The 72,089-nt window shown below is 41.3% G+C and overlaps 2 protein-coding genes across 2 annotated transcripts; both read left to right on the top strand.

Annotated features, from left to right (window-relative positions):
• Positions 1-4,953: 4,953 nt before the first annotated feature.
• LOC130034193 (transcription elongation factor A protein-like 3) lies at positions 4,954-6,451 on the top strand. The gene is made up of 3 exons (XM_056125754.1): positions 4,954-5,051; positions 5,157-5,222; positions 5,581-6,451. The coding sequence occupies exon 3, from the start codon at positions 5,608-5,610 to the stop codon at positions 6,202-6,204; it is 597 nt and encodes a 198-aa protein (XP_055981729.1). The 5' UTR covers positions 4,954-5,051; positions 5,157-5,222; positions 5,581-5,607; the 3' UTR covers positions 6,205-6,451.
• Positions 6,452-48,482: 42,031 nt separating this feature from the next.
• On the top strand, positions 48,483-49,694 carry TCEAL1 (transcription elongation factor A like 1). The gene has a single exon (XM_056125772.1). It carries the CDS (start codon positions 48,498-48,500, stop codon positions 49,194-49,196), a length of 699 nt encoding a protein of 232 aa, XP_055981747.1. The 5' UTR covers positions 48,483-48,497; the 3' UTR covers positions 49,197-49,694.
• The last annotated feature ends 22,395 nt before the right edge of the window (positions 49,695-72,089 follow it).

The following is a 72,089-nucleotide window of genomic DNA, read 5'->3' as shown; positions in this document are numbered from 1 at the left end:
TCCATGACTTTTCTATTTGCAAATAATAAAACAGGAGAGAGAAATCAAAATAACAATCCCATTCACATTTGTACCTCAGATAATCAAGTAGCTAGGAATCAACTTAACAAAAGAGGTGAAGGACCTTGCAAAGGAAACTAGAAACTAGAAACACTATAAAAGAAATAAAAGAGGATGCGAGGAAATGAAAACATATCCCCTGCTCATGGATTGGGAGGATTAATATTATCAAAATGGCAATATTTTCCAAAGTATTGTATAGCGTCAATTCAGTCCCTATTAAAGTGCCCATGATATTTTTCAAAGAAATGGGTTAAATGACCTAACATTCATCAGGGAAAACACACACACACACACACACACACACACACACACACACACCAAATCAATCCTAGGTAAAAAGAAGATGGGAGGTGTCACTTTTCCCAACTTCAAACTGTATTACAAAGTGGTAGTAATTAAAACAATGTGGCTCTGGATTGATGAAATAGAATTGAAAACCTACAGACAGATCCTCAATTATACAGTCAGTTAATCGTCAAAAAAAGTGAAATAGTGCAAGGAAAGCCTCTGCAACAAGTGGTGCTGGGAAAGCTGGTGGGTCACATGCAATTAAAAATAAGGAACTTAGGTCCCTGTTTAATGCCATGCACTAAAGTCAAATCAAAATGGATTGGATATTAAATATAAAACCTCAATATCATACTTGAATCCGTCAGTTACATAGAGGAAAACACAACATTGAAGTTTGAGGAATTTTTAAGGATGCAATGCCACTGGCCAGGCAAGTGGGAACAAAGTAAAACAGATGAGGCTGCATTAAATTAAGAAGTTTCTGCTCCTCAAATGGGTTGGAGCCATAGCACAGCGGTAGGGCGCAGCCAGCCAGGCCGAGCCGGATTCGATTCCTCCGCCCCTCTAGGAGAGCCCAACAAGCTACCGAGAGTATCTCGCCCACAGGGCAAAGCCTGGCAAGCTACCCGTGACCTGGCAAGCTACCCGTGACGTATTCAATATGCCAAACACAGTAACAACAACTCTAACGATGGAGACGTTACTGGGCCTGCTCGAGCAAATCAAATCGATGAACAACGGGAGAACAGTGCTACAGTGCAGTGCTTCTCAAATGAAACAAATACAAAGAATACAAAGACAGACCACAGTCTGGGAGAAATTATTTGTCCATTACTATGTAATAAAGGGTTAGTATCCAAAATTATATAAAGCACTGATAGAACTTTATAAGAAAACACATCTAAACTCATCAAATAATGGGGAGAAGAGATTAACAGAAACTTTTTCAAGAAGAAATACAAATGGCCAAAAGACATATGGGAAAATGTTCTGCATCAGTAACCATGAGGAAAATTAAAATAAAAACAGCAATAAGACATCACCTCACATTACAAATATTGGCACACATCAAAAAGACCAGTATGTGTGGGGAAGTTGCTGTTGGTAGGATTGTCAACTGCTCTAGACTTTTTGAAAAACAATATGGAAATTCCACAAAATACTATGTATGAAATTGGGCTTTCATACAACCCTGCAATTCCACTCCTTGGAATACACCCCAAGAGCCCAAAAATTCAATGCAGAAAAGACAACTGCACACCTATGTTCATTGCAGCGCTATTCACAATAGCCAACATCTGGAAACAACCTTAGTGTCCAAGAACAGATTACTGGATAAAGAAAATGTAGTAAATAAATATCAGTGGAATACTGCTAAGCTGTAAGAAAAGATGAAGTCATGTAAGTTGCTGCTATGTAGATGGATTTAGAGAGTATCATCCTGAGTGAAATTAAAGGAAGAAGTACAGAGATGGAATGATATTTCTCATAAGCAGAACATAAATAAAAATAGCTGGGGAATAACAAATGCCCAAAGTCAATTTAAGAAAAAGAGCATGAGAACTGATCTCCAGTAGGAAGCTTACTACTGGAGTGTGCGGGTGGGGGTGGGGCAGAGATAGGTAGAAGAAGGGAACACTTAGACAATGGTGGAGGGAAGTGGTTGATGTGAAGGAGGATGGAGTGCTAAAAAAGGAGAAAAGTCCTGAAGACCAGGAGGGAAACTGGGGACATTGGTGGAGGAAAGTGGGCAATGGTGAAGGAAATCCTGTTGGAACATGGTCCACCCAAAACTCAACATGGATAACTTCATAACTTTGTAATTCATGGTGATTCAATTATTTATAAAACTTTAAAATCTAGATCCAGGGCTGGAGAGATAGTATAGGGGCTAAGCAACTTGATTTCTATGATGCTAACCCACATTTGATACCTGGCACTATATAACGTTCCCAAGCCCCACCAGGAGCAATAACTCTGCGTAGAGCCAAGAGTAAGCCCTGTATATAGTTGGGATTACAAACCAAAATAGACAAACAAAAAACTGTACACACAAACCTAGATTCAATGAAGAAAAACTTGAACTGAAAAGCCAGGGATATGGTTCAGTGTCAGCACATATAGTGAGGCTCTGGGTTCAATTCTTAGTACTGAAAAAAAGAGAAAAGAAAAATATTAAAAATTGATAAATTTGCTACCTTTTACAATGTATGGAAGATTTTTCATAAACAAAGTAATACTTTATACTTTATTGCTTGGATGTACAAAAACAAACTCAAAAATATATATAACATTTATAACAAATAAATGTCTAATACAGAAATGTATATTTGCATTTGGAGGTTGTGAGGGAATCTAACATGAGGTCTCATATATTTGAGGCACGCAGTCTACCACTGAGCTATATCCCAGTCCCTATAGATAGTGTATAAAGAAAACTTGGGGGCCACATAGATAACACAAATACCCGGGTTCATGATTGATATACATGTAGGATGCCCAGATTTGATCCATGGCATTGCATGGTAGCCCCTAAGTCCACTGAGTATAGCCCAATATTTTTAAATTATGGGGTTTTTTGAGGGTGCATTGGGTCACATACATTGGTGCTCAAGGTTTACTCCTGGCCCCGTGCTCAGGGATAGCTCTTGGTAATGCTCAGGGAACCATGTGCAGTGCTGATGATTCACACCAGTGTTCGCTGCATGTAAGGCAAGTGCCTTACCTCCTGTACAATCCCTCTGACCCTCTCCCCACTGGAAGGGTCCAGTGATGTAACTCTGTAATAAAGTGCATCTCTTGCATATTCATAATGTGCTATATTCAGTCCTGGCATCACAAAACCTGCAACAGTGAAAGAAAACAACTTGGAAAATGAGGAGAGAAAATCTAAAAGCCCCAAAGAAAATATGGAAAAGAACAGTTCAAAAAGATATTAAAATTGTTCACTAAACACAAATGCAAAATAAAATGTCAATTGAGATATCTTCTTTCTTATCCATAACATTAGTAAAAACTGCATAACTGAAACCCAAGCACAAAAATTTGTAAGTCTATAACTGTACCTCATGGTGTTTCACTAATAAAATTTTTTTTAAAAGTCAGGGAAGTGCATGTGCTGCCTGAGCACATGTGTTGCTACGGAGTGCGTGGGATGCCTGAGCACATGTGTGGTTGGCATCCCCCTTCCTGAGATGTGTACTTTCATTCCTTCATACTTTACTGCTTGGATGTTTAGTAGGGCTCTCTCCATCTTTGTGCCATTTTTTTCTTGACCGCTTTACTCTCTTTCTTTCCCTCCCTCCCCTTCCTCAAAACTTCCAAATAAAACCTTTTTTTTACTTCAAAGAAATTTCAGAGTGTGTCACAAGTTATGGTGGAAAGAGTATGGAGAAACAACCACTCTCCTATATTGTTGGTGGCATAGAAAAAAAAAGGAGAGAAAAAAAAAAAAGAGGTCTGAGGCTCAGAGGAGAGGACAAACTAGAGCTGTGGATTTGGGAATCATCTGTAGGTGGAGGAAAATGAACAGAGTACATCCAGGGAGAGAGGCCATGTGTACCGAGAGGATAAAAAGGTGAGGAGCATCGCTGGAAGGAAGCAGCCAGTTTCCCAAGGGCTCTGGAATCAGCCAGAGCGCGAGGACCATTGGGGCTCAGTGCTGGGCTCTCTAGGCCAAGTCGGGTACCTCCCGGTGATCACCACCACACCTAGAGATTATGGGCATCTCAAAAAGGGTGCAGTACCCGGTGCTGGGATGCACCAGGTGAAGCACCTGCGGTCAGCGGGCTGCCCACCTCCTCCCTAGATAAATCCCCCCTCACCCCGTGCCACCACCGGCTGCCCCCAGTCTGGAGCTGCCCAGTCCCTCGGGGAGGGGGGCGGGGGGCGGAACTGGGGGCCGAGCTCTGGTGACGCCACGGTCACATGACCGGCCGGGCGCCGACGTGGGCAGCAGCCCCGAGCCCGCCCTGCGGTCCGGTCCCCGGCGTAGTCCGCGTGGAACGGGCTCCGGGAGCAGCCCGGGCGGCGGGCGAGGGGCGAGCGGGCTTCGGCGAGCCCGAAGAGGCGCAGGCCTGCCCCGGTCCCCCGCAGGTCAGTGTGAAGGGGGCGCTGACGGCGGCCCCCTGCAGGGCTGGAGGAGGATGCAGCAGGACCCCGGCCGCGGCACGGACGGTGGAGGGCGGGAGACCCGGGGGTTGGTGAGGGGGTCCGGGACCCGGTGTGCGCAGGGAGGGAGGGAGGCCGCTGCCACTGCCCTGCCGCGTCTTCGACCCTCCTGTTTCTGAGCCCCCCCTCCATTTTTCAGCCTGAAGTGATGGGAGAAAGGCGCCCCCGCAGTGGCGGTGCGACAGTGAAACGTAGAGATTCTGGAAAAAGCCCCCTCTCACGCGCTGTGCCTAGGAGGAAATTTAACCTCCGCAGAAGGGGTGGGGGTGGGGTGCCTGCAAGGGAGGAGGACGCGGAGGCTGAACAGTTTGGAAAGCATCCTGATCTGGAGCCAGAGGCCTGAGGAGTAATGGCGGCTGGGATTCGGGGGTGGGGGGTAATGTGGGGGGGAGGAGGGCCTAGCTTCTAGAAAGGTATCTCAGACCACAGTGTGCACAGTCCCTGTCCCTGCCTCCTGTAGGTCTGTGTAGTCAGTTTCCAGCGCTCTGCAAGGCTAGGAAAGGAGGAACTGCCCTGAATCCCTGCAGGTCAGTGAAAGGGGATGGGTGGGAGGGAAAGCAGGAGGTGGCGTCTGCAAAGGTATCTCACGCCACAGTGTGCACTGTCCCTGTCCCTGTCTCTGTCTCTTGTAGGTCTGTGCATCAGTTCCCAGCACTCTGCAAGGCTAGAAAAGGAGGAACTGTCCTGAGTTCCCGCAGGTCAGTGAAAAGGGATGGGTGGGAGGGAAAGCAGGAGGATGGGGGCATGTCTTGGGCAGAATTTGGGGGCCCTTCTGCTCATCCTCCAGCCACAGAATCACACACACAGGGCCACACTGAAGGGAGGCACAGAAGGTGGCAGGATATTCCAGGGAAATGATAGACTCACATCTGAGGGAAGAACACAGTGAGGTTAGTGGTGGGCAAAAGGCACACTCAGCGCCTGGGCCTGGTCAGGGGAACCCTGACAAGAGGAAACAGAGGAGCCGTGGGAACTTGTGTTCCACCCCACCCCCACTCCCGCTTTTCGTCTCCCTTGTCTCATCTTATTCCCTACTTTTCCCATCACATTCCCCAGGACAAGAAAACAAGGAGAAATCTCAACATGGAAAACCTCTACAAAGAAAACGAAGGAAAGCTGGAAAGTGAGACAAAGCCAGAAGTTGAAGTAGAGCCGGAAGATGAGGAAGAGTCAGATGATGATGAAATGCCCCACATCAAGAGGAATCCAGTGCATCGAAAGCGCAAGGTTGTGGAGCTGGCAGATGAAGAGGGGCAGTCTGAAGAAGAGGGCAAGCAGGGAATGCAGGGCAAGTCCAAGGATGAGGGAAACCCACTCAGTGAGGATGAGCCAGACTTCCAGGGAAAGCCAGGGAGCGAGCCACGGGCTGCTGAGAAGCGCCCTGCTGAAGATCATGTGCCCCGCAAAGCGAAACGAAAATCGGACAGGGGGGTGGAGGATTCATCCAGAGACTGTCAGGAGAATTTACAGGAGAGGCACTTGGGCAGTGAGGAGATGAGAGAATGTGGAGATTTGTCAAGGGCTCAGGAAGACCTAAGGAAAAAGCAGAAAGTGGGTGGCTTTCATTGGACACAGAGAGATGTGCAGGACCAGCTCGCGCCAAGGGGCCAAAGAGGTGTCAGGGGAGCGAGGGGTGGAGGTAGGGGCCAAAGGGGATTACATGATATTCCTTATCACTAATGCCTTTGGCCTGGAATTCTGATTTCTCAGAGGAGAATATTGCAGACCCTGCTTTTCCTGGCAGTCATTTGCCAGGCCTTGTGCTTTAACCTTATGCCAATACTTTGCTTTAGGTGTCACTCTTGTTACCAGCAGCCTTTTGACCCAGCTAGAGTGCTCCATCAGTAGGGTATATTCACCCAGATGCATGAAATAGATGTTATTGTACATTGTTAACAATAAAGAAAAATCTGTTTTGAGAACTGCATTATGGCATCAGCCTATTTTTTGTAAAAATATTTTGCATCATGCATAGGTGCACAGAGAAAATTCTGGAAGTAAGTCCAAATCACCTGATGACTAGAAACCTTCATTTCATTCTTCTGCAGGTGTGCCCATGTCCTTGTCTTCGTCTAAGGTCCTCTAGCCAGAGGTCTGGCTCCTCTCGGGTGATTTTGTCTTGCTTTGCTCTTCTTTTTACTAAAGGATATGGATTATTTTATCATAATAAAAATAAATACAGTAATCAGTACATGATAAACAATTTAAACATCCAGTGTCACTGTTCAAAGTCACTGTTAAGAGACAGGGCTTTGGGACCAGAGAGATAGTACGGGGGGCAAGTCACTTGCCTTACATGTGACTCCCCAGCATATGGTCCCTTAAGCCTGCCAGGAGGGAACCCTGGGCACAGAGCCAGGAGTAATCCCTTAGTACAGTGTTGCCCAAAAGCAGACTATGAATAGGAGACTAGATTTTACTAGGAAGAAGGTATTTGATAAGGTGTCTCCAGAATATGTAAATAATATTCATAATGCATATAATATATAATATATAATATAATATAATATATAATATAATATAATGCATAATGCATATAACAAGATAATTAAGACAGTTTTGAAAGTAGGGAAAGATTAAATAGACACCTCACCAGTGAGATGAAGATGGCATATAGTTAACATGAAAGGATGTTAATCATCAGGGAAATGAAAATCAATATGATGAGATACCACATATTAGAGTGGCTAAAGTGGAAAAAAAACATTAAAAAGGTCTTGGAGGGTCAGGGAGCTAGCTCAGTGGGCTGAGCACATGCTTTGTACACAGAAGCCTTAGGTTCAATTCTCAGCACTGGATGGTTCCCTGAGCACTGTCAAAAGTGATCCCACAAGGACTGGGCAGGGAATAGCCTCAAGTATGTCCAGATGTGGTCATCCTAAATAAAGTTCTTGCAAAGATGGAATGTTTGTTGTTGATGGGAATAAAAACCGAAATGGCCACTTCGAGACAGTTTATCGGCATACACTTATAAAAGGTCCCAGGAATTCTACTCCTAGGTATTTTAACAGTAATTACAAATGAAAATTTACTAGTTTGGGGACTGAAGATATATGTCAGCGGTATAACAACTGCCATGCATGTGTGAGGCCCTTGGATCAAGCCCCAGCATTGCAACAACAAAAAGTTCTGTGATAATTTTTATAGTTTTATTCATAATAGCTCCAAACAGGATAGAATACAAGTGTCCCCAAATAGTGAATGTGTAAACAAACAGGTCTGGCTCTACACAATATAATGTTACTAGTAAAAAAGAAAAAATATATTGGTACGTGTAAAAAATAAGAATTAGTCTTATATATACTTATATATAATTTAGGCTAAGTAAAAGAAGCCATATTCCCCACTCCCCCAAAAAGTCTACAGTCTGGTATGCTTTCCATTTATAAGATAGCACTGTAGCACTGCCCTCCCATTGTTCATCGATTTGCTCAAGCTGGCCCAGTAACGTCTCCATTGTGAGACTTGTTGTTACTGTGTTTGGCATATCGAATACACCACGGGGAGCTTGCCAGGCTTTGCCGTGCGGGCGGGATACTCTTGGTGGCTTGCTGGGCTCTCCGAGAGGGACGGAGGAATCAAACCCGGGTTGGGCAGGTCGGCTGCATGCAAGCAAAGCTAAAGGGTTCGAAGTAAAATTGATTAAATAATATAATGGGGAGGGGGCAGAGAGACAGTACAGGGCTTGCACACAGCCAAGCCTCCTTAGATTCCTGGCACCACATACAGTCTCCTGAGCATTGATAGACAGGATCCCTGAGCACAAGAGCCAAGAGTAAGCTCTGAGTACCTCTGTGTACACACACACAAACACACACTCACAGAGATGTTATTCCTAACGGTAGAAACTTTAAAACTTATATTCAGTTTAACAATTGTATCCTGTTACAAAGAGATCAGATTTTTATTAGACATATGCAAGTAACTATACTGCCCACAAAAATACTCACTGAATACTTCTAAATTCTGGTGGGACCAGGGAGGGTGAAAAAGAAATATTTCAGCTTGCTCTTCAAGCCTTTGTTCTTTCTTGAATCTTCATCTCCCCGCCCCCCACTCTCTCTCAGCCTCCTTCCCTCCTACCTCCCTGCTTTACTCTGGAGAAGTCTGTGTTCGCTCTAGAACTCCCTTCTTTCTCTCCTGATTCATCTTTCTAAGTAAATTCTGTTCAATAAAAATATCTTGCTTCACTAAAAAAGGATAACTATTTCAGGGCCATGGATGTGACTCCAGTGGTACAGCACATGCCCTGTCACATATGCAAGGCTCTGAGTTTGATCTCCACACAGATGTGCCCCTGGTGACCACCACACCCACCAACACCAGCCTTACAACAGTAGAACAAACATTGAAAAGACCTATATGCTTATTCTGTTTACAAGGGCACAATTTACCAAACTGGTGTGAGTTAAAGGAAACAAAAGAAAAGGGAAAAATTCTTTAAATCTGGAAAAGCAAACATTAAAGAACCATCATTGCTTTAAACTAAGTGTCATTTAAAAGTGTAAGTTGCCAGGGAGATGACTCCAATGATCTCTTGCATTCAGGAGGCCCACAGTTCTGACCCTAGCACTACAAGGTACCCGAACGCCATTAGGTGTGCCCCCTCTCCCAAACTATAATCATTATAACCAGTTCATTTACTTCCATGTTCCTGTTGTGCCTGAATACAATTTTCCATTGGATTTTTGAGAATTGTTTCTTAGTTCTTAAAATAATCATAAATATGATTTCTAGAGTACTTGTATGAGTATTTTCCTGAATCTTTCTAAAGATGAGAACCTGCAAAAGCCTTAGAGTAAAGCAATAATATCTATAAAGGACATCACTTTAAATATGGCCATGGTAAATGATCTGATGAGAGTTTAGTTAGAAGAAATATAGGGCTGGACAGATACCTCAAAAGACTCATCTGTATGCTTTGCATGCCAGATATTAGAGTTTGATCTCTGGCACTGCATAGTCGCCAAGTACTGAAAGGAGCCAGAAGAAGCCTATGAGCACCACTTAGTGCTCATAAACATAAATCAATCAAAAGGAAATTTATTTATTTTTGTGGCATCTAGAAAATTAATATAAAATTTTTATAGATTATTTTTGGTTTGGGGGGACACATGTCACCGTGTCAGGGCTTGTTCTCTAGGCTCTGTGCTCAGGTATCACTTCTAATGGAACACAGGGAACCATATTGCACTTAGGGCATAGAGGACCATACTGCAAGTGCCTTCTCTGCAAGTAACTGAGAGGACCATACTTCAAGTGCCTTACCTGCAAGTACCCTACCATCTCTCTGACCTCAGTATAGAGTAATTTTTATAAACTTTAAACAATTCTATAGTACTTATATTAGTAACATACAAATATGTAACCTACGAAGATTACCATCACTTTTTGGGAATGGAGTTTGGGCCATATCCAAAAGGTTCAGGGCTTATTCTTGGCTCTGTGCTCAAGGAACCATATACTTGTTGCTGGGCATTGTGCAAGGGTCAGCTGCATACAAGAGGGACACCTTAACCCCTGTACTCCATTTAGAATGGATTTAATTAAAAGACTACAAATGCCAACTGGTTTAAACATATGAGGTGGTCATTACATAGGACCACCTTTTATTATAAAACCAATGATTTCTTTAACCTATATGTCAATATATATATTTTTTTTATTTTTTGGGCCATATCCAGGTATGGTCAGGGTTTACTCCTGGCTTTACACTCAGGGATCAATCCAGTTTGGGAGCTCATTTGGGGTACTGGGGATCAAAACAGGTCTGGTAAATCAGGTGTCCTACCCACCGTACCATCTTTCCAGACCTGACAATAAAGGATTTTATGATCAAATATAGGAGCCATAAGAGATTGCTCGATGTACTGAGGGTATGTTTTGCATGAAGGGGGCATGGATTTGAACCCCAGTACCACACTGTTCCCCAACACCACCAGGAGGAGCTCTGAGGAAAGAGCTGGGAGTAACTCCTGAGCACTGCTTCAGTGTGCCACAAAAAAACAAATAACTAAGCTCAAATAGAGAAGGTTAAAAAATTGACTAAAACTTTAGCTCCTTTACTATTGAGAAGACACAGTTGTCTCAAATAACCAAAGACCTGATAAAGATAACGTAAAGCTCAAGATATCATTTGTGTAAGACACAAAATATTTGTTTTATAGGAAGATTACTGAAAAAGAAAACATTTCACAATCTCTTATCAAGGGCAGGACAATCTCAAGAACAATTTGTTTTCTTAATACAGAGAAAAACGAGGGGGGAGGGGGGAGGCCCAGGCACCACTCCTGGGTTTACTCAACCAACTGGGCTGGGTTGCTCAATGTGAGGCCCTGGGGGCAGTGACACAAAGTGCTGAAGATTGGACCAGGACCTGAGCATGTAAAGCACGCACCCTTGGTCCCTGCACTATGCCCTGGAGCCCCAAACTCTAATTTTTGTATCCAAGAACTGTTTTTAACTAAAGTTTACACTTCACCTTTTAGATGATATGGTGATTGGAAAGTTGCAGACTAGGCTCTGATTTTTGCAAACTTTGTTGCAATGCTTTCTGGAGATTGCCCAATTTTTAATGCTTAGGAACCTTAATTTCCAGTGAAAACAAAGAATTGTACATTGTCTCTTACACTAACATACTGTGAATTGAAAAGTATAAGTACTTCATAATTTCTAGAAGAATATTCTTCCTGCTGTGAAAAATTTCAATATGCTATACTATATGTTTACATAAAAGACCCAAAAGATTTATTTTATAATATGAAACCCAAATCAGATAAGCCTATGTACAGTAATTATCATTTGAGAATTATCTTTTATAGAAATGACTTTGAATATTCAATAAAGATATACATTAAAAACTGAGTATAACTTTAAGGTTTACAGTTACCAAAAAAGATTATGGAAACTGGGGCTAAAGCAATACTACAGTGGGTAAAGTGCTTGCCTTGCATGCAGCTGACAATCCACGAATCCCATATGGTTTCCTGAGCCCACCAGGAATAACCCCTGATCATCACCAAATGTAGCCCCCAAAATAAAACAAGAAAAGATTATGAAAATAATTTTTAAGTTGACATGCCACAAAATTACTACTGAAAATTAATTTTTATTTATTACTGCTGAAAATGTATATATAATTTTTTACTTAAAGCTACATAATTAACTTGCTGACACTTATCTTTAGATTACATTTTCATGAGACATTTAGCAGCTAATAATCATACTACTTTTCTTGTTAACAAATCCTAAAATAAAAATCACATTACTTAGCCAAGGAAGAAGCTCAGTGATAGAGTAAATGTTTCATTACTTATATAAGTAATGAGACATTTAAATATAAGGACCTGGGTTCTGTGTCTGGCACCAAAACAAAACGAGAACAACATGACTTAGTAAACCTACATGGACTAGTCTATTTCCTTTATATATAATGCTGATAACTCTGAAGACATGCCTAGGTTTTAATAAAACAAACTTAAATTAGCCTTTATCTTAAGCAAATAATCAAAACTGGCAACACAGCTTTCCATCTCTTTATTTTATAAAAAGTTAGGTGGACTATTGTAAACAGTGCTGCAATGAACATACAAGTGCAGATGTCATTTCGACTATACTTTTTTGCATCTCCAGCATATTTTCCCAGGAGTGGTATTGCTGGGTCAAATGGGAGCTCAATTTCTAATTTTTTGAGAATCGTCCATACTGTTTTCCAAAAGGGCTGAACAAGTCAGCATTCCCACCAGCAGTGAAGGAGGGTCCCTTTCTCTCCACATCCACGCCAACACCAGTTGCTTTTGTTCTTTTTGATGTGGGCCAGTCTCTGCGGTGTGAGGTGAGATCTCATAGTTGTTTTGATCTGCATCTCCCTGATGATTAGTGATGAAGAGCATTTTTTCAATGTGCCTTTTGGCCATTCGTATTTCTTCCTTGAGAAACTTTCTGTTCATTTCATTGCCCCATTTTTGATGGGGTTGGATGTTTTCTTCTTGAAGATTTCAACCAGTGCCTTATACATCCTTGATATAAACCTCTTATCAGATGGGTGGGCTGGAGCGATAGCACAGTGGGTAGGGCGTTTGCTTTGCATGCAGCCAACATGGCCGACCCAAGTTTGATTCCTCCGCCCCTCTTGAAGAGCCTGGCAAGCTACCAAGAGTATCTCGCCTGCACAGCAAAGCCTGGCAAGCTACCCGTGACATATTTGATATGCCAAACACAGTAATAAGTCTCACAATGTTACTGGGCCTGATCGAGCAAATCAATGAACAATGGGAGGACAGTGACAGTGACAGATGGGTATTGGGTGAATATCCTTTCCCATTCTGTAGACTGTCTTTGTATTTTAATCACTGTCTCTTTTGAGGTGCAGAAGCTTCTTAGTTTATTATAGTCCCATTTGTTTATCTCTTTTTCCATTTGGTTAGTCAGTGGTGGGTCATCTTTGAAGATGCCTTGATCTTCAATATCGTGGAGGGTTTTGCTGACCTTGTCTTTAATGTACCTAATGGATTCTGGTCTGAGTGCCCGAGAACAGATGACTGGTTAAAGAAACTTTGGTACATCTACACAATGAAATACTATGTGACTGTTAGAAAAGATGAAACCATGAAATTTGCATACAAGTGGTTCTACATGGAAAGTATCATGCTAAGTGAAATGAGTCAGAAAAAGAGGAACAGACATAGAAAGATTGCACTCATCTGTGGAATATAAAGTAACAGAATGGGAGACTAACACCCAAGAATAGTTGAGATAAGTACCAGGAGGTCTGCTCCATGGCTTGGAAGCCAACAGCATATGTTGAGGGGGAAAGGTAGCTCAGATAGAGAAGGGAACACCAAGTAAAGGGTGTTTGGAGGACCTGCTAGGGATGGGAGATATATGCTGAAAGTAGACTATGGACCGAACACGATGGCCACTCAATACCTCTCTTGCAAACCACGCCACCCAAAAGGAGAGAGAGAACAAAAGGGAATACCCTGCCACAGAGGCAGGGTGGGATGGAGGGGTGGGAAGGATACTGGGATCATTGGTGGTGGGCAATGGGCACTGGTGGAGGGATGGGTATTCCATCATTGTATAACTGAAACGCAAGCATGAAAGTTTGTAAGTCTACAACTGTACCTCATGGTGATTCACAAATAAAAAATTTAAAAAATGTTAGTTGGACCAGGCAGAAGAGATTGTATAGGAAATATGGTGCTTGCCTTGCTTACAGCTGACTTTGGTTTTATCCAGAGCACTGAAGGGCCGCCCCCTGAACACTGTCAGAAGCTGGGAGTAACCCTCCAAGCACAGAATCATGAGAGTCCCTGAGCACTACTAAGTGTAGCACAACTCCCTTCATTTGCCCAAACAAAAAAGAGGTGGGCCAGGGACGTGGCTCAGGGTTAAGCATATGTATTGAATGCAAGAGATCTGTATCCAGTGTACTCTCTCAGGTTAATAAAGCAATAATAGGCCAGGGAGATAAAGCAAAGGACTAGAACACATGTTTTGCTGCAGGAGCCCCTGGTTCAATTCCCAGTACCACATGATCCTCCCATCACCTTTAGGAGTGATTCCCAAGAGCTGAACTTGAAGCAGACCCCAAATAACATGTGTGGCTGAAACCACCACCCCATCCCATACACACATACAAACAAAAGAAAACTGGCAGCTTGTCTAGAATATACAAAAATCCCTTCTTGGAAGTCGCTTCATTTGTTATATTCTTTATTTTGAATAAACCAAGTCAGAACTTTACAAATACCTTTGTACTAAGTGTCTAGGTTGGAAAGAACAGTTCTGAAGAGACTGTGCAATGGGGCCCTTTTTGACTATCACGTATTTTTTCAGTACCATATTGGAAAAAAAAACACATTCTTGATAAACTTACTCCACCATTTTGTGTACATGTGATATATGAGTATATATGCTTTATGTGGGAGAAGTGGCTGCCACCAAAAGAAGTAGGTTTCCTAGTTTATGAATAATGGTGTGGGACACCTGACTCTTGACTATCTTACCAAGTGTTGTAGGTGACTTGAGTGAAGTGTGCAAGCAAAAGAGGTAGACTCAAGGAGAGTACTTCTACAACCATATTCAACCCACCTCTGTCACTTGGGGGAGTCCCTGGGGTGGATTAGTACTGGTACAATCTGCTATGATCACCTATGAAGTATGGGTGCTAGTATCCCACCAATTCCACAAGGTAAGTTATCAATCTGTGCCTAGAATCCACTCAATATACATGGCATAGGAACTGGTCCCTACCACCTGAATTCTTGAAAGACATGTACTCAGTCTGGAGTAAGGAACTGCTTTTTTTTGCTTATTGAGTCACACCTGGCGATGCTCAGGGGTTACTCCTGGCTCTGCACTCAGGAATGACTTCTGGCAGTGCCCAGGGGACCATATGGGATGCTGGGAATCGAACCTGGGTCAGCCGCGTGCAAGGCAAACGCCCTACCCGCTGTGCTATCACTCCAGCCCCAAGGAACTGCTTTTTGGAGGGAAGGGAGAGTTGGTTTTCAAGAGTGTCACCTTTCTTCACAGAAAATAAATTTCAGTGAAGTTAAATAGTTTTATTTAGAGAAATATGGGAAGAGAGAGCAAGAGAGTGAGAGAGCAAGAGAGCAAGAGAGGGAGAGAGAGTAAGAGAGAGAGAAAGCATTTCAGGTTGAGATGCAAGCAAATCTCCATGATTGGGAGTACATACCCCATGCCTTTACAAAGCTGGTTTTATAGTAGGGTTTTTCCTAAACTGCTCCCATCTGAGGTTTTCTGTGTACCTGGGACATTGTTAAGGAAGGGGAAAAGTCTTTGGATTCTTAATGATATTTTCATATTATTATTATTATTATTATTATTATTATTACTGTTACCTTTGGGTTCTACAGAAGCTTTTCTTTTTTAAAGCCACCCTTCTCTGGATGGCACCTTGGTTTCTGCATCTGGGTGGTGCCTCATTTTTTATATCTCTAAAGATTTCAGTATTTTTATCTCAAAGGGTTGTGATATTCATAGTCTGGGATTCAGGCCTAGTAACTAGGTTATTTCTTCTAAGTTTCATTATTTTACAAAATCCTCATTACCAGGTCCCCTCCTATCTATCTGTTCACAATACGTTTATTGTATATTTCTACACTTCATATAGTCTCTATTATTCCTCATAAATATGCATAGATAGATAGACATGATTTTTGTGGAAAACTACTAAGTATGTAATCTCTTATGTCACATCAGCTCTACTTGGCATACATAAACTAGAATTCCCTTTTCCCTTTCTAACACTTGCTCTAGAGTCTAAGCTAGCCAGAATAGTTTCCCAACTTATAAATTACATTCTTACCAAAGTCCTTCTTTTCTATTTATGTGCTCTGTGATTTCGGGATGACATTCCAAAGGGCCAAGAGGAATAATACAGTGGCTTAGAATGACTGTGTTGCAAGTGTTGTTCATCGGGTGAACGCCCAGGGAGATCTGGACTGGTAAAAGTCTGCATAAGTTCTTGAATGACATAGAAATAAAGTTCTGCCAGTCTCACTAATGCATCCATCATGCTGCACATACAACCAACTTGATCTGTACAGGGTGGGAACTGGCCTCTCCAAGCCAAATTTTCAGGAACTATGTAATAAACAGATATTAGATCACCATGAATGATAGATTATGTATGAGGACAGGTAAATAATGAAGAATAACATGGAAACAGTGAGTGCAAAGTTACTTTACATAGATGTGAAGGGCATGAGAGACCATAGGAGATTCTCCAGCATCCAAGGAGACAGGTACACAGGCTCATATACACAGTTCCACATACTAGCACTTAGAGAACGAAGGAAACCCTTAAGAAATGTTGAAAAAGGATTTTTTCTAGACAAGACTTTTTTTCTCCAGGTGGCTAGTTGCACGCTGTGTCAGGAATCTTCTAAATCTACAAGGTCACTTGAAGCTGTGAGCTGCTTGCTGAGCTGTGCTGCAAGATAGCTGCTGTGTTATCTGTAATGAGGGTTTCACAGGGTACTTTGTTTTCAATGTCCTTGTAAAAAGAGTTTAGGGAATTAGCTTACAAAATTTCTGTGTAGATGGATTTAACCCTAAGACTCCAGTCTATGTGGGTATTCTAGAACATTGTGGTTCTCAGACTGAGGCAGGTTTATGCTCTTCATAGGTTAAGAAGTTCAGTTCCAATAATAATCAGGTTTAGGCTTTTTGTCTTTCAATGTAGAAAACTATTTCAAATGAAGAGGAATAGTGAAATAAATACTGTTATTTAGTTAATATGAACAAGAAACAAGGAAGGAAGAAAAAGGGAAAAAGAATAAATCTCATAGAGAAATTTCAGGAAAACTGATTATATAGACCATTTCCAAGCTATATCAGCCGGGGGGGGGGGGCTCAGATAAAAGCCCCAGTCAAGGTCTTTAAACTCTGGTGTTCTTTCATTCAGAATCTTATAAGGGCCCTTGTTTCAGCTTCCTGGGGATCGAGCCTCTCAGTCTAGGCTGGACCAGATTTATTTTTTTTAATTTTTATTAGTGAGACACCATGTGGTACAGTTGTAGACTTACAAATTTTTGTGCTTAGGTTTCAATTATACAATGATCAAATACCTATCCCTCCACCAGTGCCCATTTCCCACCACCACGGATCCCAGTATCCCTCCCACACCCCATACCCCCCATCCCACCCTGCCTCTGTGGCAGGGCATTCCCTTTTGTTCTCTCTTTCTTATTGGGTGTTGTGGTTTACAAAAGAGGCAGTGGGTGGCAATCATGTTTGGTCTATAGTCTACTTTCAGCATGCTTCTCCCAACTTGGGAGGATCCTCCCAATACCCTTTATTTGGTGCTCCCTTCTCTATCTGAGCTCCCTTTTTCCCTAGCACGTGTGGCTGGCCTCCAAGCCATGGAGTAAAATTCCTGGTACTAATCTCAGCCATTCTTGGGTGTTAGTCTCCTATTTTGTTACTTTATGTTCCCCAGATGAATGCAATCTTTCTATGTAGGCTGGACCAGATTTAAATTAGAGTCTTAAGCTGGTCTTAAGTCTGAGCTGGGTAGTTTTTAAGTCTTCAGCCTAAGTGTGGGCAAAATAAGATGGCTCTGGCAAAATTATCTCAAGATCTGGAAGAAGAAGACTTTCCAAAAATTCTATAGCTAAATGAGCACTTGAGAGGTGCCCAAAACTCTTCCTCCCCCTTTCAACACCCCCACACAGCACTGGGTATGCAGAGGATGCAGAGTCAGCACTATCAACGCCTTTAACTGTGTCCCCCCAAACCCCTCCCCATATCCAGGATCTCTTTGTGAAAATACCAGAACACTGGGTTGGGTTGCTACCTTTATGGAAATTGCCTGTATTGCAAGTGTCTATTGACTCTAATTTTGTTATTCCTCTCTCCTCAAATACACACAACACACAAAACAACACCAGTCAGTACTTTTATATATAGAATACCTGGATTCCTATACAATTCCTGGATGAGGAAATGTATAGTAGTAAAGAGGGGATACCTGTATCACCCTTGACCCCAGTGTTTATAAAGGAGAAGGACAGAGAAGGAAAGACATCAAGGAAGAAGAAAACGGGAAGTAATGGATTAACAGGCATCAGGGCTTCAGTTGTACGGTTGACATGGGTGAGTGGCATAGCCATATATCCAAAACACAGACTCTAGAACACAGAAAACAAAAGATCTAAGCTGCAACCACTGGAATTTTGTAATGTGCTTGTCAAGCTGAGAGGTGGAGGATGGAGATGGGTTTGGGGTGGCAAGGGAATATGGGAACACTGGTGGATGGAGGTTATATGCCTAAAACTCAACTATCAATAAATAACTTTGTAAATCACAGTTCTTTAATTAAATAAAATTTATTAAAAATAATTGTGTTCAATAATTCTTTAAATAAAAATTGTTTAAAAAATTGTGTGCAACAGAGACTCAAAGTCAAAGGATGGAAAACAACCCTGCAAGCAAAGAACCTCATCAAAAAAGCTGGTGTGGCCTTACTAGTATCGGACAACATAAACTCTGGTGTTCTTTCATTCAGAATCTTAAAAGGGCCCTTGTTTCAGCTTCCTGGGGATCGAGCCTCTCAGTCTAGGCTGGACCAGATTTATTTTTTTTAGTTTTTATTAGTGAGACACCATGTGGTACAGTTGTAGACTTACAAATTTTTGTGCTTGGGTTTCATGGAGAAAACTAATATGCTTTTTCTGTGCAGTTTCAAGCTCTCCATAAGCTAGACTATATAAAAAGGACCTGTTGCACTGGAGAGATAATACAGCAGGTAGAGCACTAACATTGTATGCAGCTGACTTGGGTTTGATCTCATATGGTCCCCTGAGCCCTGCCAGAAGCGATCCCAGAGCACAAAGTCAGGAGTAAGCTATAAGAACTGTTAGGTATACCTCCCCCAAAGAAAGGAAGGTGTCGATAGTGCTGACTCTGCATCCTCTGCATACCCAGTGCTGTGTGGAGGTGGTGAAAGGGGGAGGAAGAGTTTCGGGCACCTCTCAAGTGCTCATTTAGCTGTAGAATTTTTGGAAAGTCTTCTTCTTCTTCCAGCTCTTGAGATAATTTTGCCAATCACACGTTTTACTTTAAGAATAAAATTAATTTCTTATACAACATAATTTTAGTAATACCATCTGGAAGAAAAAGAATCACACATGGATAACATATATAAAAACATACAAAAACATATAGACAGATGCAAACAGAAATATTTTAAGTTAATTTTAAGATTTTAACCATGCTGAAGGAATGGATATTGGAAATAAGTTAAGAGAGAACAAAAGGGAATGCCCTGCCACAGAGTCAGGGTGGGATGGGGGGTATGGGGTGTGGGAGGGATACTGGGATCCATGGTGGTGGGAAATGGGCACTGGTGGAGGGATAGGTATTTGATCATTGTATAATTGAAACCCAAGTTAAGATTTTCCACTTAGATGACTTAAGCATTTTATTAGTATTATTGAAAGACATTTTTTAATTCAACTAGTTTTCAAATAACTTCTTATTTATTACTACAGATAAAATAAGTCCCTAAAGTTTGCATTTAAGATACGTCCCTCAATTCCTAAAGAAGAGTAGGTAAGTAGAACATTTTTATCTCAAAGGCAGAAGAAAAGCATATTAGTTTTCTCCATGACATTTTTTCTTATATCCTTAATTTTTATTAAATCCATAAGTATTTTGAGGTCCTTCTGTAAAATAAAGCACATGAGCGAAAACCATACTAAAGAAAGAAAACGGGGGTATCTTATTACCTAACTTGTAGCTGTACTACAAAAGCTATATTGATGAAAACAGCGTGGTGTTAAAATAAGGACAAATTCTCTGACCAGTGGATCAGAATAGAATATCCAAGGACAAATCTCCACATTCATGTTCAACTAATTTTTGACAAAAGGAGATGAAAGCATGATATTGAGTAAAGACAGACTTCAACAAATGATGCTAGCAAAACTGGATAACCACATGTAAAATAACTAAGGCTGGATCAGTATCTCACACCTTACACAAAAGGTAACTGAAACTAAATAAAAGATCTTGAGATGAGACCAAAGTATATTAAAAAAAGTGAAGGACAAAATATTCCAAGATATGAACCTCAAAGGTTTTTTCAATGATACAGTGCCACTGGCAAAGGCAACAGAATAAAAAATTAACAAACTGAACTATATTTGATTAAATAGTTTCTGCATGGCAAAAGATACTAGGGTTAAAGCTGAAAGAAGGGGCTGGAGTGATAGCACAGTGGGTAGGTCATTTCCCTTGCACACGGCCGACCTGGGTTTGATTCCCAGCATCCCATATGGTTCCCTGAGCACCACCAGGATTAATTCCTGAGCGCAGAGTCAGGAGTAACCCCTGAGCATTGGCAGTTATAACCCCCCCCAAAAAAACCTGAAAGACATAACAGAATAGGGGAAAATATTTCCACTGAACACATCAGATAAAGTGTTGATATCCATTATAAATAAAGTATTCACAAAGACCACCAATAAAAAATATAAAAATACCAGCCTGTCACTGTCACTGTCCTCCCATTGTTCATCGATATTTGCTCGAGCGGGCCCAGTAACGTCTCCATTAGAGACTTTGTTGTTACTGTGTTTGGCATATCGAATACATCACGGGTAGCTTGCTAGGCTCTGCTGTGCGGGCGAGATACTCTCGGTAGCTTGCCAGGCTCTCCGAGAGGGGCGGAGGAATCGAACTCGGGTCAGCCATGTTGGCTGAGTGCAAGGCAAACGCCCTACCGCTGTGCTATCACTCCATGGAAATGAACATGGACTCCTCTGAGGAAGATCAATGAATAGCCAACAGGTACTTGAAAATGCTCATTAGCATTTATTACCAGGAAAATTAAAATCAAGACGACAATGAGATATAATCATACATCAGCGAGAATAGTACATATAGAAAGTACTGGGAACAATTTGTGTTGGCAGGATGTGGTAAAAGAGGAGCTTTCATAAGTACACGAGAGCAGTGCTACTTGTAATGTTGCCTGGTGAAACGTTTATGATAACAGTACAGAGATATCTCAGTAAATAAAGAATTGACTTGCCATATGACCCAGCAGTTCTACTTCTGGTTATCTACCCACAGGACACAAAAACATTCATTCAAAATTATATATGTATACCATTATTCATTGCAGCATGTAGTATAAAAGCTAAGAAATGAAGTCAACCTAGGTGTCCAATTATAGATAAGTGGATCATGAAGATGTGGTGTATATATACACAACGGAACACTACACAGCTATAAAGAAAGATGAACTCATGTAATGGGTTGCAACAGGAAAATATTATGTTAAATGATATAAGCCATAATAAGGATAATTTCACTTACATGTGGTATGTAGAATAATTGGATGAGGGGAATGCAATGCTTGAAAGGGGGGGGGGTACCTAGATCATTTTTGTCCCTAGATTATAGAAAGGAGAAGGACATGGAAGGAAAGAAATCGCAGGGGAGGAAGAAATAAATGGAAGACTATTGTATACAAGGGTTAAGAGGATCTGAGTAGATAGGTGGTGTAAAGGAGTGGTATGGCTAAATATTCAAACTACAGAGTCAACAAGAGATCCAAACTTCAACAACCAAACTTTAAATGGTGCCTGTCAAAGTGGCAGCTAGGAACAGGGGTGGATGGGTGGGAGGGAATCTGGGAAACTTAATGGAGAGAAGAAGACACTGGTGGTGATTGGAACATACCACTAGCTGGAACATAGTATGTCTAAAACCCAACTATGAACAGCTTTGAAAATCATGGGGCTTTCATAAAAATTAAAAATAAAATGTAAGGCACATAAAAAATCTGAATGAGAAAGATTTATTGGCAAGAAAACAAATTGTGAAGGATATCTGCCAGCACAGTCTGGAGAACAAGCTTTGCACAAAGGAAGAGAAGAAATGGGGATTTGGTTTCATGCCCAGCAGAGCTAGGGTAAGGCAAGAGTCTATAAGTATTCTAGCAGTTTTTCACAAAATATGCAGATGCATGATGGGAAAAAGGCAAGCGTGTTAAGTTAAGGAATATACAATAGATATATATTTCACGTACTGAAAGTAGCAGAAAAAATGTCATCTGGGTTATATTTTAGTGGAATAGTGACGGGAAGGGACACTGGTGGTTAAGGAGGGCTCCACTATGCAATCTCCAGTAGCTAGTACTCCACTTGGGCCAGGCACTGGACCTTTAATAGTACAAAAGGGTTTTAAGATTCTGCCTTGACCTTATCAATGCCAAAAGAATATAACTAGGTGACTTAATCCAGGCAGAGGTTGTCATACTCTCCAAAATACAAATCTCAGGCCAATCTATTTTAACTTTCCCTAACCTCAGAGTATTCTCCTAAGGGTTTTGTGTGTGTGTGTGGGGGGGGGGGGGGGTAGGGTAAGAATGTTGAGAGTTGCAAAACGCTTTGACAAGGTCAAAGAGGAAGTTGGAGGATGGTAAGAATAAGGAGGTTTTGAGTTGCTTCTGGGGTCACATTTCTATTCTTATCAGTGCTTGATTTGTATGACAAAGATAATTATTTTAATTCATTAAAAATTGCATTGCAACCTGAGTGACATCAAGGGGCTGACCTGCCTATTCATTCAACTAAATCATCTGCAATCTTCTATTGTATAGAGGGAAGATTTCTAACTAAAATGAAACCAAAAGATTCCCATGTTCTGGACTATGTAGCTGTGTCCTTAAACTGCTTTAGTAAATCGTTTTACAATAGATTCCTTAGTGGATGTTTTTCCCTTCTAGCACATGATTATATTTTAGCTCAGAGAAAAAGGCCTTAAAATGTATCAAACTCTGAATATTGGCTAATTTTGAATCAAATACTTCCTTTAAAAATTATTTCAAGGACGAGAGCTACAGTATTGTGGGGAGGGTGCTTACCTTTCAAATTGCCGACCCCTGTTCAATCCCCGGCATCCCATATGGTTCCTGTGCTCCGCCAGAGCCCTGTTCAAACTTCTCAGCATTGCTGGGTGTGACCCCAAAACAAAAAATAATTCAAATTATTTCAAATAACATATTATCAGTTTTCAGCTGGAATAAACAGTAAGTATTCCTGGCAGTAACAAATTCCTTTTTAAAAAAATTATTTTTACCTTTTACTTTCAATACAAAAAAATTAACATATTAAGTTACCTGTCTCCCAAAAATCACAGAAACAACTAAATAGAAAAGAGAAACTTTTTAGCAAGAATACAACTCATATAAGTTGGGAAATATGTCTGAACAGTACAAGTTTTAGAGAAAGCTTCAACAATGTAAGGAATGTGGCAATAGCTCAAGTTCTAAAGCACATGTCTAGCATGTATGATATCCTGAGTTTGATCCCTAGCATCATATGGCGCCTTGAGCACTGCTGTATATGGTCCTGATGGCCCCAAACAACTGCCAGGATGACCCTGGTGACCCCTGAGCACAATAGGAAGTGATGTGGGGGAGCTTTAATACTACTAAATATAACCCCTGTAGGAAAAGTAACAATAAAATTTTAAGAACTAATATATGATTAAAACAATGGTAGCATACAATATTAGTTTAAAATCAATAGTTCTTTACACTATTAGCGACCCAAAAATAAATTGAGAAAATTACTCAAAAAAAAAGGAAAGAAAACAACAAAGTGTATAGGTTTCTTGTTTGAAGCCGTGCTTGGCAGTGTTTGGGGACTAGTCCCAGCTCTATGCCTGGGGGTTGTTCCTGGCAGTAGTCCAAAAACTCTGATGTATCAGAAAACTATGAGGTGCCAGGTAGTACATAGAAAACTATGAACCTGGAGCCATCTGCATACAAGCACATGCTCTAGTCCTCCAGAGATAAACCTCACACTAAAGGTTTGTCATCCAAAAATGATAGGAGCAGTTAAAAAGAAAAGAGACAGACTACAAATTGGCTAGAACATATGCTCTAATATAAGATTCAAAAAGAGGAAGTGGAAGAGTCAGGTTTTTTGCAAAGTTAGGATAATAAAATAGTCAACTGTACATACTTAGAAGTTCTGAAGGAAAAAATATCAGATATATTTTTCAGTGTGACTCTGAGCATGTGCAATTGAGGAACATATGTGAACATATATATGTATATATAATAACATTATACATGTGCAGAAAATGGCCAAGAAACAATCAGGGGTGTGTTTCTTTAGTGTGATAATGAGCAAATAGGTGACTATTGACCAAGGAGGACTACAGTATCCATTCTTCACTAACCAAATCTGTTTAGCCAGTGGTCTTAGGTTCTTATTAGTACAGAGTTATTTCTTAGTCCAAACAAGACTAAAATATGGTCTCTCAGGGAGGGGCTGATACATATTTCAAATAATAAACCTCTCTCATGAAATCTGCATATAAATAGATAGACTTGGAGAGCAACATGCTGAGTAAATTGAGTCAGAAGGAGAGGGATGGATATAGAATGACTTCATTTATTTGTGAGACATAAAAAAACAAAGTAATATGACACTGATATCCAATGCCAGGTAAAATGGGCCAGGAGGATTGGTATGAGAGACGGATAGTAGTTAAGATAGAGGAGGATCCATTATGACAATACTAGTTGGAAATGATCACTCTGGACAAGAACTAAGGGTTGCAAGCTGAAAAAGGAATCTACATGATAACCTTTCAGCATTTGTATTGCAAACATAATGCCTAAATGACAGAGTGAAAGGGAAAGTGAGAGAGAAGAGAGGTCCTTGCCATAGAGGCTGACGGGGTGGAGGGTAGCTTGAAGGGATGGGTGGGGGGAACTGGGGACACTGGTGCTGAAAAATTGCACTGGTGGAGAAATGGGTGTTGGAACATTGTATAATTGAAACTTTTGTAATGTTCTATCTCATGGTAGTTCAATAAATAATAATAATAATAATAATAATAATAATAATAATAATAAACCTCTGGACAGTGTGTTTCTCGTTTCTTTAATCCTAGAGAGTTCATCTATCTATCTCAGTTTTGACAAAAAAATGTATACATAATTATACAAGGTTTTGATTATTTAATCAGAGGTTAATATACTAAAAGAATTCAAAGGTTAAAAAAATTAACTTTATGGGTACAGTAGGTAGGGTTCTTGTCTTGCACACGACCAACATTGGTTTGATCCCCAGCATTCCATATGGTCCCCCAAGCACCATCAGAAGTAACCCCTGAGCACCGCTGGGTGTAGTCCAACACCCCTCCCACAAATCTCTATATTGTTTTCCATAGTGGCTGAAAGTTCCTTTAAAAAAAAACAGCACATCCCTGTCAACATTGTTCTGGGTTTCCCTGATAATAAGCAACATAAGTAATGATGAACACTTTTTCCATATACTTATTGATCATCTGCATGTCACTTTCGTGGAAGTGTCTGTTTATCTCTTATCTCCATGTTTTGTTTCTGTTTAATTTGGGAGGGGGAATGAGACTATGCCCAGTACTGATTTGAGGCTATTCCTGGCTCTGTGCTTAAGGAGTAGCCACTGTCAGTGCTCAATGTACCATATAAGTAGTGCTGAGGATTTGAACAAGGGTCAGCTGCATGCATAGCAAATGCTTAACTTCTCTATTATCTCTCTGGCCCAAATAAGTACCTTTAGGGGGGACATTCCTGGTTCTGCGTTCAGCAGCCATACCTGGTAATGCTCTGAGGACCATATGAAGAGCTGAAATTTGAACAAGATTCACAGATGCAGCTACCTGCTAGGAAAGCACCTTAATTTTTATACTATTTCTCCAGCTTTTCCCATTTTTTGTTTGGCTTTTTTTGGTCACACCCAGCGATGTTCAGGGGTTATTCCTGACTCTGCATTCAGGAATTACTCCTGGAGATTCTCAGGAGACTGTGGGATACCGGATATCAAAATTGGGTGGGTCTTTTGTAAGGCAAACGCCCTACCCACTGTACCATCACTCTGGACCCAGTTTTTTTCCATTTTTATGGTGTTATTGGTTTCTTTGTTCTAGAGCCTTGTGTTTTAAATGCACTGGATGTTAATCCTTTATTCGGGCTGGAGCCAGTACAGTAGGGTCTTTGCCTTGCATGTGACCAACCCAAATTCAATCTCTGGCATCCCAGGTGGTACTCTGAACACTGCTAGAAGTAATTCCTGAATGTATAGGCAGAAGTAGCCCCAGGCCATGGCCAAGTGTGATCCAAGAAACAATCCTTTATTTGATGCATTGTGTGCAGATCTGTCCTCCCATTGTTCATCGATACTTGCTTGAGCGGGCCCAGTAATGTCTCCATCATGAGACTTGTTACTGTGTTTGGCATATTGAATACGTCACGGGTAGCTTCCCAGGCTTTGCCGTGGAGGCGAGATACTCTCGGTAGCTTGCTGGGCTCTCTGAGAGGGGCGGAGGAATCGAACTCGGGTCGGCCATATTGGCTGCTTGCAAGGCAAACGCCCTACCCGCTGTGCTATTCAGTGAGTGTGTGGCAATTTATACCCTATTGTGCTAAATTGCCACAGGGTGGGTTTTTTTTTAAATTTTAGCACAAGTTTCTTTGGCCATGTAGAAATTTTTCCTTGTGATGTAGTACCATTTGTTGAATTTTGTATCTGTTATCTTTGTCAATAGGATAGCATTATTGAAATACCTTTAAGGTCTAGATCCTCAAATATTATGACTATATTGTTCTTGATGTATTTTGTGGTTTCTGATCCATTTTGAATTAACTTTTGTGTATGCTGTAAGATACAAACAAAATGTCATTTTTTGCATATGATTATCCAGTTTTACCAGCATTATTTGTTTTCTTGTTTTTGGTTTGGAGGCTAATTCCTGACTCTTTACTTAGCGATCACTCCTATCAGGGCTCATGGACCATATGGGGTGCTGGGAATGAAACCCAGGTCACTGTTTGCAAGATAAGTGTATATAACTTTAAAACTTGCTGTACTATCCCTCTGGCCCCAAGCACCATTTGTTGAAGAGATTTTCCTTGCTCCACTTCCTATATTCAGCTCCTTGGTAATAAACTAACCGTCCATGGAACTGAGGGTTTATGTCTGGCATAGTGCACTGGTTTTTGTTTGTTTGATTGTCTGTTTGTTTGTTTTCAGGGAACACACTGGATGGTGCTAATGGTTTACTTCTAGATTTCAGCTCAGAGACTACTCCTCTTGGGACTTAGGGGATTACATAGGGTACTAGAGATCAAACCTAGGTTAGCCACGTACCTGCTTATACTATCTGGCTCCTAATCCATTCGTCATACTGTCCTATTCCAGTAACAATTTTTTTGTTACTGGAGCTTTATAGTATATTAAAATCAGGAAATTTGAAACCTTGCCATTTTTTTCTTAGAATGACTTAGGCTATTTGGAGAATTTTATGAGTTCACATAAATTTTAGTATTTATATTAGTTCTTTAAAAAAGAAATAGTTATATAGTCTTTGAAGAATGTCATTAGTATTTTGATTGCATTGAAACTGTATAATATTTGGGGCAGGATGGTAATTTTGACAATGTTAATTCTTCCAATCCATAATGTAGAATACTTTTGCATTTTCTGATATACTCTTCTATTTCCTTCATAAGTAGTTCATAGTTTTCAAGGTACAGGCCTTTCAACATCTTTTGTTGATTCCTAGGTATTTGATACTTTTGGACACTATTGTAATAAGATAGCACTAGTGGTGGTGGAGAATGGGCACTGGTGGAGGGATGGGTACTCGATCATTGTATAACTGAAACCCAAGCACAAGAATTTGTAAGTCTACAACTGTACCTCATGGTGTTTCACTAATAAAAATTTTAAAATATAAAAAAAATTCTCTTCTAGTTCATATTTGCATACAGAAATGCAACCAATTTTTGTGTATTGATTTTTGTAGCCTGCTACTTTGCTCTACTGATTTATTTTTTCAATAATTTTTAGTGGACTCTTAGGACCTTCAACAAATATTATCATATCATCTGCAAATAGTGATAGTTTTCCTTCTTTTCCAATTTGAATTCCTTTTATTTCTTTTTATTGCCTACTTTGGTGAGGACTTCCAATACTATGCTGAATAATAGTGGAGAAAGTGCATATCCTTGTGCCCAATCTCAGAGGGAAGTTGGGTGCCTACTTTTTCAGTAGTATCTTATCTTAATCAGTCTTCTTGAATAATTCTTTTCCAAACAGTCAAGGGGTTACCTTTGGGTTGGAGAGCACTTCCCTGTCATTGATATTAGTAAGTAAAGCAGTTTATTATGCTCTATTATGCTCTGTGAATTGTTGTAGTAAATTATTGAAATGAAGGCCCTGTAGCTGGCTACGTATGATATGTATGGGTATCATAGGTTCCCCATTTTTCACTGGTGTATGAAGTGGGAACATTCTTTTATTATTTTGCTTTCTTGACCACTCCCATAAAGTGCTCAATGGAAAACTCCTAACACAGTACTCTTGGCAGTACTCAGAGACCTTGTGGCCCTTGGGATTAAATCCAGACATCTTGCATGCAAAGCATATACAACAGGCCATTGAGCTAATTTCCCTGGATTCACTGGGAGAATTTAAATATGACTGAACCCTTAATCTGTAGTGTATGTACTGAGTGCCAGAAATGAGTTCTAGGTTGTTATCCAAGAATCAAAGAAGTGGCTAGTATTAAAAAACATGCTTGTGATATCAGATAACATCACTTGTAAAAAGAGTAGTAGAGAGATTTTTGATAATTAGGGCAGGTTAAGCATTTGCTATATTAAGACCATGCTTGTGGGTCCAGAGAGATAATAGAAGAGATAGGCATTCACCTTACACATGGCCGAGTGGGGGTTCGATCCCCAGCACCCTTTATGGTCTCTTGAGTTATATGGAAAGTGATCCTGAGCGCAAAGCCCTGAGAACAACCAGGTGTGGCTCCAAAACAAAACAAAAAGATCATGCATGTATTTATAAATATAGTTCTTTTCTTAGGCCTGGATCTTATAAACATTGGTGATAAACCAAGTTAGGTTTATAAGATGCATCTTATGTGGGAAATGTCTCTGACTCTAGGTATCTGGTCAACCTGGAGAAATGACTGCAAGTTAGTGCATTATTTTTTAAGATAATCTCTGCTGGTTTGATGATTGCTACTTGCCATTACATGAATTATAAAATTACTGTTTAGCTTTATAGAAAAATTAAATAACAAAAATAAATAAACTTAGATAAAATGGTAGACTCACTGGAAATAGAGACTAAACCAGCATTCTTCAACCTTTCTACACCTGCAGACCGACACCCTTATGTGTGGTTGAAGACTATCAGCCTAAACAGCAGATCAGCTCAGTTACCAGAGAAAAACCTCTGAAAAAAGAAAACTCTTGAAAACAGTACTAAGTTAGTAGAATAATTTATGCCTCATAACATTGAAACAATAGTGCAATCATCAATAGCTAATAACATTTAACAGCTATGACTGGTCATGGACAAAGACAAAGAGAGACCTGCCCAAACCACTATCATCCAATGGTGATTATGGGCATACCTAAGATTGTGTCCATTGAGGAGCGACACAAGAAGTTCCACACTACATGGGCATTTATGTTATTTGTTTAGTTACTAGCTGGATACTTTCAGATAATAAAATCATTTTTATCCACATGGAAACCAAATACAAGCTCCAGATGGGGAAGATTGCCCAATGCTGAGTTTCGCTACAGTATATTATGTAAATTTTCAGTTTCCTGGAAAAAAATTAGATACTCAAGAAATAGTAAATGTATGACATAAAGATCAGGGTAAAAGCAGAAAATAGAAACTTCCTGTGAGAGTGATCAGAGGTCAGATTTAATAGACAGATTTAACAGTCTGTTTTAGACACTGAAAATGTTGTTTCAGGTATTGTCAGTCTCTAATATTGTTCTTTCCAAGATTGTGGAGGGTTTTTTGTGGGAGAAGGGTTGGGGAATGGGGAATGATAAAAGGAATTAAAAACAGGGTTTTCTATACACAGGGCATGCATTCTACCACTGTGTTACATCCCTGGCGTCTTTTCCAAAACTGTTCTTGATAACTACAGATCCTGTGCATTTTCTTAAAATTTTAGAATCAGCAGTTGGTTTGCCACCAAAAATCCACCTGGGATCTTAATTGAAATTACAGTGAATATTACACAGATCAATCTGGGGAGAATGGCCAACTAAAGAATATTATTCTTCTGATACATGAACATAATGTACTTTGTTAGGATTTTTGTTTGTTTTTTTGTGTTTTACTCTTAGGTAAATTATAGTTTTACATGTACAAGCCTTTGTGTAGTTCATAAAATTTATACATAATTTTGGTGTTATTATGCCATGTAAGTGCTATTTAATTTTTAATTTTCTAATTGGTTATTTTAGTATATACAATATACTTGGTTTCTGTATATTGATCTTTAATTGTGAGATCATGCAAAATTAATTGATTCTAGTAACTTTTTATAACTTATTTGGGCATTCCTAGTACATGCTCATGATATTACTGCAGATAAATGAGTTTTACTTCTTTTCTCATCTACATACCTTTTTGCCTTGCCTTATTATACTGACTAGGATTTCTACTACCTTGTTGAATAGCAGTGACTAAAACAGACCTTCTTGCACTGTTCTCTATCAAAGGAGAAAGGCATTTGGGAAAACATAATATTAATGTATACTGATATACATTGATCCATCAACAGTAGTTTATTCACAAATGTCATATGCCAAGCTGAGGAATTTTCTTTCTATTCAAATTCCTGAGAGATTATTTTGTGAATGTTTATCGTCTTTTATCAAATCATTTTTATATATCTATTGAGAAGGCCATAATTTGTCTCTTATTTCAAAACAAATTACTTATTTTTGTTTTGGGACCATACCCGGCTGTGAGTATTCTGCCTGCATGGCAGAGCCTGGCAAGCTACCTGTGACATATTTGATATGCCAAAAACAGTAAAAACAAGTCTCACAATGGAGACGTTACTGGTGCCCACTCGAGCAAATCGTTGAACAACAAGATGATAGTGTTACAGTGCTATTTTTTGTAATGTTAAGAAAGTTTTCTTCTTGATCCTTCACGCCCTATGGAGGCCACGAGTTGCCCCCCATGAGCAGCTCTCCGGCACAGTCATGGCCCCAGAGGCACACAGACCTAATTCAGAACTCAGCAGCTTGCGGCAGAAATGTGAATGGACTATGCATTAAAGTATGGCACTGTGCCCCTTCCTCCGGGAGAGAAAGGGTGTCTGTCACTTCCACCTCCCCCCCACCCTTCCTTCCTTCCAGCCATGTGCAAGGCAAGCACCCTACCTGCTATACTACTGCTCTGGCCCCTCCATCAGTTTGTTTTTAAGTTCACTAATTATCATTTCAAATCGACTGTTGAGTTTATTTTAGTAATGTATTTTTCTAATAAATTTCCTTTTTATTTGAAAACACCTGATGGTGCTTAAGGTGTATTTCTAGTTCTGTGCTCAGGAGTTGTTCCCAGCAGTGTTAGGGAACCATGGAATGTTGGAGAGCGATCTCAGACATCCAGCATGAAAGGTATGTGCTCAGCCCATTAAACTAGCTCACCAGTACCCATTTTCTTTTTTAAAAATAGTTTATTTTTGTTGATGTTCTGTATTTTGTTTCATATTATTATCCTGTTTCCTTTACTTGTTTGCTTTTGGGCCATGCTTAGTGGTACTCACGGGCTACTGCTCAGGGTCCACTACTTAGGTACTGTTTATGGTGGTGCTCAGGGAACAGTGTGGTGCTGGGAATTGAACCTGGGACTCCTGAATGAAAAGCGTATGCTCCAATCCTTTGAAATATCTTTCTGGTGCCCTTTAACTTCTTTAATCATTTTTTAGTTTAGTTTTTTTTTTTTTTTTTTTTTTGCTTTTTGGGTCACACCCGGCAATGCACAGGAATTACTTACTCCTGGCTCACGCACTCAGGAATTACTCCTGCCGGTGTGCGGGGGACCATTTAGGATGCTGGGAATCGAATCCGGGTCGGCTGCATGCAAGGCAAACACCCTACCCGCTGTGCTATCTATCACTCCAGCCCCTCATTTTTTAGTTTTATAATAACATTTTCAAAAAGGTGCGGTAATCAAGACAGTATGGTGTTGGCATATGTACATGAGAGAAGGCACACAATATATGCATCTGACATACTTCCTGAGCCAAGAACACAAAATTCTAATAAATCCTTGATGCATGCTGAATTTTCAGCAAGAGTCAAAGAAAAAGGGAAGCACATTATTGTTGAGAGCCAGGAGAAGCCAAACGAATGGTTTCATTCAGGACTTATTGAATCACAGAGAATCCCAATAAGAGAAACACAAATGACCAAGAAACCCAGTTGGTTGTGTCCTTTCCTATATGTGTTATTTAAACTGCCAAGCACTTAAGAGAAGATTTCTGAAAAGGAATATAGCACGATACCTTTCTTTTTGCTTTCAGCAAGCTTATTTGTAGAATGTGAACACATTAGGAAATAAATTAAAACAGCTGGGCTAGTTTGTGTAGCATTTCCAATGTTCTTATAAGAAGTAAATATCTAAGTATATTCAAGAAATAAAATATAAACTGTGTAATTTTAGTGATTCTGCCTGAGTCAAATGATCTTTTATTTGCATTTCAAATGATCATTTGCAATAAAAAGAATAATATAGTTCAGTGCCACCCTCGAGAACATCATGCGGCGACTGGAATGGAAAAGAATGGGAGTGAAGATAGATGGTCGGCAACTACACCACCTCTGCGTTGCTGATGACATCGTTCTAGTAACACCAAACATCAGCCAAGCGGCACAAATGCTGACCGACTTCGATCGTGAGTGTGGAAATGTCGGACTACAGCTGAATCTTACGAAGACAATGTTTATGAGAAACAGCCTCATTCCTGACGCTCCATTCGCTCTCAACGGAACCACCATCTCCAAATGCAACAGTTATATATACCTAGGTAGAGAAATCAACATGATGAATGACCTGGCACCTGAGTTATGCAGGAGGAATAGAGCAGCTTGGAATGCCTTCAAGAGTGTTGAAGAAATAACTAAGAGGACAAAGAACCTCCAGCTACGAGCACATCTCTTCGATTCCACTGTTCTTCCTGCATTAACATATGCCTCAGAGACCTGGGCCCTATGCAAACAGGATGAGAACGCTATTCGGGTCTCTCAAAGAGGAATTGAAAGAACTATTCTTGGAATATCACGCTTCACTCAAATGAGAGATAGAATCTGGAGTTCTGATCTCCGTCAACGCTCAAGAATCAGGGACACTGTCTCATTTGCCAAGGCATCAAAAATCAGATGGGCTGGACACGTAATGAGGTTTACAGACAACCACTGGACTAGAGCCATTACTGACTGGATTCCACGGGATGTTAAAAGATCGCGTGGACGCCCACCTACAAGATGGTCAGACTTCTTCGTCAAGACCCTGAATGATCAGTTTGAGGCTCTGCATGTTCCTAGAATGAACAGATGCCATTGGGCTACGCTAGCACGCAACAGGGATGAATGGAGACGTTACTGGCAGCCGCTCAAGTAAATCAATGAATAACGGGGGATCAAGTGATCAAGTGATACTTCATGTGCCAAAGTTGATCGTATTCCTCATCAATGTTGTCAACGATGGCATCTTCTCATCTTGCTGCAATAGTGCCAAAGAGCTCCTAGTTGGTGGTCATTCTGGGAGTTCTCTTCTTAAACTTTGCAGTCCTTTCTCCCTGCTCTGTGAAGTAGAATTTTGCACGAAGGAGATGGTGGTACGTTCCCGTTTGGAATTTTGGGGCAACAGCGACATCAGTCAGGTAAAACAGTCAATTGAATATGAAGTGGTCAATTTCATCATGGAACCGTCCACTGGGAGACTCCCATGTCCAACGTTTAGATTTGACCTTCTGGAACTGTGAGTTACCATGGATGGTCTTGGTTGACATGATGAATGCAGACAGTCTCTCACCCTGTTCGTTTCATTCTAGGCCATGGGCCCCAATGTGGAATTCTTCGGCTGATCTTCTCGGTCCTTTCTTGGCAATAAAATCACCTACAATGATCTTGTAGAAGGTGTGGTCTTTTTTATAGAACTTCTCCCACTCCATGTAAACTTCTCAATTTCTCCATCATCATAATTGGATGTTGGTGCGTAGACAATGAAGATAGAAACTGCTGGCAGTGAGCGACATCTATTCAAGTGTAATCGTCCGATTCTGTTTGTTAGGCATTAGAATGAACGAATGCTCATGGCCAAGTTCGTGTTGATAAGGACAGTGACACCACCTATGCCTCTTTTGTCGCATGTTCCAAGAAATAGTTCTTTTCCAGTGTCGAAAATGGTGTGATGTGATTGATGCCTTCTCGTCTTGGTAGACCAATGATGTACTTGATCTTTCGTGTTTGTACCATCAGGTCCTTGATGGATGCATCCTATGCCAGCATACATGCATTGAAAGTACAGATAGTCATTTTTGTCATTCTTTGTTTTGGCAGCCTAGTTCAGCCTTGAGATTTTATCAGCCTCTCCTTCCTCATCCTTCTTAACGCTGCCATATTGGTGGCTCTTTCATGGTCAGGGGAATGAGACCGTTGTATTTACTGGTTTTAGCATATTGAACACACCACGGATAGCTTGCCAGGCTCTGCCATGCGGGCAGGATACTCTCAGCTTGCCAGGCTCCCCAAGAGGAATAGAGGCTTTTAGGGTGACCTCTAATTGCCCTTGTAGGTGTTCCCATGGTTCAAACCATATTTGACCCCTATCAAATATGGTGCAGTAACTTGGAAGATGGGTATTATTAAGTGTCTTCTGATGTGTCCAGAAAGCATCCTGGAGCGTGGCGACAACTGGGTAGTGGAGGTAGTGGAGGTCTGCCAATGAGGTATTTATCTGGTACCGGTAGGGTGGGTCTTCTGTGTGTAATCCCATCCCTGAGTCACAGAGGTTGGTGGAAGCAGACAGGGCAGGGCAGGGTGGGGCTTCTCGTTTTAATTCCTTGGTTTCCAGAGATTGGTGGGAGCAGGCAGAGGATCTCTGTTCCCGGATCCCGTTGAGCCTGGAGTCCAAGATCACAGAGTTCCGCTTACCTGGTTCTATGGGGATTCACTCGTGCATGAGTCTAGGCCAGAGCATCCGGAAAGCATCCTGGAGTGTGGCGGCGGCTGGGTAGTGGAGGTAGTGGAGGTTTAAGAAGAGAACTCCCAGAACAACCACCAGCTGGATGCTCTTTGGCACTATTGTGGCACTATTGTGGCAACATGGGGAGATACCGTCTTTGAAAACATTGACAAGGAATATGATCAACTGGTTCAGCATCTCCATGATTGTGCGAGGAACACCTAGAGAGAGATAGCCACAAAAAGATGCCTGTCTTCACAATCTCTTGAGCTAATTCGCCAACCTGTCTGAGCAAGACTCAGGCAACTTCAAGCAAATGTCCGAGCTCACAAAGCAGTGCAGAGAAGTGATAAAGGAAGACCTCAAAGAGAGAAGAGCAGCTGTGCTGGCAGATGGGGCAGAAGCCTGGAAAAGCATTCCCAACACCAGCCTGTCCTTTGCCAACTACAAGACCAAGATGACTGCCCTATGACATCCTGATAGATTGATCACATCTTCCAGAAGGGCAATGGAGAAGATTATCCATGACTTCTACTCAGATTTCTTCGATAGCCACGTCCACCTGCCCACATACCAAATTCCGCAGGGTTGATATGTTGTTGCCAATGTTCTCCCTTCTGAAATCCAACAAACCATTTCGTCAGTAAAGAAGCGAACAAAAATATATATATATATATGAAATATATTTTAAAAAGAAGCAAACAGCACCCGGCCCAGACAAGGTTAGACCCGAACACCTGAAGAACCTGCCACCAGTTCTCATCAATACACTGGCTCGGCTCTTCACACGCTACCTGTCTGAATGCAAGGTTCCGTCCTAATGGAAAACCAGCAGGACTGTACTACTGTACAAGGGAGATATCCACAGCATTGGCAACTATCATCCAATCTGCCTGTTGTCTGTTGTCTACAAGCTGTTCACTTGACTCATCCTGAACAGGGTTGGCAGAACACTAGAAGAAGGACAACCATGAGAGCAAGCCAGATTCCAAAAAGGATTCAACAGGATCAACCACATCCACACCATAACCAAGATCATTGAGGTTTCTCGGGAGTTCAAGATGCCGCTCTGTCTAAATGTTCATTGATTTAAAGAAGGCCTTTGATTCTGTTGAGACGGAAGCAGTCATTGAAGCCCTAGCCAAACAGGGCGTTCAAACTCAATACATCAGGATCCTCCACGAGCTGTATTATGGATTCACTACCAGAATCTCACTATTCTACAAGGAAGTGATCATCCACGTCAAGAGAGGGGTTTGGCAGGGTGATACCATTTCACTGGAATTCTTCAGTGCCACCCTCAAGAACGTCATTTGACTACTGAAATGGGAAGGAATGGGAGTGAAGATAAACGGTCGGCAACTACACCACCTCTGTTTTGCTGATGACATTGTTCTAATAACACCAAACATCACCCAAGCGGCACAAATGCTGGCCGACTTTGACTGTGAGTGTGGAAAGGTCAGGTATAGCTGAATCTCACAAAGACAATGTTTATGAGAAACAGTCTCATTCCTAACGTTCCATTCACTCTCAACGGAATGAACATCTCCGAATGCAATAGTTATGTGTACCTAGGTCAAGAAGTCAACATGACGAATGACTTGGCACCTGAGTTGAGCAGGAGGAAGAGAAAAACTTGGAATGCCTTCAAGAGCGTCGAAGAAATAACTAAGAGGATGAAGAATCTTGGGCTCCAGGCACATCTCCTCAATTCCACTGTTTTTCCTTCATTAACATAAGCCTCAGAGACCTGTGCCCTATGAAAACAGGATGAGAACGCTATTCAGGTCTCCCAAAGAGGAATCGAAAGAGCTATGCTTGGAGCATCATGCTTCAGTCAAATGAGAGAAAGAATCTGGGGTTCCAACCTCCATCGACGATCAAGAATCAGGGACGCTGTCTCATTTGCCAAGGCATAGAAAATCAGATAAGCTGGACATGTAATGTGATTTGGAGACAACCGCTGGACTACAGCCATTACCGACTGGATTCCATGGAATGCCAAAAGATCGTGTGGATGCCCACCTATGAGATGGTCAGACTTCTTTGTCAAGACCCTGAACGATCAGTTTGAGGCTCTTCGTGTTCCTGGAGCGAGCAGACCTCATTGGGCTACATTAGCACGCAACAGGGACATTATTGGTGCCCACTCAAGCAAATCAATAAGTAACAGGATGTCAAGTGATCAAGTGATATACTTCATGTGAATCATTTTAATTTTCCTTTATTTAGAATATCATTAACTAAGAAATTTTAAATACCAGTCAAGCTCAAAATCAATTGTCATGAATCATATTGATGTATATAGTCTTAGTAGGATGTGATGATCATTATTTCTGTGTTTTTCCTCTCCCAAATCTGTAAGCACAGTCAAACCAAAAGAAAAACACAAGACAAATCCTAATATATGTGAATTTTACTAATTCTCCAAATTGTAAAGTTCAGCAACGTTCTAACAGTGCTGGGAAAACCAGATTGGGGGGGGGGGGAGAGGAGAGACTGGAACTGAATCACATACCATTTATGAAAGATAATTCAAAGGAAATTAAAGACATCAAGATTAGAACAGAATCCACGCAAAACATTGAAGGGTACTTAGGAAGAACTCTCCAGATAACTCAGTGGTGTGCTATGTGAGCTAACCACAGTGGCAAAGACAACAAAAACAAATATAAGTAAATGGGACTACATAAAATTTAAACATTTCTGCATGGCAAGGGAAACTCAAGCTCAAATGACACCTTACAGACTGGGAGAAAATATTTTCAATACATCATATAAAGGGCTAATATTCAAAGTTTATAAAGCACTCACAAATCTCAACAACAAAAATATCCAAGAACCCCATCCAAAAATGGGGAGGGGAGATAAAAAGACATCTCCCCAAAGAAGTGCAGGTGACTAACGGGCAAATGAAAAAGCACTCATAATCTGCACTCGTTTATTATTAGGGAAGTACAAATCAAAACAATGTGACATCTCAGACAAGTGAGAATAGCATATGTAAAAAACCCAGAAATAACTAGTATCGGCCGAAATGTAGTTAGAAACCCTCATTCATATTTGGTATGAATTTTGTATTTGGTCATCTGGTTCAATCTCTATGGAAAGCAATAAAGAAATTTCTCAAAAAAGTAAGAACAGAACTTTCATACTACAACCCAACAATACCACTTCTTGGAATCTATCTCCCAAACACAAAAACATTAATCCGAAAGTATATATGCATGACTATGATCACTGCTTAGTACTCTAACCAAGATATGGAAACAACCTTAATGCCCAACTACAGATGGACACAATGGAATACTATGCAGCTGTAAAAAGGATGCAATTGTGCAACTTGCAGCAAAGTAGATGGAACTAAAGAATATCCTGTTCACTTATGTCAGTAAGAAGGAAAGTGATAAAGAATGGTCTCTTGCATACATGGGATACAAAAATATACAGTAAGGGAGCAACAAGTTGCCAAAGGCAACAGAACTGGGGAGTGGATTCACAGAACTGAGTTTATAGGGGTGGAGGTTTGTTTAATGGGAAAGGCCTTTCGGACTTAGATGGAGAACAGCGGGCACAATAATGATGGGAGTGTTGTTGGAACAACATATTCACAAAGCTTTTGTTAACAATATTGTAAACCATGGTACCTCTAAAGAAAATACACCCAAAACAATCAAACAAACCAACCAGAACTGTCACAATGAAGAAGAGATTAAAGAGAAGAGACATGAAAAATAAAAGTAATGTGACATTATGGAAGGGATCCTGGAGTAGAAAAGGGAATTAGGTGAAAATGAATACCATTTTAATAAAGTATAAGTTTTAGTTAATAACATAACATTGGTCCATTAACTAAAATAAATTGTTACTGTCACTGTCCTGTCAATGTCCTTCTGTTGTTCATCGATTTGCTCGAGTGGGCACCAGTAATGTCTCACAACAAATTGTGAGAACTTGTTGTTACTGTTTTTGGTATATCGAATACATCACGGGTAGCTTGCCAGGCTTTGCCGTGCTGGTGAGATACTCTCAGTAGCTTGCTGGGCTCTCCGAGAGGGGCGGAGGAATCAAACCCGGGTTGGCCGTGAGCAAGGCAAATGCCCTACACGCTATGCTATCGCTCCAGGCCAAAATAAATTGAGCATACTATAAGATGCTACTGGGCATGGAGTATATAGGCATCCTCTATACTATCTTTTAAAATTATCTATAAACCTAAAATTGCTCTTTTTAAAAAAAGTCTTAATCAGAAACATCTCCAAAGAAGATATATACATAGATAAGCAAAACTGTGAAAAAGTATTCATTCAACAGCATTTATTATTGGCAAATGGCTTATATACACAGTATCTGAGTTGAATCCCCAGAACCACATTAACACGCATCAATGAGTATAGTTCTAAAGCCCCTCAAGCACTGTTGAATGTGGCCCTGGTAGCCCCCAAGCATCAACAGTATAGTTCTGATGACCCCTGACACCATGGGGCCCAAGTAGCACAATATCCTTTGGACCTTGTAGTCAGTGGTACCTGAGTAGCCTGAGCCTCCCAGCCCTCAAAAACTGGAAATTTTATAAGATCCAGTGATACCACTATCAAACATTTATATGAAGGATATGAAAATATGATACATTTATCCCTATGTTCATAGCAGTATTATTCACAACCAAAAATAATAAAACAAAATGACCATCAATAAATGACTATATGAAAACATAGTGGTATGTATACTAAACAGACTTCTACTCTGACATTTTAAAAGATGAAAGCATGTCTTTGGGACAACAATAGGTGGACTTTGAGAAGATTACACCAAATGAAATAAGCGATTATCAGATGGTTTCACTCATATGTGGAATATGAGCTACTAAAGCAAATAAATTGGCAAAACCAATAAGAAAATTAACTTCCAAAATTAGTGAAAACTCTACTAAACAGCAACAATAACTCATATCCTGCAGACCAACTTTCAGTGAAAACTATGATGGGTACCAAAGGGAAAAAGAGAAGGGAGCTGGGAAGAAAGGGCATTGTTGGAAAAGGACTGGAATTTTGGGATTAGGATCAGTGACGATTACACATATTTAGAAGTTATTAAGCTAAACCCCTGAAATTCCATAGTAGTATAAGTCAATGATAAAACCATGACAACATTAAAATTAAATCTATTTTTTTAAAGTGATAAGGGTTGGAATACAGTTCTCAGGGCTGGGGCACGAGCATTGCATACATCACCCTTGAGTTGTATCCCTGCTTCAAACCACATTATTCAGGGTCCAGGAATCCAGGAGTAACCCTAAGATGCCACTGGGTATGCCTTGAAAGCAAAAATATAAAAGAAATTGAGAATTTCTTTCTCGGCACATCCCTACTAATACAGGTTGTTCCTACTAATTTTTCATATGTGCCATTCTCACTGGTGTGAGAAGATATCTCATTGTCATCTTGATTTGGATTTCTCTGATGATATAAGTGATGAAGAGGAACTCTCATCCACTACTGGTGGGAATGTCGTTTGGTTCAATCTCTGGGGAAAACAGTATGAAGAGTCCTCAATAAATGTAGAATTGAACTGCCATATGACCAAGCAGTTCCAATTTTGGGCATCTAGCCCCAGATTTTTAAAAAAATCATCCAAAGGGATGTATGCATGGGGGTATGGTGCCGCTAGCAGGTCAATCTGTACCTGTGAGGCGAATGCACAGCAGCCTGATGGCACCGTCATATTTTCAGATACTCCAAAATTGCTACTGTGCCTTTGGCCAGACCCCAAAAACTTGGGGCAAAGTTTACCAAGAAAGTAAATGGCCAAAAGTTAGGTATGTGGGAGACACATCCACAAACCACCTCCAGCTCAGCTATATAATTGGAGGCATGGCGTCTCTGGTTCCTGATCGAACTGTTTAACGGCCATGATGCCAGAGACTCAGAAATGAATTTCGGAATCCAAAGGCTTTTGGTAGAAATGCGTCCTGTTCCTGCAGTAGGTTACTGGCGCTGGGCCACTCCAGGTTGGAATAGGTTTCGTGCCTTGGCCTGTTCCCCTTGATGGCCATCCTACAGAGGCCACTGGACAGTCAGGTTTGGGCCTGTAGTGATGAGACACAGGGGGCCTCACCAGATGGAGGTGGAACCGGCCCTTTCCTCCCAATTCCAGCGAGACCCCGAGTTGCTGCCTACAGGTGGCCTCTCTGGCTCCTGATCAAGCTGATTAATGGCCATGATCCTAGAGACTCAGAAACAAATCTCGAAACCCAGCGGCTTTTGGTAGAAATGCATCTGGACCGCATACAAGGTGGACGCTGCCTCAGAGCTTATTGGAAAGCCAGGTATGAGCCGGTGGTGATGGGGCAACTGCAGTCTCATGGGAAGGGGGATGTTATTGGCTCATCCTTCATGCCCTACCAAGGTCACGAGTTGCCCCCCACAAGCGGCTCTTCTGTGCGGCCATGGCTCCATAGGCAAAAGGACTTAATCCAGAGCCCAGCAGTTTGCAGCAGAAAAGTGAATGGACCATGCGTTAAACTATGGCGCCATACCTCCCTTGGAGGGAAAGGGTGTTGCTCCCTTCCACCTCCCTCCTCCCCCCCCCCCCCACCCAGCAGCAAGGTGGCCGCCTCCTCAGAACTTATTGGAAAGCCAGCTATGAGCCGGCGATGATGGGGCAACTGCAGTCTCATGGGAAGGGGGACGGTACCGGCTTGTCCTTCATGCCCTACCGAGGTCATGAGTTGCACCCCACAAGCGGCTCTCCAGCACGGCCATGGCTCCAGAGGCAAAAGGACTTAGTCCAGAACCCAGGAGCTTGTGGCAGAAAAGTGAATGGACCACGTGTTAAACTACAGCACCATGCCTACCCGGGAGGGAAAGGGTGTTGCTTTCTTCCACCTTTGCCCCCCACGACCAGCTCTTCAGCACAGCCATAACACCAGATGAACAGAAACCAATCTCATAATTATCTGGCTCTTTGCAGAAATTCAAAATCTGCATGGCTGTGATAGTGGCCACGTGACATTATATGATTCTCATAGCCAGCTATAGAAGACAAAGTATTTCACAATGCCTTTTCAGCAATTCTGATTGTTGGGGGGGAAATTCTAAACAATAATGGTGCATCTTTTGTCGAAATAATGAATGTAATCAATGTAGAGAAGAGTTAAGTAGAAATCATCTGCTTCACAGGCATTGGGAGGGGTGGAAGGAGGGTATATTGGGGTTCTTGGTGGTGAAAAATGAGTACTGGTGAAGGGAAAGGTGTTTGATCATTGTATGACCGAGACTTAAACCTGAAAGCTTTGTAACTTTTCCTACAGTGATTCAATAAATAAATATAAGAAGAAAAATAAATAAAATTATGAAAAAAGTAAGGTGGAGTTCATGCCCAATTTAATCAGCTAATTAGTGGCTGAATAAATAGCAGTACTCCTACATAAAAAAAAAACAAAGGGATGTATGCACACTGTTATTCATTTCTGCACTTAGTAACAATAGCTAGGATATGGAAGCAACCTAGGTGTTCAATGACAGATGAATGGATTATGAAGATGTGGTATGGGATACTATGCAGCTACAAGGAACAATGAATCATGCAGATAGTACAGGAGGTGAGTAGCTTGTCTGGCCCTGTCTTGCATTCAACATTGATCAAATACCCAGCGCCAAAAATGGTCACCCAAGCACCAACCGGAGTTAGCCCTGAGAACCACAGGGTGTGACCCAAAAATCAAAAAATAAAACATAAAATTTAGCCCCCAGTGCCAGGGATATGGTTCAAGTGACAGAACACTGGCACTTAATGTTCAAAGCCCTATATTCAACCTTTCATTTAATGACTCCTGAATATTTCCAGACCCAAGCATAGCTTGGTGCGGCCCACACAATTTTAAAATGGAGTTCCTTACATTTGCATCCTTCTTAGCAATAGTAAGGAAGTATGTCACCATAGTACCCTAAATCATCTTATCAGAACTTTCACAGACCTCACCCAGACTACCTGCAAAGTAGCAGAGTACATTTTAAAATAATACATGGTTGTCCCCATGGCAAAAACATCTTCATCTTATTCCTTCTTTGAGAGTAGTCTCTTAAGGGAATTCCCCATCAGCTACAATATGGAATAGACTTAGAGCCAATAAAAGACACTCTTTTGATTCCTTCTTTTCCTGCTTCTAAATCCTTATACCTCCCTTGTCTGCACCGCATATTTATCAAGTTCTCATCAAGGAATTATTTATTCTTATTTGGGAGTTCCAAGGACATGTATGTCTTCTATCTTCAGCACAAGAAACTAGTCACACCCTATGAATTCACTCAAGGAAAGAAAAATCGGGGAACTGACCTGGCAGGGAACACCCTCGACTCCACAGCCATAAAAAGGAATTTCTTCATTTTGGATGTGTTTTGGAGAGAGGTACATTTGGCAGTACTCAAAACTTACTCTTGGCTCTGTGCTCAGGGGACCACATGTGGTGTTGGGGATCTAACCAGGATCTTCTGGGTACAAACCAAACAACTTAACTCCTGAACTATCTCTCTGGCCCTAGAAAGGAGTTTTCTTTATTTGGAGTCAAGAGTCTCTCTTTTGGGAAGAGAGAACCTTCCCAGGAGAGAACTTTGTTGATTTTGCTATTCCTATTATCGTACTTAATACAAACTGCAGAATTTAAAATAATACTCTGTAGCTAGCAGACTGAACAGAATCAAGATTCTAAGAACAAGGAAGAGAATGTAAGAAGACAATAAACGCAAAAAAAAAAATCAGAAGTTTCTATTGTTGGTTAAAACTAAAATTATTCTGCATATGAGAGAGATCATTCTGTCTGCTCCTCTCCTTCTAAAAATATTTTTAAATTCAAAATGATTAATAGAAGTGCATTAATAAGACATGCACAAACAGCTTCAGGAGTCTCAGTTGACTGGAATATAAAATAAATTCAACTCTGTGGTACGTCATTCACAAAGCCTATGATTTTATGATATGTGTAGTTACTGTTACAGAATGAAGAGTGTAAGTAGATCACTCCATTCTACATTAGGCAGAATAGCGACTACTTTCAGAGATATTTACAAGTTCAGGACCACAAAGGATAGTGACTTTGAAAAAAGTTATCACATCATATAAAGAGCTGGCACAATGAGGGAGGTTAATTACCTTAAAAAGAGAACATAATTTCATTATAAGACAAAATTTCAGTGTGATAGCATATTGAAACTGCTTGGCACAAATTCTGGCATTCACACTCACTGTTGATAATAAAAGAATAATAATTACTAGTATTATTAGCACTATGTCACAGTATCATTACAATGTTATTTTTATTACTACTATTACAGTTAATGTTGAAAGTATTTTTTATGTGCTTGGTGATAGCGTTTTTATGTGCTTGCTGATAGTGTTTTTTATGTGCTAGGCATTATTTCATGTCCTTTTAAATAGACTAAACCACTTATTCCTGTTAACAAATACTGAGGTAGGTATGATTATGTGTCTGGTTTTGAAGACAAGGAAGATGAGTAAAAGAAAGGTGAAACTGATTGTCAAGTGTGTCTCACAGATGGGAATAGGGAAAAACCAGAACATTAACTGCTGTAGTTTCAGACTATCAAAGTACTTTTGCTATTTTAAATTTGTTTTATACCACACAGAGGGTAAAAACAGAACCAATGTGTGTGAAGAACTAAGAGGCAGATTTCAGTTGAACAAAAAAAAAAGGACACTGAATTAGCTGAAACGTTGCTGGGCTTTCTTTTAAGTCAGTAAGTTCTCTCTCACAGGATGTAAGCAGGAAAAAGGATAGCCTGCGAGTAAAGTGGGGCTTCTCTTGGAAAGAAATCATAAATGACGAAGCCAAATTTTGATGAAATGAACAAAGATACTGGGACTGGAGAGAGAGCTCAAAGGACCAATGTGCATGTTTTGCATGTGAGAGATCTGTGTTCAATCCCTGGCATGACATGGTCTCACACACCAAGTTGGAAGTAGCCCCTGAGCAATACCAGGTGTGGCAAAAAAGAATGAAGGTATAGTGAAACTTGGCTTAAAAGATACACAAAACTGAAAAACTGAAAAGTAAAAACAGTTATGGAAAAGATATAAAGGTGAACTGATATGTATAATTTCTACTGCAATATAAATAAATTAGATGTTGAAGAGAACTGATTTTACAATGGTAGCACTGTAGCACCGTCTTCCCGTTGTTCATCGATTTTGCTCGAGCAGGCACCAGTAACATCTCACAACAAATTGTGAGACTTGCTGTTACTATTTTTGGCATATCGAATACATCAAGGGGAGCTTGTCAGGCTTTGCTGTGCAGGCAAGATATGCTTGGCAGCTTGCCAGGCTCTCCAAGATGGGTGGAGGAATTGAACCCTGGTTGGCTGCGTGCAAGGCAAACTCCTTATACACTGCGCTATGGCTCCAGCTCTCTTACAATGGTAAATTTCCTGTATGAATTTTTGCTTTGAAACTTACTATTCTGTTGGAGTTCCTGCTAACAAAGCTCCAAAACCGACTGGACTGGCTGAACAGTGACAACGCTCCCAGGACCCCAAAAGGGGGTGACAGGAGAGCTGATGTTTCCCAGATAGATTAATGATTAGCAATTACTGATGCCCAGTTTTGGAATGTGGAATGTTGACACCTATGGAATCTAGACAAATAACTGATTGGTAATTGAGATTAAGGTAAATGTAAAGGCCCTCCTGTTGATCGTCGATTTGCTCGAGCGGGCCCAGTAACGTCTCCATTGGAGACTTTGTTGTTACTGTGTTTGGCATATCGAATACTCTCGGTAGCTTGCCGGGCTCTCCGAGAGGGGCAGAGGAATTGAACTCGGGTCGGCCATGTTGGCCGCTTGTAAGGCGAATGCCCTACCGCTGTGCTATCGCTCCAGCCTCCAATAATTGAGATTGAATCTAGACAAATAATTTTATTTCTGTTTATACTAATCTTCCCCATGTCACCATTAATCTAACCTTTCTTTCATCTCCCACTTACCTCCTGCCCTTGTCCTGCATGTATTGCATTCCGTTCACCCCTCTATAATCACTGTTCATCCTGAATAAAATTGCTACTGTGCCATCAGCCTGTAGTCCGTGTCCATCGATCATCAGTCATTGACTGCATTGGAATCGGCTTCATGTTCTCAGGTCACCAGATACTGACAGTATCATTAGACAACTTGGATTTGAAGAAACAATATCAAGGATCATCACAGATCTAGTGGCCACCTACCCTGAGAGTGTAAAATACAGTAGAGTATTTTACAGTAGTAAAATACATTCTGCTTAATGGAAGGAAGAGATCTGCATGAGAAAATAGGATCGAGGAAGCTGTGAGACTCAGGCATGAGGTTTACAGTGAAAAAAAACTATCAGATCAAAACTAAATGCCTGTAATGACAACTGAGTATATCAGCATGATTTTAATCTCATTCTCAGTGTGTGAGCAACAGAATTGTTGCATAATTCAATACAGAATATCCTCCATGATATTTCTATTTTGGGGGGCCCAGTCATGCCACAACCCAAATATTTAGTTTTAACAAATTAATATAAACTTTGTCAACTGGCAGTGCCAAGAGAAGGGTGGTTTAAAGTCCCAGAAAAATCTCTATTATGAATAAAAACTGTAGTAATAGTATTGAAAACATAAGCGATGTCTATTTTGTGTTATATAGTAACTGATACACAGGCAGACAATCAAATTGTCCATGTAAGAAACAGAAAATTTGTATACGTATTTTAAAATATGAAAATTACATAATTCAACAAGATTCCAACAAGAACTCTCCTGTTTCATAAAAGTTTCAGACTACTTGTACTTAAATGGACAGATGTATTTTGATTTGTGAAAATACGAATACTGTGGAGTTCATGCCCAATTCAATCAGCCTAATCAATGGCTGAATAAATAGCAATACTCCTACATAAAAAAAATATGAGTACTTAGTTTCTTCAGGTTTACACCCTTTACAAATGTAACTCTTCTGGGGGGGGGTCTAAAAATCTGACTAATTAGAGGCTTTGTAATACAGGTGTGTGGGGGAGGGTGTGAGTCTGAAGTCATAAAAAAGGAAAGCTTATCTACCGTGAAAGTGACAAGACCTGAAAAACATAATCACAGAGCCTGATAAATGTGGTGGAATTCTGGATGGAGATTCAGGTCAGGAGAGGTGGCAGATGGTAGAGTCATTAAGTGCAGAAGCTGTTCTCTGGACGAAAGAATGGGACTTAAGGGCTGAGGAAGCAAGAAAGCGGGAGGGAGAAAGAAGCGGCCGAGAGGGGGAAGCAGTAAGCCCCAAGACTAGAGGCAAAACTAGATTCCCAAACAAAGATGTCTGTTGTTTTGGAATCAGAAAAAAAAACCGCAATTTGCCGCAGCACGGCCGCGGGTCAAAGTGCTAACTGGGGATCTGAGCTCGCCGTGACGCGGCCCCCACGTGACCAGGAGCCTGTCTGCCCAAGTCCCTCTCGTCCTGGTCCTCTTGCCTGTCCAAACACCGTCTCCCTATTGCCCTTCGGTCGAGGGGGCCAGCAGAAGTAAGTTCCCCGGGTCCTTTGAAATCAGCGTGAGTTGTCGCTGCTGCCTTGCTCGGGTACCCACAGTGGAATGAGTCTAAGGCCTTTCCCTCCTCCCAGCCTCGCCCCTCGCGGCCACAGTTCGTTGCAGAAAATGGTGGTCTTGGGGGGTGGGAGAGAGGGGCGGGTCCTTCATCCTCCCCACCCCAGACGGGAGACGGGCCTCTTGGAGACCACTCCGAAGTGATCCTTCGGTTTTATCGGGCGGGGGAGCGGGGGCGCCGGTCGCAGGGGTCCCAGCGCTGAGCGGCTGAAGCACAGAGAGGGGGAGGGGAAGCCAAAGAGGCCTGCCGCGGGGGTGGCGGCCGGGGTGACAGTCAGCCCATACCTCCTCCGCGCTCCCCGCCCCCTACCCTGTCACCGCGTCTGTTTGCAGGTCTGCTGGCCAGGGGGGCACCTCGAGGCGAGGACGGGTGGGGGCAGCCCACCAGGAGAGGTCCAGCGTGGAGAAAGGGTGGCCAGTGGGTGGGAGAGGGGGGCCGGGAGGGCGCTGAGGGGTACCGAGTGTGCGGCCCGCTGCCCCACCCCGGCCGGCCGGCCGAGAAGCCTGTGGCAAGGCCTGCTGGGAAAACGGTGGGCTTGGGGGAAGGAGGGGAGCAGGGTGGAAGTGTGAGGGGGGTTGTCTCAGGCGAGATGCGGTGGGGTGCCTGGGGCCGGAGAGCCCGGGGCCTACGTCGGGTGGAGGGCCCGGTTCCCCGGTGAAGAAGAGACCTCTCTGGGGACCGAGAGCCGGGCCCCCGGGTCCAGCCACCAAATATTGTGACTCCACTCTGCCTTTCTTGTTCCCTCTGAAGAACCGATCTGGAAGGAGCGCGCTGTCAGGATGGAAAAAGCCAGCGTAGAAAACGGACAGCCCCTAAGCACGGCCCAGACAGAGGAAGTCGGTCAGCCTCTCGCACCCAGCTCTCCAGTAAAGGAGCCCGCGGGGGAGCCCGTCGGGGAGCCCGCCGGGATGCCCGTCCCGGAACCCGCCTCAGAGCCCGCCCAGGAGCCGGTCCGGGAGCCCGCCCGGGAGCCCGCTGGGGAACCGATCCTGGAGCCAGCCGGGAAGCCTGGCCGGGAGCCCACGGGGGAGCTCGCCGAGGAGCCCTCCGAGGAGGAGCCGTCCGAGGAGGAGGAGGAGGAGGATGAGGACGAGGATGAGGAAGAGGAGGATGAAGAGGAGGAGGACGAGGAGGAAGACTTCTTTCCCGAAGAACTCCTTCCGGAGCTCCTCCCAGAGATGCTGAGCGCCGAGGAGCGCCGTCCGCTGGAGCGCCTTTCCAGAAAGGACCTGTTTGAGGCGCACCCTCCCATGGAGCAACCTCCCTGCGGGGTGGGCAAGCACAAGCTCGAGGAGGGAAGTTTTAAGGAACGCTTGGCCCGCTCTCGCCCACAATTTTCCGGGGACATTCATGGTCGAAATTTAAGCAACGAGGAGATGATAAAGGTGGCGGAGGAGATGGAGGAGATGAAGAGGGTGCGAAACAAACTGATGATAATGCACTGGAAGGCAAGAAGGAATCGGCCATACCCTATTTAACGTGTCAGAGGCTCCTTGTCTTCTGATTTGTCCGAGAGCAGTGTTATCATTATCACTTGAACTTGATTTGTGTTTTCCGTAAATCATCCCCTTCCCGACCCCAGTTTCTTCCGTTTAATGTTTTCTGCTTGGCTGTATTTTGGGTGTTTTGCTTGTAACTAGCATAAAAACGCACCACGGCCATTCATTCACAAGTCTCCTTGAAACCACATTTGCATGGAAAAGATGTACAATATGTATTGTGACGTGGAAAGAGACAATTTTCAAAACGTATATGTAGTATGTCATTTTTGTAAAATAATGTATATAAGTATGCAGAGAAAACACTGAAAGCATATACTTCAAAGACAGTGGTTAACTGATAAAATGAGTTTTGTTTTATTTTTATTTCTGCTTTGTAAGATTTTCTCAGTTTTCCAAGACAAACACATTCTACTTGTGTTGTAAAAAAAATGTAATGGAAAAGTGTAAAACAAAAAATATCAATTGGCATATAAAGGAAATAGCACTTAATAAATACCTGCAAGAACATAAAAATAGAGAACTAAATCCTGTGCTTATCCTGACTCTTGTAGGTAGAAATATAAGGCAGCTATTATTAAAGGGTCATTTTCCCTGTTCAAATAGGAATGATACTTGACTTAAAGGGATGCTATGCAGCCAAATGAAGTTAAGATCACATGACACGGATGCTTCCCCTCAGCTGCACATGTAGCACACGAAACCTCAACTCCTATATACTCCTAACAAATGCATGGGATAGATCCCAAAGGTCACACCTTTTAAAATATTTTATTGAGTTTCTGTAACTTATAATACTCTTAATGATGGTTTCCTGTGTACATAATTTCAACACCACACAATGTACCCACCTCTCTCCCACAGGGATCCCAAGTGCTCCTCCTTTCCTCCCCCCCCACCCCAAACTGAGTTGATCATTTTTCCCTTTGTTTTATCTTTGGCCCTTTTGTTTGCTACCTTGCTGTGTATCTTAATTATCTTAATTATTTTCCCTTGGGGGGAGCACACGAGCTGTGCTCAAGGCTTACTCCTGGCTCTGTACTCAGGGATCACTCCTGGAGCTGATCAGAGGACAATATGGGGTGCCAGGAATCAACTTTGGTCAGCCTTGTGCAAGGCCAAGCACCCTATGAGTGTTCATTTCCTCGCCCCATATTCTGATGTTGTGGTTGGATTTGTTGTTGCCCCGTGCAAGACAAACATCCTACATGCTGTACTATCTCTTCATTCCCTAATTCTAGACTTTTTTTGATAGTGCCATTCTCACAGGTGTGAGATGATACCTCACTGATATTTTTATTTGTACTACCCTAATCATGAGTGACAATAAACACGTCTTCATATGCCTATTGGCCATTCATGTCTTCTTTGGAAAAGTGTTCATCTCCTCGCCCCATTTTTTGATCCTGTGATTGGATTTTTTGTTGTTGAGATTTGTGAGTGCTTTATAGATCTTGAATATCAAGCCTTTTTCTTTTAATTTTTTAAATTGAATCACATTGATATACACAGTTACAAAGTTGTTCATGATTGGGTTTCAGTCATATAATGTTCCAACACCAGTCCCTTCACCAGTGTACATTTCCCAACACCAATGTTCCCAGTTGCCCTCCCTCCCCCACCCCTGCCCCTGTGGCAGGCACTTTTCTTCTCTCTCTCTCTCTCTCTCTCTCTGTCCCTCAGCCCTTCTTCTGACAGATAGGACAGCAGGTAGGGCATTTGCCTTGCACACGGCCAACCCACGTTTGATCTCTGACATCCTATATGGTCTCCCAACACCACCAGGAGGAATTTCTGATTGCACAGCCAGGAGTCACCCCTGAGCATCACCGGGTGTGACTAAAAAAGACAAAAATAAAGAAACAGTTCTTTAAAAAACATATAAATACTTATACACTTTTTTTCCTCCCATTCAGTATGGTGTCTTTGTTATAGCTTGAGTTTTGCTTTTCAGAGGCCTTTGATTTTATGGAGTTCATTTGTTTTTGTTGTCTTTGCCTCTGTGATCAGTTTTCTGAGGAATTCTGTCAATGTTGTCTTCAATGTATTTCATGGATTCTGATGTAATCTTGAGGTCTTTAATCCACTTTGAGTTTATGCTTTTGTGAATGGTATGAGATATGCTTCAAATTTCAGTTTTTCAATATGCGGCTATCTAATATTCCCAGCACCATTTGTTGAAGAGAATTCTTTGCCCCAATTCTTATATTTATCTTTCTGTTGTAGATTAATAGTCCATAAATCTAGAGGTTTAATTTAGGACTCTCAATTCTGATCCACTGGTTTGCAGGTCTATCTTTATTCCAGACACATGCAAACTTACTATAGATTAATAAAATTTGTTTGAAGATGGGAAATGTGATACTCACTATCTTCTTTTTACCCTTAGGAATTGCTTTGGCTATCTGGGGACTTTCATTTTTCATACAAATTTTATTAGTATACTCTATTTCTTTGAAAAATTCATTGGAATTTTAATGGGTATTTCATTGAATCTATATAGTACTTTGGATAGGAAAGTTATTTTGACAATGTTTATTCTTCCAATCCATGAATAGGGAATCTCTTTCCATTTTCTGGCATCCTCTTCTATTTCTCTTAGCAGAAATTTGTGATTTTCACTATGTAACTCTTTCACTTCCCTTGTTCAGTTGATTTTTCAGGTATTTTATGTTTGGGGGCATTGTTTTGAAATATATTGTCTTCTTAATTTCTTTTATTATTTGTGTGCAGGAATACAAGGATTTTTATGCATTAATTTTGTAACATGTTATCTTACCATATTGTTTTATTATTTATAAGAAGTTTTTATTGATTCTTGAGGGTTTTCAATATATAGTACCGAAGTTTGAATTGTTTTTTTCCAATCTGGATCCCTTTGGTATCTTTGATTTATCTGCTTGCTGCAGTGAGGAGTTCTACAAATCTATGCTGAGTAAGAGAGGTGACAGTGAATATCCTTGTTTTGTGCCTGCTCTTAGGGGAAAGGCTTTCAGTTTTTCACCATGAAGTATAATATTTTCTGTGGGTTTGTTGTAGATGGCCATTACTATCTTGAGGTATATTCTTTTATTTGAGGTATATTTCTTCTATTCCTACGTTTGAAGGTTTTTTTTATGAATGTAGTTGGATCTTGTCAAAAGTCTCTGCGCCAGTTGATAGTTCACATGAATCTCACCTGTGAGATTCCAGGTGAGAGGTACATTCTGTTCCTGTCCTGCTACTTTCCCCCGGATACTGTCATGTCTGTTGGGCACAGTTGCTGCTTCACAATTCTGCTCCTTCTATGGACCCTATGTGCTAGATTCTTCCAGATATGAAGCCTCACTGATGTGCTGGAATCCCTTTTGGATCAAAGCTGAACCTTATCTCTTACAAATAAATGAAGAATGGTTGCTCCTTGAGCTTTAATATTTCTCATCTAGATGGATAACATTCCAGTGCTACTTAAACCTGAATGTATTAAAAAATTTTTAACAAAATAGTCCTTTCCATTTGTTTTTCTGAAATTTTCCCCCCTCAAATGATTGAACTGAAAAATGAGTCCACTGACCCAAGCTAGGAGACCAATTTATGGGCATATACAATGCAGCATACTCAGAATTGGAACCTCCCTCCAAAATAATTTCCAAGGATATGGGCTGGAGAAAGTACAGCAGGTAAGGCACTTGCCTTTCACGTGCCCAACTCAGGTTCAATCCCCCAAGCACTACTAGAAATAGTTCCTGAGTTCAGATCTAGGAGTAAGAGCTGAGCATCATCTGGTGTGACACAAAAACAAACAAAAAATAACCTTCAAAGATAATTCTACATTTATTTTATGGGAGGGGGTTCCTACACAGTGCTCAAGAGGATAAGAAGCTCCACTCTGTGATTCTTGGCCATTGGGGCCTGAACTTACAGTGGTGTTCGTGGGGTGGTCTTCCAGAGACTGTGGGGTGCTGGAGATGAACGGGATGGAACCAAGGTCAGACGTATGCAAGGCATGTGCCTTAATTCCTGTTTATCTCTTCAGCTAAATAAGTTTGGCTTTAATTGACTAACATGCCTTGAGGTAGTTCTCATGCAAGAGCTCCTGGCAGTTTTTCCTACTCTATTCAGCTGACTTGCTTAGCTTGTATAAATTGAGGAGGAAAGTAATACATAGGACAAGCTAAGTTATTCCCTTGAATGACACTTCAAAGAGAAATATGAAAGGAGTGGGGATGTGATTCAAGTGACAAGATGACCATGCTTATATGTGTGATACCTGGGTGCTTCAGCAATGCATGTCCCAAAAACAACTTTCTATGTGGTTCTGATAGCTGCCCCCACCCTAGTACTGCTAGGAGTGTGACTCCACACAACAGTAAGCAAAACAAGAAACAAGAAAGTACTTTGTAAGTTATTAATGCACTGTATATGTATTGGTATATATGTAGAGGCATTAACAGATACAATGATTTATCCTTATATAATCTCAAATTTTGATTTTAATGAATCTTGTTAATTCTAGAAATGCAGATAATGGTTAATTATTTATTAAAATATTTACCTATATCATCAACCCTGAGTTTCTGTTTGATTATGTAATCTCCAGTATGTGTTCACTTCTCTAAAACTATCACTTACAATTCCAAAGGGATCACAAGGAGTGGTAAAGAAATTATTTATTTAAATTTAACATTAGAAGCAACCAGTAAACATTTAACAATGAAGTTAAAAGAGATTGGAGAGATAATTTAACAAGCTGAGTCACTAAATGGCCCCCAAACACCACTAAATGTGTTTCCCCCCCAAAAGAATAGTCTTTAAAATAGTCTAGGATGCAGCTCAAGTAAAAAACAAAAAGGAAATTTTATTAAAATTCATTAAATGCATTAATACTTATAGAAATCTCAGTGGGTACATTGGTAATGGTTGTGGTGTTCGAATTGGAATTATGTGCATTAAAATAAATTAAAAAATTTCAGAAACCTGGATGTTACCATGGATCCACAGACTGTTTTTCTATAAATTAATACTGTACACAATTTAGTCCTGGTTTCGGTAAAAATATCTTACAATATAAACATGAGATAATGCATATGATTATATCAGAATTAAGAAGGTAAAAGGAATCTGAATATATATCAATAGTTGAGTTCATGCTTGGCCTGTATGAATAGGCCCCTGGGTTTGATCCCTGTTACCAAGAAAAGAAAGTAGAGGAGAGTGAAGGACTTGCTCGAGCATTTTTTGTTTGTTTTTGGACCACATCTGGTGGTGCTCAGGGCTGACTTCTGGCTCTGTGCTCAGGGATAACTCCTAGCATGACTCAGAGGACCAAGGGGGTGGGGGCTCAAACTCAGGTTGGTCACATGCAAGGCAAGCACCCTACCCTCTGTACTATTGCTCCAGTCCCACCTCTGCCAGCATGTTTTTTAAGAAACTAAAATAAAAAGTCATCAGTATTTCTATGTATAATATAGTTTTCTTTCAGCAAAGCAAGACCATACACAATATATAAACCTAAGATCATAAAATAGCAAAAGCTTTTCACTATTGAAATTATATTGGGTTTTGCATTGCTTCTGGTATGAGTAAAAATCATCAAAAATAATCCAAAGTTCTCATATGAATTCACAAAATGATAAGCACCCCTATGCCTTTGATTTTTTTCTTTCTTCACTGTTTAATGTCATTTGGGGGAAGGGTTGTCTTCAGTCCACTCTTCAAAGTTATGGTCGGTACACAGGATTCTATTTAAGGTAAGATAAGTGGACCTAGTGACTCACTGTGCCAGTTTTATAAGATAGATAAATCCATCCTTGTGGTACTCACAGAAGTTGCACTGACAAGATGTGGAAGGGTTCTTACCAGTTCCTCTCTTTTCCATGGTGGTCTGACTTTTTTCTGCCCCAGTAATACAGCAGGCACCAATCCTCGTGGGCTGATGGCTCTACTGTCTTGGACGCATATCTCTAGAGGACCACAGTTACCCATGTCACCTTGTGTTCCTTCTCCTTTTCTCTCTTGGGGTGGGGATGGAGGTGGGGATCAGGAATCTCTTGTGAGGCAGGAGATAAAATCCCAGAGAACTCTTACCTAGAATGCTTGGTTGAGGAAGTCTCTGAATAAGCAGATGTCTGACCTGGTGTTGACTAGGGGAATTTGGAGCTTAAGCAGAAGGCATTGGCCCTTCTCTCAAAGTCCAGAGAAGTATTCTCCCCATCCCTAAATGGGGTTACACCACAAACTTGACCCCACCCATCTCTTTCTTACCCATTTTGTTCAGACTCTCATACTACAACACCATGGAGTTCACCTGCAGCCTGTTTTAATGGTTTTGTGACAACTTTTTGCTTTTTAAGTCTGGTGAAGTGCTTCTGATGTCTGTCAGCCCAGGCTCAGGAGCACAGAAGAGCCCAGGTAAAATAGCTTTGTTCTACAGCTCATTTGAAAAGGGTTTTGACAAAATCTGAAACAGCCCAAATGCCCAAGAATAGATACACACACAACAGAAAACTACTCAGCTATATGGCAAAATCATGTTATTAACTTCTATGTAGATGAATTTAGAGAGTAGCATGCCTAGTCAAGTTAGTCAGAGGGAGAGAGATGGACAAAGAATGATCTCCCTCATTTGCAGGTTACAAAGAAACAGTTGGAAAAGAAGAAATGCCCAAAGACAATAGAAACAAGAACAAGAGAACTTGTCCCTTTCGGGAGGCAGTGATAGGATAGGGAAGAGATCACTATGATGAAGTTGGAGAAAAATGCCACTTATTAAGCATAAAACACTGGTGAAGGGATTAGTGCTGAAACAGTGTATGTCTGAAACCCAAACATGAATAACCTTGTAATTCACTGTGAATGAAAAAATAAAGAAAAGGGCTTTGACCTTCTGTCTGAACAACTCAGTGCGCTGCCCATGACTTGAGTGCTAGCAGGGCAGTTGAGTTAAAAATTGGTGTGAAGGCAAATAAAGGGTGCTGGGAAGATCTGCCCAGAATGGGAGATGCATGTTGAAAGTAGTCTATAGACAGAACATGATTGCCACCCAATGGCTCTTCTACAGACCACAGCACCCAAAAGGAGAGATAGAACAAAAGGGAGTGCCCTGCCACAGAGGCAGGGTGGGATGGGGGATGGGAAGGGTGGGAGGGATACTGGGATTGGTGAGGGTGGAAAATGGGCACTGGTGGTGGAATGGGTACCCGATCACTGTATAACGGAAACCCAAGCACAACAACTTGTAAGTCTACAACTGTACCTCATGGTGTTTCACTAACAAAAAATAAGTTAAAAAAAATTGGTGTGAAGATGGCTTGAAAGGCAGAGTCAAGTAAAGAGGGTCAGCAGCATTCAGAGCCTGGTTCTCTGCTCCCCTTAGCACCTCTTAATCACACAGGAAGCTTGCATCCCAATCACAATACCAGGAAGAAATTTACCTGGCGAGATTCAGTGCAGAGAGCATTGAGGGTTCAGGATCCTGGGGAATGCTTTATAGGTAGTATGTCCTGGTTCCTTGGCTGGTAGGAGACAGTGCTGAAGACTGGGAGCAACTCTGGTAAGCATCACAGAGGGTTCATGTTCCTTGTAAAATTGTCAGAGACATCTCCCATTTCCAGTCATAAGTACTGAAAATTTGGCAGGAGAGATAATACAGTGGGCATGGTGTATGCCTTGCATGCTTCTGACCCAGGTTCAATTCCTGGCACTACATATGGTTTCACCAGGAATGATCATTGAGCATAGAGCCAGGAGTAAGCCCTGAGTAAAGCCTCGTATGTCCCAAAAAATAACCAAAGAAGGAGAAATACTGAAAATTGTTTTTACAAATGAGGAATAAGATTTTTTACAGATAAATCGGAACATAGGGGGCTCATAGTGTAGCAGAAAAGGTGCCTGTCTTGCATGCAGCTGAAATGGTTTGATCTATGACACCTCATATTGTTCCTAAGCACTGTCAGAAATGATCCTTAAGCACAGACCAGGAGTAAACCCTCAGAACATCTGGGTTTACTATACCCCCAAAGCCAAAAATGTAATAGAAAAAAGGGCAGCAGATTTTGTGTTTAAGCTCAGATTTGTCTGAATAAAATTCTGTGTTCTCCCCATTCTATGTACAATTGTGATTTTGCTAAGTATGCTGTTATTACTGGTTTAAGAATTTGGGTTAGTTTTATATTATTTTTTGTATTAAAAAGCCATATAAGCAATTAAGTATAGGTGTTTTGAATTTGGTAGAGTATGGTAAGGAACAATGGACTGCGGCTGGTAGTACCTAGTAAGCATCTTGTGAATATATGTTGAATTTAAGGAATGGAGAATCTAATTGTATATCATTCCATCCTTTTCTATGAATAGATACTTTTAATTTTTATTTGTAGTGCAAATTTTAGTACCTCACATATGCAAGGCAAGTGCTTTACTGCTGAGTTACACTCCTGGTCTCTGAATATATATATATATATATATATATGTATATACATATATATAATTTATTTATTTATCATTTACTTTCTGGTCCACCCCTGGTAGTGCTCAGGGGCTATTCCCAGGTCTGAGCTTGAGCTGGGTGAGGAAGTCACTACCAACCTTGCTCAGTGGACCATGTATTGCTGGGGATCTAACCATCACCTCCATAATGCAAAGCATGAACTCAGCCTTTAATATATATCATAATCCAAAAACATGCATTTTAAATAAAAGTGGGACTCCACTGAAAGCACAAATTTAGGACCTGTACTTAGAATTTTTATGCATAACATTAAAATGTGATTAGAAATAAACATTTTTAAAAATGTAAACCTCTGACAATAGCAGTTTTGAAGAATACTAGAAACTAGAAGTGCGCCACCTTGTGACCAAAACTAGAACTCTGTTTTGAACACATTTTACGAAGGATACTTTGGGACTGGGTGAGACTACTCAAAAATGGGGAGGATAGTGCCTCAACCCTGACTCACACTGGATCAAAATAGGATTGGTCTTCCTGAAAAATTTTGTGGTGTGAGAATAAACATCCAGTTATGATTTTTCTGTCTCAAGTCTAGATAAAGTACGTATGTTTAAATGGAATGGTCTGAAGCGCAGTGATTAACTCAATGAACTGGAGCATATTATTTGCGTGCAGCTGAAAACCACCAGGTGTGGCCTTTAAAACAAAGCAACGTTAAAAATTTAAAAGTTAACTGCTTTTTACGAAAATGGTGCTAGAATCCAAGAAGGAAGAAAAATTTTGAAGGCCAAGAAAGCAGTGCTGAAAGGCGTCCACAGCCAAAAGAAGAAGAAGAAAAAAAAAAAACCCAAACACGTCATTCATCTTCTAAAGACCCAAAATGCTGCAGTTGAGAAGGCAGTTTTATCCTTGGAAGAGCGTTCCCAGGAGAAACAAGTTTGACCATTATGCCATCATCAAGTTTCCTCTGACCACTGAGTCAGCCTTGAAGAAGATAACAGTGCACTTGTGCTCATTGTGGATATCAAGAACAACAAGCACCAGATTAAGCTGTGAAGGAACTCGATGACATTGATGTGGTCAAGGCCAATACTCTGATTAGAACTGAAGGAGAGAAGAAGGCCTGTGTCCAGCTGGCTCCATACTATGAGTCCTTGGATGCTGCCAACAAAATTGGGATCACTGAAACAGTCCAGCTGGCTAATCCTAAATATATTTTTTCACCATGAAAAGTTAACTGAATGGTCTTATATTTTAAGCTTTTTTCTAGAAGTTAAATGCTTCTACTTCAAAATATCTGCAAATGTAGAAAAGTATAAAATATGTTACCTGTAGTTCCTCTGCCCAGAAAAGTAATTAATTTTGATATGTAAGTATCAATCTTCTAAAGAGCCTTGAATATAATCTCAGGGCTAGGATGAAAAGAGACGTTACTGGGGCCTGCTCGAGGCAATCGACGAATAACAGGATGATTTGTGATTTGTGATGCAAGTATTTACATTTTGTATGTGTATAGCTCCTTTCACAATGTCATTTTGCTTGTTTAAATGGTATGTTATCTTAAGCATTCAAATACCTTGATATATTCACTTATACCTTGAAAATTCATTTGTATTATTATAGTATATTTTATATAGAAGATATTTATTTAGGTTTTATAGCTACACCTGACAGTGCTCAGGGCTTATTCCTGGCTCGGTACTCAGCGATCACTTCTGGTAGGGTTCAGGAGACCATATGAGGTACTTGGGATAAAACCTGGATTGGTCACATGCAAGGCAAGTGTTTTGACAACTGCAGTATCTCTGTGGCCTCAATGTATAGAAGACATTTATTTTTTCATTTTTCTTTGTACATATGTTATTAAATCATCCATATGAGTATTCTCAATACCAACCCTTGATGCTAACATGTATAGTGAAGGTAAATTTGTTTTCTTTGATCTTGGATCCATGTCTAAAGGCTATACAAATCGACAGTGCTTAAAAGCACACACAAAAAAGAAAAGAATCAGCTTTGCTTGGAGTTAGGGAAATAAATTCAAAATGATCAAGAATGGCTGTTGGCTAGGTACTACATATTTGGGATCGTCTTTGTTTCTGATAACTCTATAAAGTAGGCACTATCATCTTATTTTAGATGAGGAAACTGAAACATAACAAGGTTGTATGACTTGCATGGGGTGACATATCCAATTAAGTGGAGGAACCTGGATTTGAACTCAAATTTGTCTGATTCTCATGTCAGGTCCCCTTAACCATTATGCCTAGCTTACTTATAGCGATTTAAATTCTAAGAGGAAATTCTAAGACTGGAAGTCACATTTCATATTTAGAGGCATTAAAATCTCTTAGGTGTCAGAAAAGTTGTGAACATTTCCTGATCTCATGCCCTACTTTTGTGATTGATTTTATTACTTCAAGAATGTTTTTGCAAACATAAAAATTAATAAGTTGTAAGCAATTTCAAAATGATTAAAGTGAAAAAAATCAAAGAATGTTAAATTATATGCAGGAAACTTGCACAGAACACTTAAAACATATATTACACATCTAGATATTTAAAAAATATATATCGACTTAATGAAATACATGAAGTTAGTAACATGAAAAGAAATACAAATCACACATTCATAAAATCTAAGTGATTTTACATGAAAGGCATTATACTCTATATTTCATTCATATGTTATTTTTATTTATTTAACAGTACGTTTTAAAATGTAACCATGTTTACTTCTACCTATTATAATGTGAAATATATTTGGTCTCAGCCCTGGTCCCTGGCACAAAGTTCCTCAAATCCTAGAAGTTTCCAGGATGATTTCTATGTCTTTGAGGGTGGCACACTTGGCAGTACTTGCAGAACCATGCTGTACAGAGAACTGAAGCCAGGTCTCCCACATTAAACCCTCTCCCCTGCCCCAATGTCTTCTGTTCCTTTGTTATTCATAAGGTCCTGCATTCAATGGGCCAGAAGATAGTTCAAAGGGCTGGAGCATATGTCTTGCATGCAGAGGCCCTGAGTTCAGTCTGCAGGACCACATGGTGCCCCAAGAAACATATGGTATAGCCATATGGCTCCTAAGCACTGTGGAGGTGCACACACAGTTGAGTCAAATATTGTCTGGAGTATCCCCAGGGTGCCCTAAAACTGCTTTGAAATACCCCCCAAATAATTATTTTAAAAATAAAAATAAGGTGACCCTTTCCATTAGGTGAATGCTTTTCTTCTTAGGTGATCCTAAGAAGGTGTACTCCAAGATAACTTTAGGAAGGACTGAGCTTGTCAGAAGAAAGACCTAGTAGGAATATAAATTATTCAGTCTCTATAGAAAATAGTGTGAGTATTATTAATTTTTTTACAGAAATTTATTTTTTATTGAAAGTGAGATACACAGTTACAAAGTTGTTCATGACTGGGTTTCAGTCATATAATGTTCCAACACCTGTCCCTTCACAAGTGTACTTTTATTTTTTTTGCTTTTTGGGTCACACCCGGCAATGCTCAGGGGTTACTCCTGGCTCTGCACTCAGAAATTACTCCTGGCAGTGCTTGGGGAACCATATGGGATGCTGGGAATTGAACCCGGGTTGGCCGTGTGCAAGGCAAACACCCTACCCTCTGTGCTATCGCTCCAACCCCCACAAGTGTACATTTACCACCACCAATCTCCTCAGTTTCCCTCTTGCCTCCCTCCACCCCCGCACACATGGGGATTATTTTTAAAAATAAAAATGGAAATTTCACATGATCCAGAAATACCACAGCTGGGAATTTATTCTAAATATATAAAAATACTAATTTGAAAGGATATTTGCATTCTATTTTTTATTCACAATAACCAAAGCATGGAATCAACCTAAATGTCTATCAATAGATGACTAGATAAAGAAGTAGTGGTATTTATGCTCAGTATAACATATCCTGCCATTAGATTATATTATGCCCTTTGGGATAAGTGAATGGTTCCCAAGGAGAGTAAGTGTGTAAGTAAAAGAAATCACCAGATACATACACTTACAGAAATGTAAATTACTAAAGCAAACTGAAAAAAAAAACCCAACAGACTAATCCCTTAACTCAGTGAAAACAATAGTGGTTTTTCAGGACGATGGGAAGAGAAATGGAGGAATGGTGCTGGGAGTAGTGACAATTATACACATATAGAAATGTCAAACTAAACCCCTAAACTTCCAAAATATTATAGGCCCAATAAGCCAATGACTAAAACAAGATCACGACCCAACCAATGAATCTTTGAATCCACCCACTGACCTCTGGAAAGAGAAGTTGTAGATTAAATTCCATAAAAGTTATACAAAAGCAGAGAAATCTGCCACTTCAAAATATATCTTTGGGGTAAAGATTATTTTACCCTTTCTCTTGTTGCCTGCCCTTTAGTTTTGCTACTATGATAAGGAATCATACAAATGCTTGGTTGTGTTTTTTACTTCTCACTTACTTGGCTTACCAGATATTGCATATTGAGGTGCTTGCACCCTCAGCCAGAGTGATTGTCTGGGTGGGTCACACACTTTAGCTGTACTCTCATGCATGCCTGAAACCAATGTGGTGTTTGCACACATGCTCACTAAGGATCATGCTGCTGGCCTTAAAGCTTGCACATCATTAGCTGAGGTGTTTGTCAGTCATAAACTTTTATTTGTGATGCTTGCACACACCTGGCTGTGGTGATCCAGAGATAATACTCTGCTGTGGTTCTGGGTTCTGTGGTTCAACAGAGCCTTGGAAACTTTGATCAATGCATGTGGTCAGCACATGGGATTTGATTCTCAACTGCATGTTCTTTGTGACTGAGTTATCCTTCAGTACCCAATAAGAATTCTTATGAGGAGTGAGCATACCTGTTGATGGCAGGGGTTATACCTGACTCTGTGTTCAGGGGCCATGCCTGACTGTGCTTGTGGCACCATATGCAATGGCAGATGCTCAAGCCCTTTGAACCATCTCCCTGGCCTACCTAGACTGGTTATTACACACACACACACACACACACACACACACACACACACACACACACACACACCTCGCCTGGAAGTGCTCAGGGTTTACTTCTGTTTCTGTACTCGGGAATTACTCCTGGAGCACGTGGTATGCCAGAGATTGAACACTGGTTGTTTATGTGCAAGACAAGTGTCCTACCAATTGTACTATTGCTCCAGCCCCAGTAAGCTCATTATTCTTAAGAAAGAACAGACTGGGGTCCAGTGAGATAGTATAGCAGTTAAGGTTTTTGCCTTCATACAGATGAACCAGATTCAATTCCTAGCACTATATATGTCTCCCAAGCCCCATCAGGAATGGTCCCTGAGTGCAGAATCAGAATGAAGCTCTGAGCACAACTGGGTGTGGGCGAGTCATGAAGAAAGAAGAAGGGAGGAAGGGAGGAAGGGAGGAAGTGAGGAAGGGAGGAAGGAAGGAAGGAAATAGAGGTTTAAGTGGTTTCCAATGATTTTCTATGAAAACACACTAAGTGACCTTTTGTACATTCTTCCCTATGTATATGTTTAGCATTTCACTAGAATTAGTGATTAGAAGTAGAATTGTGGTGGCAAGGCCTACATTTAAGACATAGTGGCAAAATTAACTCTGTAATGGCTATTTGTTATTTAAATTCTTATTTGAATGTTAGACATAATTCTTGTTTAATTAACTTAATTCTTGTTAGACTGTTAGACTTGTTAGACTTAATTCTCGGTAGACTCAGTTAGGCCTTTGAGGCCAGGTTTCCATGTGACTCCTTCATTCTTTCTTCTGCTGTTCCTTCTGCTAATTTGCCCTCCTCTTCTCTGTTAATCAAAAATCCTCTGGAGTGATTACATTTCAACTCAGGTATCACTACTTTTAGAAAACTCCCCTGAAGCCACAAGAGAAAACCTAGGTATGTGTGCTTCCCTGGTGTTCTTAAGTTACCAGGAAATACACATATATTATTACAGCAAATCTAGAATTATGTGGTGACATTTACTCTGCTATAAATTGGTGAGATTCTTTGGGACATCAGCATCATGATCATGAGTATATACAAAACAGCGGAGAGCACATTAAATATGTTTGTTGAGTCAGTTAACACAGTGAATTTCTCCTTTATCCCAATCTCTGTCACCCAGCATCAGAGTGGTGCTGTTCTGGGCCCTTGGACAGTGCCAGGTACCAAGAGGAAGGCTGTGAGTGTCATGGAGGTCGAGCCTAGGAGGAGTTCTGAGTTGTGGCCTCTAAGCTTGTCTGGACTCTGGGAAAGGTAGCAGAGCCAGTCCAGGAGGCCCTGCTTAGGCCAGATAGGGTTCCCAGAGGGAGCATCTCCTCACCCTGCAGGGAGTGTGGACTAGAGCATCCTGTAGCCAGAAGTGACTTCAGCCACTGCTCTGCTACACCCTCTCTCCGACATTTAGGGGGATGAAGGGGGGACACAAACAGGAGCATACAGAGGGGTTGAAGGCACTCATGCTTCTGGGGCTTCCTGCGAGTAAGTGACCACAAGTCCTGCTTAGCCCCAAGCTTGGCAATGCCTGACTTGCCTGCCCTGTCCCTTGTTTGTGGTTCAGTCTCCTGAGCTGCTACCCCACATTTCCTGGGTTCCCTTTCCCTCTGGGCATAGTGTGTAGGGAAAATAGTTGTGTGTATGTGTGTATGTGTGTGTCAGTGTGGGTGAACGCTCCTGTCAATGTTTTTACCTCTTGGCTCTCTTAGGGAGTGTGAGGAGGAGAATAGCCAGAGAATCACAGGCTGGTCAAGGCCTGCTGCTGTCCACAAGAACAAAACTTGAAAGCAAAGTAGTGCCATTGGTGTTCTGAGGAAACAAAGAATTCATGTGCAGCAGTATCAGAAGGAAAAGCTGGGTTGGAGAGGACAAAACTTCCCAACTGCAGATAGGAAGTGTCTGCAAATGGAGAGGAGGCCTCTATGGACTCTGCTCTGCAGGAGTTCAAAGGTAAAGGTGCCTTGTTCCTGCCACAGAAAAGGATTCCCTCACCAGGGAATAGGAATTTTAAATGTTTAATTGAACCACCATGAATTACAAAGATGCAGGATTGAGTTTCATGTGTACAATGTTCCAACACCAATCCTTTCACCAGTGTCCCCTACCCTCTACCAATGTCCCCAGTTTCCTTCCCACCCACCAGCCTACCTCTGTGTCAGGCACTGTTCCCCTCCCACCCCATTGCCCAAATGTTCCCTTCCCCAGCTTATACCCCCACCCCCACCCCAGTGGCAAGCTTTCTACTATAGACCACTTCTCCTGCATTTCATTTCTATTGTCTTGGGCATTTGATAGCCCCCTACAGAGTTTCTTTATATTCTACATATGAGAAAAATCATTCTGAGTGGGAAAAGGGATTCTTGAACCAGAAAACAACCCGGCCTTCCTCAGATCCCCCAGCGAAAGTCACACTCTTAGAGTTTGTTGTCATGACAGCCATTGCCAAGGGCTGCCAGCCTTCCCCCTGGCCTGCCTGGCTGTCCTGCCAGCCTTCTGACCCTTCAGTTTCTGCTACAGGGTTGTGTTGTGTTGAGCCCATGTTTTCTGGGAGCAATTTTCACTAAAATAGAACCATATAATATACTCAGAAAAGCTCTGGAAGATGACACATGGCAAGCAAGTCCCTTCTAGATGGTTAACCAATCTAGAAAGAAATATCAGAAGTTTGTTCTGTCTTGGAGCCATATCCAACAGTACTCAGGCTTACTTCTGGCTCTACACTCGGGCATCATTCCTGGCAGGACTCAAGGGACTATATGGGGTGGCAGAGATTAAATCTGGTTTGGCCCCATGCAAGGCAAGTGCCCTACCCACTGCACGATCTCCCCAATCCTAGGAATACATATTTATTAAACTTTCATTTTTATCCTTTTAGCCTGCCGTTCTCTATAAGGGGTGTCTCAGCCAAAAAACCTAGAAGTGTGGAGGAATAATTGTTTTTGTTCCCCTATATTTGTGATTATGGTGTGGCCAAAACTCAGTGATCTTGGTGGCCTGCGTAACATAAAGATGCTCATCAGGGCAGAGTAGTGCAGAACTGTGAATTCACTGCTTTTTTAAAAAAAAAATCCCAGACTTACAGCTCTTAGGAAGAAATTTAGACTAACCTACAAAGCAATGCACCTGCCGCACAGTGGGCCATTTCACCAAGTCCTAATGTCCAGGCTTTAGGTGATAACATTTTCCTTGGGATGTCTTTTCCATGTTTACTCTTCAGAGGGGTAGTTTTCAGTGCATAGAATATAGTATGGAAGGTTCTCAGTAAAATCAGAATTGAGCTCCCACATGGTTCAGCAATTCCACCTTTGAATATAAATGACCAGAACAGAAAAACGTTCATTCAAAAGAACATAGGAACACTATTATTCATTGCAGCACTCAGTGCATTAGCTAAGATTTGTAATTAACCTAGATGTCTACCAACAAATTAATGGATCATGAAGATGTGGTATGCACAATGGAATACTACACAGTTGTAAGGAATGACGAAAACATGCTATTTGCGGCAACAAGGATGGAACTGGAAATTAAGTGAAGTCATAAGGATAAACAACACAGGATGAGATCACTCGCATGTGGTATTTAGAATAACTGGATGAGAGAATGCCATGTTTTAAAGGGGGAATTCCTCTGATCAACCTTGTCCCCAGAGCTAAAGGGGAGAAGGGAAGAAAGAGTGGAGGGGAGGAGGAGAAGAGATAGATCAGAAGCAACAGGGGCCAGGACAGGTGAGTCAGGTACAAAGGTGGTGGTAAGGAATCATAGAGCCGAATATCCAAACCACAGAGCGAACAACACTGAAATCAAGAGACACAAACTTTAACAACCAAACATAGATGTCTGTCAGGAGGGCAGGCAGGCAGGGAAGGGGGTGGATATGGTAAGGAATCTGGGAACAGTGGTGGAGGGAAGTTGACACAGGTGGTGGAATTGGTGCTGCAATAAAACTCAACTATGAAGAACTTTGTAAATTACAGTGCTTTAATGAAAAATGTGGAAAGATAAAAAGTATTCTATATATGGGTTGCAGAGATAGTACAGGAGTTAAGAAGCTTGTTTTTGCATGCAGCCAAACCAGATTCTATCCTCCAGCACATCTCTTAGTCCCCCAAGCACTGCTAGATGTGACTCCTGAACACAAAGTGAGGAACAGCTCCTGAGTACTATGAGGTATGGTCCTCAAAACTGCCCAAAGATAAGAATATGAAGAGGATAAAGAGAGATAGTAAAGAAGGTAGGGAACTTGCCTTGTACACAGCTGACCTGGGTTTGATCCTTAGTACCCTATATGGTTTCCTCAAACCCCATGAGGGGTGATCCCTAAGTGAAGAGCCAGGAGTAAGTGCTTAGAGCACTGCTGGGTATAGCCCTCCAACAAAAACAGACTAGGAGTTCAAGGTGCTAAGTTAATGCCCGAGGCCAGGGTTCAATACTGAGTACTGCTGCAACAGATCCATGAGCACCTCTGGGAACTCATCCCAAATATCTGCTATAAAAAGTATTTAATTTGAAGGAAATCCTGTAATTACCAGAAGTGATAAGGCCAGATATAGACTACAAACCAAACAATGGATCCACAGTGCTCTGAAATGATCTCTTGTTCAGTAACTTGTCCTAAACTACCTGGTCCCTTCCAGAAGAAATGGTGGTATAAAGACTTTACTGTCAGAGGCCTGGCTAGTTATGATTCTCAGCTACTATAATATGTTATGTTCCTGCAATATCCCAAGGAATAATTCATTTATATGATGTAGCCTTTATAGTATACCAGGCCTTAGTTATTCATTTTAAGATAGTGCAATAGCACCACCAATGAGTTTGTAAAAGCTGAAACTTTTTTTTTTTGCTTTTTGGGTTACACCCAGTGATGCTCAGGGGTTACTCCTGGCTCATGCACTCTGGAATTACTCCTGGCCGTGCTTGGGGGACCATATGGGATGCTGGGAATCGAACCTGGGTCGGCCATGTTGGCTGCGTGCAAGGCAAATGCCCTACCTGCTGTGCTATCACTCTAGCCCCAAAACTGAAACTTTTTAAAAAAAAATTAAGTGACTGGAGAGAGTACAGAAGTTGGGGTACATGTACACAACCTGTGTTGGATCCCTGGAACTGCTGTGATGGCCCTGATTGTTCCCAGCACCAGAGGGCTGGAGTAGCATCACATATTTGTATTGAACTACTTACCCAGTTGGACAAATATAGCCAAGAGGGGCTCGTGGTCTCCCTAAGACCTCATTGGAGGCATCTGAACCCAAAACCAGTTTTTAAAAATTCCTATTAACTATGCCAAGGACCAATCAAATTATCTTTACATTTTTATCTAGGAATAATACATATATATTACTGCCACTGTCCTCCCATTGTTCATCGATTTGCTCAAGCGGGCACCAGTAATGTCTCCATTGTGAGACTGGTTGTCACTGTGTTAGTAAAAGTAAGTAAAGGCCCTCCCATTGATCATCGATTTGCTCGAGCGGGCCCAGTACCGTCTCCATTGGAGACTTTGTTGTTACTGTGTCTGGCATATCGAATACTCTCGGTAGCTTGCCGGGCTCTCTGAGAGGGGCGGAGGAATCGAACTCGGGTCGGCCATGTTGGTTGCGTGCAAGGCAAACGCCCTACCCGCTTAGGCATATCAAATACGTCATGGGTAGCTTACCAGGCTTTGCCGTGTGGGTGAGATACTCTCGGTAGCTTGCTAGGCTCTCCGAGAGGGGCAGAGGATTCGAAGGCGGAGGAATCGAACTCGGGTCGGCTGACCCCGCCATGTGCAAGGCAAATGCCCTACCTTCTGTGCTATTGCTCCAGCCCCTAGGAATAATATTTCTAAATGTCACATTCAGTCAGTAGCAAAGTCAAAAATTGTAGAGAAAAATTATTATCAAGGAACTAATAAAATGTTATTGGCAGGGGTCTGAAGAGATAGCTCAGTGGGCTCAACTTTGCATACTGGAGGTCTAGGTTTGTTTCCAATATCACATGGTCCCCTAACCACTGCCAGATATAGCCCAAAAAGCAAACAAAAATGTCATTTGTGACCCAAAGGAACTTACTCTGCCTGCCTTGCAAGTATAAAGCCTTGAGTTCAAAACCCTGGTGTTCCTACATACGTTCTGACAGCTCAGCTGTTCGAGCCTGGCAGCTTCCCTATCTGTGATCTCTAAAAATTACAAGTGGTTTATGGCTGCCTCTCAGCCACAGGTATGTATAAGCACCACAATGAGGAGGTTGTTAAAGTACTACAAAATGTGTGTTAAGTACTACAACTAAAGAAGTACAGCCCTCGGTAGGCATCTTGGCTGATTATGTGAGTACACCTTGGCTTTTGCGCCCCCCACAGTGTGTATAAGTAAAAGTGCTAGCACAACAGTGGGGCGTGTGCATGACCCTTGGCAATGGCAACAATGAAGGAGCTGGTGGTAAATTATGGCCATTTGTCTGAAAATTGGGTGTTTTAAAATTTGGCAGCTGAAAATTTCTGATTATCTGTGATTTCTCATTATAAATACATTTGGAACTTAATCCCCCTTATAACTTATACATTTTTCCATAAATGAGATCTGAACCTGGTGCAGTAAGAAGTAGAAGGAAATTTTTGGTTGCAACTGGAAAAGAGCTAACAGGAATGCAGAATTGTTACAGAACTGGAAAAAGGAGCAATTGTTACAGTTGAATTAATTTTCAGAACATTGTCTCCTGAAATTCCTGCAAGTTGTCCTTGGAATGAATTCTAAAACCTCAGAATCTGATTTCATGAAACCCATTCCTCCCCATCAGCCAGTCCCTCCCCCACCAGGACTCTGCAGCTGCTCTATACATTTCAAACTTATTTTCTAAAAAGTGGCTGCACAGAGAATCTAAATTCACATTGTCACTGAGCAGCAAAAACAGGTGGCTAGATTGTTTATCAACCCCCTTCCCCCCACATAGACACTTGAATCCACTTCCTGCTTTTCAAATGTCAGTGTTGACTCTTTTCTATTTTTTAATAAGCAACAAGATATGGGCTGTTAGTAATAATAAGAAACAAAACTGATAAATACAGTGAAGAATTAGCAAAAACATCACACTCCCTGCCTCTTTTCTCAAGCCCCGTATTTTTCAGTGCTTGGGTCGGACTGATCTGAGAGTAGGAGTCCTCAGGGTCTTGGCAGAGGAGACAGCTACAAGAGAGCAAGGAAGTAGGAGAGAGATGGTCCATTAAACCCAAGAAGCTGATCCTCCCCGTGACTCAGAGAAAGGCAGACAGAAATTCCAGGGAGGGCATATATTTTTCCAGTTCCTGCCAAAGGCTGAGAAGATTAATAACGTTGACTGGGATACTGGGAACTAGTCAGGAGGATTAAACCTGCTCTCTGCAGAGCTGCCCCTGCTTCCGTTCATTTGGGGGCCAAAAAAAAGAGGTGAGCTTGAAGTAGGGAGACTAGGTGGGAGGGACAGCCGTCGCATTTGCAAGCCAGCTCCTTAATGCGCTGGAAGCAGGCTGGCCTCTGGCTGGGGGGAGGAGGAGGAGGGAGTGATGGTGGGGAAAAATGTCTTCATGTCAGAGTGACAGCAGGAGACACCTACAAACCACAGCAAAGGAAAATGGGCTGAGCAGGCCAGAGGGAGGTTCTGCATTGCAGATCTCACACCACAGCCACGCCCTCTATCCATTTTGAATCAGAAAATGGTGGGCAGTGGGGAATGCTGGGGAGGTGGGCGGGAACCTGACTGGAGGCCAGCTTCTTAATGCGGAGGCAGCCACCATGTCTCAGGAAAAAAAAAAAAAACAAAAAAACGGGGAAAGATGCTAGCATAGATCCCGGCAGAGGGCTGATGCTCCAAGTCCCCAGGCCCATGCCACAGGGAAGCCTTTCCAGAACCACAGAGTGAAAAAGAGCGAGAGCTTGAGAGAGGGAGAGTGACAGCGAGAGCAAGAGAGTTAGAGCAAACGAGCAAGACTGAATTCTTGACAAAATATAGATGAACGATGTCTTTATATGGTATAGGCCTGTATTTTACTAGTAAAATATTTAAAAAATAAAAGTGATAAAATACACAAATAAAATTCACTGTCATACCATTTTAAGTGTATAGTTAAGTACTTAAACAAATTAAGTTGGTGTATAGTCAGTCTCTGGAACTCTTTTCTCTGGTATAAGTAAAACTCCATACTCAAAATCAGCCACTCATTTACTTCTTCTCTCCAGCCCCTGGCTACAACCACTTCACTTCTATGAATCTGATTACTTTGTGTGTCTTATGTAAGTAGAATCATATGGTGTATATATGTCTCATATATAATTATATATATTGACTGGCTTATTTCACTTTGTGAATTTGTGGGAGGAATATAGCATTTTAAAACATTTTTATATTAATGTTTATTATTATAAACATTATAATAATCTTTTTTAAAAATCTTTTTGCTATTTTTCCCTAAACAGAAGATGAATTATCTGGGTAATGAATACTATTATTATAAGGATAAATAAATGAATATATATATGTATTGGCTTTTTGGGTCATATCCAGCGATGCTCAGGGGTTACTCCTGGCTCATGCACTCAGAAATTACCCCTGGCAGTGCTCAGGGGACTATATGGGATACTGGGAACCAAACCCAGGTTGGCCCCGTGCAAGGCAAACACCCTACCCGCTGTCCTATAGCTCCAGCTCCTAAATATATTTTAAAGTATAAAATTATAAAAGATTTGTTAACCCAGAAATTACTAATTCATGTCAGTTCTCCCAATACAGTTTAGAAATCAGTATGTATACTAACAAATTGCTCTGGTGAACTTTATGCACTCTAAACTCGGAGAGCTGTGGCTACACTTAGGTTAGCACAGTAACGTCTTATTTCTAACACACAATAAAATGTCCAACATGTGTTACTACAAGACAGGACAGGCATGCTGGCTTAATAGGTTCCACAACCTGGAACATCTTTGGTCCCTGTGACAGAGGAAGAGGGTTATGGAGAACTTTCACTCGGGCTTCTTTTTTATCCTCCCTCCCTCCCTTTTCCTTTTATTTGGGGTCACACACAGTGATGCTCAGGATTTACTCCTGGCTCTATGCTCAAGGATAACTCCTGGCAATGCTTGAAGGACCATATGCAGTTCTGGGGATGACACCTTACCATTTGTACTATCTCTTCAGCCGTCGTTCACACTCTTCAAAAGTCACTTTAGAAGTAGTCATGTCTGTTCACAGCTAGTTGTTTTAAACTAGTCACATGACCTCACCCAACAACAAAGGGTGGGGACTAGTGGTTATCATAATCTTTGTGTATACTGTAAATCAGTGTTTCTCTACCAAGGACCATATGGCTGACAGGTGAAAATCATTTAAATGGAGAGCCACAGCATGAGAACAGAGGGCCAACTAGTAAGATCGAAGGGGCACAGTAAGGAAACAAGGTTGAAAGGAGGCCGCAGTTGGAAAATGGTTGAGA

The sequence above is a fragment of the Sorex fumeus genome, unplaced genomic scaffold, assembly GCF_029834395.1.
Source record: "Sorex fumeus unplaced genomic scaffold, SorFum_2.1 ptg000058l, whole genome shotgun sequence".
Lineage (NCBI taxonomy): Eukaryota > Metazoa > Chordata > Mammalia > Eulipotyphla > Soricidae > Sorex > Sorex fumeus.
The sequence above is the reverse complement of the archived record's forward strand: the minus strand, read 5'-3'. Positions and strand labels throughout refer to the sequence as shown.

Coding starts and splice junctions, on each gene's coding strand:
- LOC130034193 (XM_056125754.1), top strand. CDS start 5,608: ATGGAAAACCTCTACAAAGAAAACGAAGGAAAGCTGGAAAGTGAGACA.
- TCEAL1 (XM_056125772.1), top strand. CDS start 48,498: ATGGAAAAAGCCAGCGTAGAAAACGGACAGCCCCTAAGCACGGCCCAG.